This window comes from Salmo trutta, chromosome 10 (genome assembly GCF_901001165.1).
Source record: "Salmo trutta chromosome 10, fSalTru1.1, whole genome shotgun sequence".
Taxonomy (NCBI): Eukaryota; Metazoa; Chordata; class Actinopteri; order Salmoniformes; family Salmonidae; genus Salmo; species Salmo trutta.
This window is the reverse complement of record NC_042966.1, coordinates 44405536-44469410: the sequence shown is the minus strand read 5'-3', so window position 1 is coordinate 44469410 and position 63875 is coordinate 44405536. Positions and strand designations below refer to the sequence as shown.

The window sequence follows — 63875 nt, the reverse complement described above, 5'->3', positions numbered from 1 at the left end:
AGTTAGTTTGCTGACGAGGATGTGTTAGAACCTGTTCTGTCAGGAGAAGGAATGTGAGCCTGTATGTACAGTCCTGGGGGGAGAGAGAGAGGAGGTGTGGCCTGACAGCCTTCCCTGGTAAAAGATGCCTACCACCTTAGTAAGAGAGCGAGATGGGGCTAGAGAGAAGACAGAGACAGACAGACAGCCAGCCAGACCTAGAGAGAGAGAGAGACAGAGATGGGGCTAGAGAGAGGAGAGAGAGAGAGGTGAGAGAGAGAGGTGAGAGAGAGAGGTGAGAGAGAGAGGTGAGAGAGAGAGGTGAGAGAGAGAGGTGAGAGGAGAGAGGTGAGAGGAGAGATGGGGCTAGAGAGAGGTGAGAGAGAGATGGCACCGAGAGAGATGTGTGGCCTGACAGGCCTTACCTGGTTAGAGAAGGGGGAGGGGGGAGACTGCGAGAGAGGGGGAAGAGAAAGAAAGAGGGGTGGGGGATAGAGGAGGAGCTCCAACATGTTCCATAACATCAACTTCCAATTCGGCTGGGGGCAAGGAATATTCTCTTCCTAGTCCATAAGAGTCATTTTGTACCTCCAGCCAATCGCAATCATTCTATTGAGACATATTGCAGACTTGTTGAAAAAGACGTTGTTCATCTCCTTAAACAAACAGGAGAACAAATCTTTCCATCATTTACCTCGGGATGAAAAACAAGCTTTGCTTGATTTACAATCCGATACGTCAGTCCTTATTCGTCCTGCTGATAAGGGTGGGTCGGTTGGTCAATCTGATTCGTCAGTCCTTATCAGCAGGGAGGGTAAGGGTGGGTCGGTTGGTCAATCCGATACGTCAGTCCTAACCCTCCCTGCTGATAAGGGTGGGTCGGTTGGCCAGTCCTTACCCTCCCTGCTGATAAGGGTGGGTCGGTTGGTCAATCCGGTACGTCAGTCCTAACCCTCCCTGCTGATAAGGGTGGGTTGGTTGGTCAATCCGATACATTCTAAGATCCGTTGATAGTCTCGGTAATGTGTTTTCGGACCTTCCCCTGGTCGTATTCTCGCGGGGCAGAAATCTCAGAGACCAATTGGTACACTCTGATTTACCACCCCAAGATATTCCTGAACAACGTCTATTTGCGCCCCCTACTGGATGGAAATTACAAGTGTAATGGCTGTGCTCAATGCAATGGCACTTACAAATGTAGATCCTTCAAAACACCCACAAACAGGGAAATCGATCCCAATCAAAGGTGTTATTACGTGCTCCACTAAGGCAGTTATCTTATAACTTGTCCTTGTGGTAAAAATGATGTGGGTAAAACAAAGCGTGAATTAAAAGTACGTATCTCAGAGCATCGTAGCACCATTAGGTGCAAAAAGTTGACTTACCCAGTTGCGGCCCACTTTTTGGAAGCAAACCACTCGATTTCATCTCTACGTTATATTGGTATAGAACATGTCACCCTCCCTAGGAGAGAGGAACCTCGTCTCTACGTTATATTGGCATCGAACATGTCACCCTCCCTAGGAGAGGGGGGGACCTTGATAATTTATTGTTAAAACGAGAGGCTGCCTGGATCTTTAACTTAAAGACCCTTGCTCCCTTCGGTCAATGTAGACTTTGATCTGAAGCCATTCTTGTGATTGTGACTTTACCATTGTAATTGTTTGTAAGCTTGTGTAGTCTAAAATGAATCTATGATCGTATGCCATCCATTTGTATGCCATTTTTTATATTCGAGTTAACCAATGATGATATTAGGCCACACTTGGCCATGATTACAGACACCTGTATGTCTTCTGACACTATATAAACAAGTCATCTCACAGTGTTTGTGATCATACCCTGATGAAGACAGCTTGGCTGTCGAAACGTTGGATATGAACATTTTTGCATCTGAGCTCCTAGAGTGCGGCTCTCCCTTATTTTCTACTCCGCTAGCCAGCACCTCTCCTTAATAGGTGTGCATTTCTTTGTCTTCTAGCTAATCCAAGTTTATCATTTTAAAAAGGTTAATTGATCATTAGAAAACCCTTTTGCAATTATGTTAACACAGCTAAAAACTGTTGTACTGATTAAAGAAGCAATAAAACTGGCCTTTAGACTAGTTGATTATCTGGAGCATCAGCATTGCCAAGAAAATGTGCATATTTTCTTTGTGGAGATTTCACATAAAAATCTGTCGCCAATTGGATGGAAACCTAGCTTGTGAGGCACTTCTCGATAAGCAAGATATAGGCCTATCCACCGTTGGTGGATATGGAATTAAACACTGAACAAAAATATAACCGCAACAATTTCTAAAGATTATACTGATTTACAGTTCATAATTTATAAGGAAATCAGTCAATTGAAATAAATTCATTAGGCCCTAATCTATGTATTTCACATGACTGGAAATACCAATATGCATCTGATGGTTCCAGATACAACAACGGGCCTCAGGATCTCATCACGGTATCTCTGTGCATTCAAACTGCCATCAACAAAATGCAATTGTAGCTTTATGCCTACTCATGCTATTATGTCACCATGGGGCACGCTGTTCACAATGTTGTCATCGGCAAACCTGTCAAGTTGCGACCCGTCATTCAGGGCAAGCCCCACCTGCCTGTTTCGCATGTTATTTTGCCATTAATACGTGTCACATATCATTGAGTTAATAAAGCTGCATACAAACATGGTCTCTTTTGTTTGCTAAAGGCAGCTCCAAAATTCAGGAGTTTCAGCCTAGCTCAATGCTTTCTGTGGTGATGGGTAGGTGTTAGTAATGTTCTCCAGTTGCACTGTGATTGGCTCAGCGTTCTGTCACTCATGGGGACACTAGGTCACCACAAAATCTATGGGGAGAGCTCGAAAATTCAAGCCACTTGGGTGCTGCCATAGATTTACATTAGAAGTGCCCATCCAAGAAGGCTCAAGGTCATTGGCCACAGATAAAAATGACATCAAATCACGTTATATCTACAGTAGCTTTGATTGGACGGATTATGTCAACATCATACTTTCAAAATCTTAGCTAGCAAACTAGCAGTCATCATGAATTAATGTGACAGTCTACTGGCAAATCCTTTTTAATCATTGTCATATGAAGAGAAATTATAGATACAACGCGTCGGTGCTCATCGGCCATAAACATTACACAAGTTGAAAAATCGCAAATTCAACAATGAGCGGTTTGGAAGGAATCAGTGGCTAACTGCAAGCATTGCAAAGAAATCACTAGCCTGCTATTCAGTGGAGTGGCTGTGTGGTCCCAAGTCTGGGTTTAAGGGTCTCATTTCCAAGCTTAAAAAGGATAAAACATTCACATGCCATGGGCCAGAAAAGGTTGAACACATTGGCCATGCTGTCAATCCAGCATGACTTCTGCCGCGTTCAAAACAACTGGAAACTGGGAAATACCAGACTTCCTTGAGCTGGACCCAAGGAAAGAACTAATACAATTTTTTTTTAAACCCTAAGCCAGTCTTGCCTGCTTCAGGAACAGCTAGCTAACAAACCAATAAAATACAGTGGGTGGACCGCACAGTTCTAACTAGGGTATTTAGACACTGTTTTCCTACGGGTAATGTATGCCCAAGGGCGACTTTGCTTGGTATCCCCTTTTCCCACCAACAAACAAACAGCCATACACCACAACAATACATACTCACATGATAACGGAAAATGTGAGACGTAGGCGCAAAAACAAAAGAGAGATATCTCCAGAGACAACTGATTGGGTTTCTTTTAAACCAAGGGAAAGGGGATGTGATTGGGTAAGGGAAAGGGGATGTGATTGGGTAAGGGAAAGGGGATGTGATTGGGTAAGGGAAAGGGGATGTGATTGGGGAAGGGAAAGGGGATGTGATTGGGTAAGGGAAAGGAGATGTGATTGGGTAAGGGAAAGGAGATGTGATTGGGTAAGGGAAAGGGGATATGATTGGGTAAGGGAAAAGGAGCAGGTGTGTCTTCAGATTGGCGACTGATGACTGCCACCTGTGACTAGGACAGAAGGAGAGAAAACAAATACACACAGGATACCTGTATCCGTAACACTGCCGCATAAATGATGTAATATGCCAGGGAGATACATATAGTGTAGCTAAGAAAGAAATACTAAGTTTGTTGTGTAGTAAACTGTGAGTGGCTGACTAATAATTTGGTCCCTTTCCCCCTCATAACTTAGCCTACTGTTCTGACTTGATGGTGCACATGTAGCCTTTAACCTGTTTTAGAGAAATGTCATCATCGAATATTGTAAGCTTACATGCCACCTTTATCCTACGGTTCTGACTTGGGGTACAGGGAGAATACTGTACTAAACAGCCCATGTTCTGAACTCTGTCATTGTACATTTTAAAAGTGCGGAACAAAGTTATATTGATTACGTCCGTCTTAGCTCGCTCATTAATGTCTTAATCGAAATTACGGATTACCTCTTATCCGCTCGTCATTCCCTTATGCCACAGTATGTACATCTCAATTCTCAGTAGAAACCACATTTGTTTCAGCAAGTCAGCCATATATATATATATATTTTTTAAAGGCAGTAAACGAGGCTGAATGAACTGTTTTGCTGCCAAACAAGCCTCCGTTGATACCACTGCTACACCTGGCTAAGGATTCACTCCATGGTGCTGAAAAGAAAGCTCTGCGGTTGGGACAACTTTATGTACTGTAGACCCTGACCGTTTGTGGGCACCGTTTATCACCGTTATAGTGCAGTTCATGTATTATTTAGTGTTGTGGCTTTGCTGGCATGCATCTAAAACATTTTTGGGGAGTTTGCCCCACTATGATTTGCATGCAGAAATCACCGCTGATGCCGTCTGCCATCTGCCCAGTACAGTTGAAACCAGGATTAATCCGAGAAGAGCACACTTCTCCAGCGTTGCCGGTAGCCATCGAAGGTGAGTTGCCGAACTGCAGACAGATCAGGACCCTGGTGAAGACAACGAGCACGCAGATGAGCTTCCCTGAGACGGTTTCTGACAAAGTCTTTTTTTTTTTTTTTTTTACATTTCTCACCAGGCAGGCCAGAACTCCACCCAATCAAAACAGGCAGAAATTTCAGGCGATGTTTTCAAAACAGCTCTTACACAAAAAAAAGGTATTATCATAATTTAGACCATTTTAAAAGTATTATTCCAACCTCATATTTCCACACTATATCAAAACACATGGAAATCACCGGCATCTCATTTTGTTGTTTCATGATGGGAATATGGACTCCAATACGGAGTGGGTTTTATGCAGAATAATAACAGTAGCTGGCTAAAATAATGTACAATACATCGATAAATAGAGACGTTCGCTCACGGTTAAAAAAACAACAAAAAAACACCTCTTGTCCCACAAGGCACTGCTTCACGGCTGGATAGCTTGCTCTTCCACTCTCAAAATCCATTTATCAACAGGCTTACCGCTAAGACCCGCTTTTCCTTGGTTGTAAATATAGCTACCCCTAACACCTCAGCGCAGGCAAGCTGTTAGACAGGTAATTTTCCTAACCTGGCATAAGGGGTGGGAAACGCCAGAGCACCTGTTTTTACATGCCGAAATTGCCGACTAATGTGCGTTTTGACACTAATGACACAGCTGCCTTAGGGCCAGTCAAAAACAGATCCCAGAAGAAGGATAAAAAGGGAGAACAGGCTCAGGAGAGAGACCTACAGCATAGAGAACAGGCTCAGGAGAGAGACCTACAGCATAGAGAACAGGCTCAGGAGAGAGACCTACAGCATAGAGAACAGGCTCAGGAGAGAGACCTACAGCATAGAGAACAGGCTCAGGAGAGAGACCTACAGCATAGAGAACAGGCTCAGGAGAGAGACCTACAGTATAGAGAACAGGCTCAGGAGAGAGAGACCTACAGTATAGAGAACAGGCTCAGGAGAGAGAGACCTACAGTATAGAGAACAGGCTCAGGAGAGAGAGACCTACAATATAGAGAACAGGCTCAGGAGAGAGAGACCTACAGTATAGAGAACAGGCTCAGGAGAGAGAGACCTACAGTATAGAGAACAGGCTCAGGAGAGAGACCTACAGTATAGAGAACAGGCTCAGGAGAGAGAGACCTACAGTATAGAGAACAGGCTCAGGAGAGAGACCTACAGTATAGAGAACAGGCTCAGGAGAGAGAGACCTACAGTATAGAGAACAGGCTCAGGAGAGAGACGTACAGTACACAGTATAGAGAACAGGCTCAGGAGAGAGACCTACAGTACACAGTATAGAGAACAGGCTCAGGAGAGAGAGACCTACAGTATAGAGAACAGGCTCAGGAGAGAGACCTACAGTATAGAGAACAGGCTCAGGAGAGAGAGACCTACAGTATAGAGAACAGGCTCAGGAGAGAGACCTACAGTATAGAGAACAGGCTCAGGAGAGAGACCTACAGTATAGTGAACAGGCTCAGGAGAGAGAGACCTACAGTATAGAGAACAGGCTCAGGAGAGAGACCTACAGCATAGAGAACAGGCTCAGGAGAGAGACCTACAGCATAGAGAACAGGCTCAGGAGAGAGACCTACAGCATAGAGAACAGGCTCAGAAGAGAGACCTACAGTATAGAGAACAGGCTCAGGAGAGAGACCTACAGCATAGAGAACAGGTTCAGAAGAGAGACCTACAGTATAGAGAACAGGCTCAGGAGAGAGACCTACAGTATAGAGAACAGGCTCAGGAGAGAGACCTACAGCATAGAGAACAGGCTCAGGAGAGAGACCTACAGTATAGAGAACAGGCTCAGGAGAGAGACCTACAGTATAGAGAACAGGCTCAGGAGAGAGACCTACAGTATAGAGAACAGGCTCAGGAGAGAGACCTACAGCATAGAGAACAGGCTCAGGAGAGAGAGACCTACAGTATAGAGAACAGGCTCAGGAGAGACACCTACAGCATAGAGAACAGGCTCAGAAGAGAGACCTACAGTATAGAGAACAGGCTCAGAAGAGAGACCTACAGTATAGAGAACAGGCTCAGAAGAGAGACCTACAGTATAGAGAACAGGCTCAGAAGAGAGACCTACAGTATAGAGAACAGGCTCAGGAGAGAGACCTACAGTATAGAGAACAGGCTCAGGAGAGAGACCTACAGTATAGAGAACAGGCTCAGAAGAGAGACCTAAAGTATAGAGAACAGGCCCAGTTGGTAGAGCATCTTGCAACACCAGGTTTCCCCCCCTAAGGGGAGATCAGCTTTAATATTGTGGAAAGATTGTTGCTTCCATCAATGTAATTGTCTGCATCATTTCCAATCCCCCATATATTTCTTGAGTGTATATACACACACACACACACACACACACACACACACACACACACACACACACGTTCAAAAGTTTAGGGTCACTTAGAAATGTCCTTGTTTTTGAAAGAAAAGCACATTTTTGGTCCATTAAAATAACAGCAAATTGTTCAGAAATACAGTGTAGACATTGTTAATGTTGTAAATGACTATTGTAGCTGGAAACGGCTGATTTTTAATGGAATATCTACATAGACATACAGAGGCCCATTATCAGCAACCATCACTCCTGTGTTCCAATGGCACGTTGTGTTAGCTAATCCAAATGTATCATTTTAAAAGGCTAATTGATCATTAGAAAACCCTTTTGCAATTATGTTAGCACAGCTGAAAACTGTTGTCTGATTAAAGAAGCAATAAAACTGGCCTTCTTTAGACTAGTTGAGTATCTGGAGCATCAGCATTTGTGGGTTTGATTACAGGCTCAAAATGGCCAGAAACAAAGAACTTTCTTCTGAAATTCAGTCTATTCTTGTTCTGAGAAATGAAGGCTATTCCATGTGAGAAATTGCCAAGAAACTGAAGATCTCGTACAATGCTGTGTACTACTTCCTTCACAGAACAGCGCAAACTGGCTCTAACCAGAATAGAAAGAGGAGTGGGAGGCCCCGGTGCACAACTGAGCAAGAAGACAAGTACATTAGAGTCTCTAGTTTGAGAAAAAGACGCGTCATTAAATAGTACCCGCAAAACACCAGTCTCAACGTCAACAGTGAAGAGTGAATAAAAACTTAAGATTAAGATGGGCAAAAGAACACAGACACTGGACAGAGGAACTGCCTAGAAGGCCAGCATCCCGGAGTATGCCCCCTCTCTGATTGTCCGAGTGTGACCCCCTCCCCATTGTTTACTGCAGCTAGTGTTGCCAGCACTGCCACTGCCTGGGTGGGGGCACCCCACAGGAATCCCCACCGGCTAGATACAAGGTCGTCAAGGTTCTCATTAGCAGCTTTGAGAATTTCCAACGCCAGGGTTGTTGGTTCGATTCCCACGGGGGACCAGTACAAAACAAATAAAGTATGAAATGTATGCATTCACTACTGTAAGTCACTGTGGATAAGAGCGTCTGCTAAATGACTAACATGCAAAATGTAATCCGTCAACGGACCATTAAAGTCTTGTCCACAAACTAGACCTGTTTTCCATTAGCTTTAAAACTTTCCAAATGTCAGGGTTTTGCTGTTGTGGATCAGAATTAAACTGGAAATGAAAACATCACATAGGTTTTTATTATCAAAGTGAATGTGTGAATGTTCATTAGAATTTCCTCAACGCGTAGAATCCTTCTTCTAGAGCAGAGACACATTCAGCCACTGTGGACAAAAACAAGAGAACAAACCAGTCAGTGTTGGTCTCAGTCCCCGCCCCCCGTCTCAGTCCCCGCCCCCGTCTCAGTCCCCGCCCCAGTCCCCGCCCCTCGTCTCAGTCCCCGCCCCTCGTCGGTCAAAAGTAGTTCATAGGAAATAGGGTTCCCCCGCAGACAGACTAGATTCTTCCTTATGGTCAGACAGACAGACACTAGATTCTTCTTATTGGTCAGACAGACGAGATTCTTCCTTACCTCCAGCATGGTCAGCTCCACCTCTCCAGAGTCATCCATGTCCAGAGTTTTGAAGGTATCTGGAAAGCAGAGAGAGAGAGAGAGAGAGAGAGAGAGAGAGAGAGAGAGAGAGAGATCAGAGACCGCAGCACCTTTCTGATGTCATATACACTGTGTGTTTCTGTGTAGAAAGAGGAAACGTATTAAAACAGTCTCTATCCAGACCACTGTGTGTGTGTGTGTGTGTGTGTGTGTGTGTGTGTGTGTATATAGAGGTAACTCACTGAACAATGTCTCTAGGCGAATCAGGCAGCCCACAAAGTTGTCAAAGTCCACAGTCAGTCCAGGTTCACTGTAGCGGGCCACAATGATCTGGTGTAGAGAACTGTTCAGAGAGAAACCTACAGGAGGAAAAACAGAATGAGCAGAGAAAAATCTACAGGAGGGGAGGACCGAGAGACCAGTGTCTGAACAGTAGTAACTATACCTATTATAACCACTACAGTACTAGTTAACAGTAGTAACTATACCTATTATAACCACTACAGTACTAGTTAACAGTAGTAACTATACCTATTATAACCACTACAGTACTAGTTAACAGTAGTAACTATACCTATTATAACCGCTACAGTACTAGTTAACAGTAGTAACTATACCTATTATAACCGCTACAGTACTAGTTAACAGTAGTAACTATACCTATTATAACCGCTACAGTACTAGTTAACAGTAGTAACTATACCTATTATAACCGCTACAGTACTAGTTAACAGTAGTAACTATACCTATTATAACCACTACAGTACTAGTTAACAGTAGTAACTATACCTATTATAACCACTACAGTATAGAGGTCGACCGATTAATCGGATTGGCCGATTAATTAGGGCCGATTTCAGGTTTTCATAACAATCGGAAATCGGTATTTTTGGACGCCGATTTGGCCGATTTTTTTCCCCCTTTATTTAACTAGGCAAGTTAGTTAAGAACAAATTCTTATTTTCATTGACGGCCTAGGAACGGTGGGTTAACTGCCTTGTTCAGGGGCAGAACGACAGATTTTTACCTTGTCAGCTTGGGGATGCAACCTTACGGTTAACTAGTCCAACGCTCTAACCACCTGCTTTACATTGCACTCCACGAGGAGCCTGCCTGTTACACGAATGCAGTAAGAAGCCAAGGTAAGTTGCTAGCTAGCATTAAAACTTATCTTATAAAAAACAATCAATCATAAATCACTAGTTAACTACACATGGTTGATGATATTACTAGTTTATCTAGCCTGTCCTGCTTTGCATATAATCGCTTAGCTACACGTTGCTCCAACCATAAACATCAACGCCTTTCTTAAAATCAATACACAAGTATATATTTTTAAACCTGCATATTAAGCTAAAATAATTCCATTGCACTGAAATAATAAATGTTTTGTTTTCGAGATGATAGTTTCCGGATTCGACCATATTAATGACCTAAGGCTCGTATTTCTGTGTGTTATTATATTATAATTAAGTCTATGATTTGATATAGCAGTCTGACTGAGCGATGGTAGGCAGCAGCAGGCTTGTAAGCATTCATTCAAAACAGCGCTTCACTGTGTTTTGCTAGCAGCCCTTCGCAATGCATTGCGCTGTTTATGACTTCAAGCCTGTCAACTCCCGAGATTAGGCTGGTGTAAGCGATGTGAAATGGCTAGCTAGTTAGCAGGTGCACGCTAATAGCGTTTCAAACGTCACTCGCTCTGAGACTTGGAGTAGTTGTTTCCCCTTGCTCTACATGGGTAACGATGCTTCGAGGGTGGCTGTTGTCGATGTGTTCCTGGTTCGAGCCCAGGTAGGAGCGAGGAGAGGGACAGAAGCTATACTGTTACACTGGCAATACTAAAGTGCCTATAAGAACATCCAATAGTCAAAGGTATATGAAATACAAATCGTATAGAGAAATAGTCCTATAATTCCTATAATAACTACAACCTAAAACTTCTTACCTGGGAATATTGAAGACTCATGTTAAAAGGAACCACCAGCTTTCATATGTTCTCATGTTCTGAGCAAGGAACTTAAACGTTAGCTTTTTTTACATGACACATATTGCAATTTTACTTTCTTCTCCAACACTTTGTTTTTGCATTATTTAAACCAAATTGAACATGTTTCATTATTTATTTGAGGCTAAATTGATTTTATTGATGTATTAAGTTAAAATAAGTGTTCATTCAGTATTGTTGTAATTGTCATTATTACAAATAAAAAAATACAAAAAAACCTAAATCGGCCGATTAATCGGTATCGGCTTGTTAGGGCCTCCAATAATCGGTATCGGCCGACCTCTACTACAGTACTAGTTAACAGTAGTAACTATACCTCTGTTATAGCGTTATCGTTTACTCACCAGCATCTTTCACAGCGATACGCATCTCAGCTGAGCTCATTTGACCAGAGTCATCCACATCCTTCTCCCTGTACAAGTCCTGAGAGAGAGAGACAGGAAACGGAGGGAGGGAGAGAGAACATCACATAAGACAGTCCCATAAACCCCATGAGGTTGCTGGTGAGCACTTCAGATTTGTGAATCTGTTTTCTACAATATGAAGAAACTTAAAAAAGTGAGCTGTTAGAAGTTTAACACACCAGATATTTCTCAATCTTAATCCACAGGATCTTAAACTCCACCAGACCCAACATGCCACTTCCATCTTTCTGTGAGAGGTAGGAGTCAAGGTAGATAAAAAGCCAGGTATCACAACAGAATCTGAAAAGATCTCGGAGTGAAAGGATACGTCCAACAGGTTGACCATGTTACGACACGTCACCAAGCTGAAGCCATCGGTAATGATGTCATCACCTGGAGACACACCATAGTGCATGAAAGGTATTCCAGCAACAACAGACTAGAGGTCGACCGATTAATTAAGGCCGATTTCAAGTTTTCATAACAAATCGGTAATCGGCATTTTTGGACACCGATCATGGCCGATTACATTGCACTCCACGAGGAGACTGCGTGGCAGGCTGACTACCTGTTATGCGAGTGCAGCAAGGACCCAAGGTAAGGTGCTCGCTAGAATTAAACTTATCTTATAAAAACAATCAATCAATCTTAACATAATCACTAGTTAAACTAGTAATATCCTCAACCATGTGAGGTTATCTAGCTTGTCCTGCGTTGCATATAATCGATGCGGTGCATATAATCGATGCGGTGCCTGTTAATTTATCATTGAATCATAGCCTACTTCGCCAAACGGGTGATTTAACAAGCGCAAAAAAAGTGCCTTTCTTAAAATCAATACACAAGTATATAAACCTGCATATTTAGTTAATATTGCCTGCTAACATGAATTTCTTTTTACTAGGGAAATTGTGTCACTTCTCTTGCGTTCTGTGCAACAGAGTCAGGGTATATGCAGCAGTTTGGGCCGCCTGGCTCGTTGCGAACTGTGTGAAGACCATTTCTTCCTAACAAACACAGCCGACTTCGCCAAACGGGGGATGATTTAACAAAAGCGCATTTGCGAAAAAAAAGCATAATCGTTGCACGAATGTACCGAACCATAAACATCAATGCCTTTCTTAAAATCAATACACAGAAGTATATATTTTTAAACCTGCATATTTAGTTAAAAGAAATTCATGTTAGCAGGCAATATTAACCAGGGAAATTGTGTAACTTCTCTTGCGTTCATTGCACGCAGAGTCAGGGTATAAGCAACAGTTTGGGCCGCCTGGCTCGTTGCGAACTAATTTGCCAGAATTTTACGTAATTATGACATAACATTGAAGGTTGTGCAATGTAACAGGAATATTTAGACTTAGGGATGCCACCCGTTAGATAAAATACAGAACGGTTCCGTATTTCACTGAAAGAATAAACGTTTTATTTTCGAAATGATAGTTTCCGGATTTGACCATATTAATGACCTAAGGCTTGTATTTCTGTGTGTTATTATATTATAATTAAGTCTATGATTTGATGTTTGATAGAGAAGTCTGACTGAGCGGTGGTAGGCAGCAGCAGGCTCGTAAGCATTCATTCAAACAGCACTTTCCTGTATTTGCCAGCAGCTCTTCGCAATGCTTCAAGCACAGCTCTGTTTATGACTTTAAGCCTATCAACTCCCGAGATTAGGCTGGTGTAACCGATGTGAAATGGCTAGCTAGTTAGCGGGGTGCACGCTAATAGCGTTTCAAACGTCACTCGCTCTGAGACTTGGAGTAGTTGTTTCCCCTTGCTCTACATGGGTAACGCTGCTTCGAGGGCGGCTGTTGTCGATGTGTTCCTGGTTCGAGCCCAGGTAGGAGCGAGGAGAGGGACGGAAGCTATACTGTTACACTGGCAATACTAAAATGCCTATAAGAACATCCAATAGTCAAAGGTATATGAAATACAAAATGGTATAGAGAGAAATAGTCCTATAATTCCTATAATAACTACAACCTAAAACTTCTTACCTGGAAATATTGAAGACTCATGTTAAAAGGAACCACCATCTTTCATATGTTCTCATGTTCTGAGCAAGGAACTTAAACGTTAGCTTTTTTACATGGCACATATTGCACTTTTACTTTCTTCTCCAACACTTTGTTTTTGCATTATTTAAACCAAATTGAACACGTTTCATTATTTATTTGAGGCTAAATTGATTTGATTGATGTATTATATTAAGTTAAAATAAAAAAGTGTTCATTCAGTATTATTGTAATTGTCATATTATTTATATATATATATATATATATATATATATATATATATATATATATATATATATATAAATAATAAAAAACAAATGTAATAAAAAATAATAAAAAAATTAAAAATAAAAGAATCGGCCCATTAATCGGCATCTGCTTTTTTTGGTCCTCCAATAGTCGGTATCGGCGTTGAAAAATCATAATCGGTCGACCTCTACAACAGACATGAACACTGCAGTTTGAAAGATATTCCAGCTCCAACAGACATGAACACTGCAGTTTGAAAGATATTCCAGCTCCAACAGACATGAACACTGCAGTTTGAAAGATATTCCAGCTCCAACAGACATGAACACTGCAGTTTGAAAGATATTCCAGCTCCAACAGACATGAACACTGCAGTTTGAAAGATATTCCAGCTCCAACAGACATGAACACTGCAGTTTGAAAGATATTCCAGCTCCAACAGACATGAACACAGCAGTTTGAAAGATATTCCAGCTCCAACAGACATGAACACTGCAGTTTGAAAGATATTCCAGCTCCAACAGACATGAACACTGCAGTTTGAAAGATATTCCAGCTCCAACAGACATGAACACTGCAGTTTGAAAGATATTCCAGCTCCAACAGACATGAACACTGCAGTTTGAAAGATATTCCAGCTCCAACAGACATGAACACTGCAGTTTGAAAGATATTCCAGCTCCAACAGACATGAACACTGCAGTTTGAAAGATATTCCAGCTCCAACAGACATGAACACTGCAGTTTGAAAGATATTCCAGCTCCAACAGACATGAACACAGCAGTTTGAAAGATATTCCAGCTCCAACAGACATGAACACAGCAGTTTGAAAGATATTCCAGCTCCAACAGACATGAACACAGCAGTTTGAAAGATATTCCAGCTCCAACAGACATGAACACTGCAGTTTGAAAGATATTCCAGCTCCAACAGACATGAACACTGCAGTTTGAAAGATATTCCAGCTCCAACAGACATGAACACTGCAGTTTGAAAGATATTCCAGCTCCAACAGACATGAACACTGCAGTTTGAAAGATATTCCAAACTCCAACAGACATGAACACTGCAGTTTGAAAGATATTCCAGCTCCAACAGACATGAACACTGCAGTTTGAAAGATATTCCAGCTCCAACAGACATGAACACTGCAGTTTGAAAGATATTCCAGCTCCAACAGACATGAACACTGCAGTTTGAAAGATATTCCAGCTCCAACAGACATGAACACTGCAGTTTGAAAGATATTCCAGCTCCAACAGACATGAACACTGCAGTTTGAAAGATATTCCAGCTCCAACAGACATGAACACTGCAGCTTGAAAGATATTCCAGCTCCAACAGACATGAACACTGCAGTTTGAAAGATATTCCAGCTCCAACAGACATGAACACTGCAGTTTGAAAGATATTCCAGCTCCAACAGACATGAACACTGCAGTTTGAAAGATATTCCAGCTCCAACAGACATGAACACTGCAGTTTGAAAGATATTCCAGCTCCAACAGACATGAACACTGCAGTTTGAAAGATATTCCAGCTCCAACAGACATGAACACTGCAGTTTGAAAGATATTCCAGCTCCAACAGACATGAACACTGCAGTTTGAAAGATATTCCAGCTCCAACAGACATGAACACTGCAGTTTGAAAGATATTCCAGCTCCAACAGACATGAACACTGCAGTTTGCAATACAAAAGAAAAGGAATAATGTCTTACGCTTGGTCACAACTTTGTTCAGAATCCTCCGCAGTTCAAATGCAGAGATCTCACAGTCCTACATGGGCAGATAAACGAAGATACAGGTTGGTAACTATTGCCAAGACAAGCCTTCGTGATTGTTGTTGAATTGAATTGAAGTTTAGTCTGTATTAAAATCTGTAAGTTAATGTGTAATGAATACATTGGAAATATTACTTTCGAGCACTGGCAATAAAAACGGTAAGAAATATAGAAATATACATATTTCTATAACACAACACTCACGTGTCCAGCTAGCTGTCCAAATAGATTCCTAAATCTTTCATCGATATCACCCTTCTCCACCACGATCTGCAGAAGGGACATAAGATATATGTGGTACTTATGGAACATCGATCTGCATTACAGTTTGATTCCAGACTACCAAAGATTACCAATAACTAATATACCAATAACCACAACCCATCATATGATTTTTACCTCCTCAACGTGGGACTCCACAGAATCATCAAGATCTCTGGTAGAAAAGGAGAGAAGTTAAAACAGAATTTAACAGAGTAGAATTGAACAGAGTAGAATAGAACAGAGTAGAATAGAACAGAACAGAGTAGAATAGAACAGAACAGAGCAGAATAGAACAGAATAGAACAGAGCAGAATAGAACAGAGCAGAATAGAACAGAGTAGAATAGAACAGAGTAGAATAGAACAGAGTAGAATAGAACAGAGTAGAATAGAACAGAGTAGAATAGAACAGAGCAGAATAGAACAGAGTAGAATAGAACAGAGTAGAATAGAACAGAGTAGAATAGAACAGAGTAGAATAGAACAGAACAGAGCAGAACAGAACAGAGCAGAACAGAACAGAGCAGAATAGAACAGAACAGAGTAGAACAGAGTAGAATAGAACAGAACAGAGTAGAATAGAACAGAGTAGAATAGAACAGAGTAGAATAGAACAGAGCAGAGTAGAACAGAACAGAGTAGAATAGAACAGAGTAGAATAGAACAGAGTAGAATAGAACAGAGCAGAATAGAACAGAGCAGAATAGAACAGAGCAGAATAGAACAGAGTAGAATAGAACAGAGTAGAATAGAACAGAGTAGAATAGAACAGAGTAGAATAGAACAGAGCAGAATAGAACAGAGTAGAATAGAACAGAGCAGAATAGAACAGAGTAGAATAGAACAGAGTAGAATAGAACAGAGCAGAATAGAACAGAGTAGAATAGAACAGAGCAGAATAGAACAGAGTAGAATAGAACAGAGTAGAATAGAACAGAGTAGAATAGAACAGAGCAGAGTAGAACAGAACAGAGCAGAATAGAACAGAGTAGAATAGAACAGAGTAGAATAGAACAGAGCAGAGCAGAACAGAACAGAGCAGAATAGAACAGAGCAGAATAGAACAGAGCAGAATAGAACAGAGCAGAATAGAACAGAGCAGAATAGAACAGAGCAGAATAGAACGGAATAGAACCTACTGGAACTCAGCCTGTTTCTCAGAGAACACCCTGACACAGAAGTCTCCATTGTTGTTAGGTTGGAACGTGGACGGGATGATGAGGTATTCTCCTGGGGGAAGACAAAAGCGGTTGCACACCTCCCTCAGGTTGATAAAGGTCTCGGAGCGAGCTACTGACGCGTTACGCAGGAAGAAGTTCTTGTTCAGGTGGACCTGTCTCTGGCCTGAGTACTGGAACAAAACACACGTTTTATATATTTACACATTCTACCGTTTGGGGGTCACTTAGAAATGTCCTTGTTTTTGAAAGAAAAGCACATTTTTGGTCCATTAAAATATCATCAAATTGATCAGAAATACAGTGTAGATATTGTTAATGTTGTAAATGACTATTGTAGTTTTTATGGAATATCTACATAGGCGTACAGAGGCCCATTATCAGCAACCATCACTCCTGTGTTCCAATGGCACGTTGTGTTAGCTAATCCAAGTTTATCATTTTAAAAGGCTAATTGATCATTAGAAAACCCTTTTGCAATTATGTTAGCACAGCTGAAACACTGTTGTACTGATTAAAGAAGCAATAAAACTGGCCTTCTTTAGACTTGTTGAGTATCTGGAACATCAGCGTTTGTAGGTTCGATTACAGGCTCAAAATGGCCAGAAATAAAGAACTTTCTTCTAAAACTCATCAGAAACACAGGTGGTGGTGGTGGGGGGGTGAGACCAGTGACTCCGTCTCATCTCAGACCTCCAGTACAACACACGTCAGTGATTCTAACTGTATAATGTTCTGGGTTCTAACATTCATTCAGACTTAGTGATATATCCCTGGGCCAGTGGAAAAGTTAATGCAGGGTTAATGACTACCTATCCCATAATAAGCTTTAAATGCTGATGGAGCAGAACTGGTTGCCCCTGTAATACCCCATTTCCATGGTTACCGATCACAAAAAGACCCGCCCCCTTTCACACATACCTCCTCTGGCACCTGTGGAGAAAAGGAGAACAAAGAGTTTAGACTGGGCACGCTAGCTAGCCTGTTACAGACCGGGCACGCTAGCTAGCCTGTTACAGACCGGGCACGCTAGCTAGCCTGTGTGTGTTACAGACCGGGCACGCTAGCTAGCCTGTTACAGACCGGGCACGCTAGCTAGCCTGTTACAGACCGGGCACGCTAGCTAGCCTGTTACAGACCGGGCACGCTAGCTAGCCTGTGTGTGTTACAGACCGGGCACGCTAGCTAGCCTGTTACAGACCGGGCACGCTAGCTAGCCTGTGTGTGTTACAGACCGGGCACGCTAGCTAGCCTGTTACAGACCGGGCACGCTAGCTAGCCTGTTACAGACCGGGCACGCTAGCTAGCCTGTGTGTGTTACAGACCGGGCACGCTAGCTAGCCTGTTACAGACCGGGCACGCTAGCTAGCCTGTGTGTGTTACAGACCGGGCACGCTAGCTAGCCTGTTACAGACCGGGCACGCTAGCTAGCCTGTTACAGACCGGGCACGCTAGCTAGCCTGTTACAGACCGGGCACGCTAGCTAGCCTGTGTGTGTTACAGACCGGGCACGCTAGCTAGCCTGTGTGTGTTACAGACCGGGCACGCTAGCTAGCCTGTTACAGACCGGGCACGCTAGCTAGCCTGTTACAGACCGGGCACGCTAGCTAGCCTGTTACAGACCGGGCACGCTAGCTAGCCTGTTACAGACCGGGCACGCTAGCTAGCCTGTTACAGACCGGGCACGCTAGCTAGCCTGTTACAGACCGGGCACGCTAGCTAGCCTGTTACAGACCGGGCACGCTAGCTAGCCTGTTACAGACCGGGCACGCTAGCTAGCCTGTGTGTGTTACAGACCGGGCACGCTAGCTAGCCTGTTACAGACCGGGCACGCTAGCTAGCCTGTTACAGACCGGGCACGCTAGCTAGCCTGTTACAGACCGGGCACGCTAGCTAGCCTGTTACAGACCGGGCACGCTAGCTAGCCTGTTACAGACCGGGCACGCTAGCTAGCCTGTTACAGACCGGGCACGCTAGCTAGCCTGTTACAGACCGGGCACGCTAGCTAGCCTGTTACAGACCGGGCACGCTAGCTAGCCTGTGTGTGTTACAGACCGGGCACGCTAGCTAGCCTGTTACAGACCGGGCACGCTAGCTAGCCTGTTACAGACCGGGCACGCTAGCTAGCCTGTTACAAACCGGGCATGCTAGCTAGCCTGTTAGTGTGTTACAGACCAGGCATGCTAGCTAGCCTGTTAGTGTGTTATAGACCAGGCATGCTAGCTAGCCTGTTAGTGTACATTTACATTTTAGTCATTTAGCAGACACTCTTATCCAGAGCGACTTACAGTACATACATTTTCATACATTTATTATTATTATTTTTTCTATACTGGTCCCCCGTGGGAATCGAACCCACAACCCTGGCGTTGCAAACACCATGCTCTACCAACTGAGCCACACGTGTGTGTGTGTGTGTGTGTGTGTGTGTGTGTGTTACAGACCGGGCATGCTAGCTAGCCTGTTAGCGTGTTACAGACCGGGCATGCTAGCTAGCCTGTTAGCATGTTACAGACCGGGCATGCTAGCTAGCCTGTTAGCGTGTTACAGACCGGGCATGCTAGCTAGCCTATTAGTGTGTTACAGACCGGGCATGCTAGCTAGCCTGTTACAGACCGGGCATGCTAGCTAGCCTGTTACAGACCGGGCATGCTAGCTAGCCTGTTAGCATGTTACAGACCGGGCATGCTAGCTAGCCTGTTAGTGTGTTACAGACCGGGCATGCTGGCTAGCCTGTTACAGACCAGGCATGCTAGCTAGCCTGTTAGTGTGTTACAGACCAGGCATGCTAGCTAGCCTGTTAGTGTGTTACAGACCGGGCACGCTAGCTAGCCTGTTACAGACCGGGCATGCTAGCTAGCCTGTTAGTGTGTTACAGACCAGGCATGCTAGCTAGCCTGTTAGTGTGTTACAGACCGGGCACGCTAGCTAGCCTATTAGTCTGTGTGTGTTACAATAAGCAAATGGAACATAACTTCATGCAGGTGATGACTGTGGTTGATCTAAAATGGTTCTGTAACTCCAGACTTTTAATCCCAAACATACTTACCTCATAGATGGAGAATCCAATGGTCTGCATGTCCTCTCCGGTCTTCCTCATCCTGCGTCTGTTCTTCTGGATCAGTCCAACGAGGAAGGTACAGCCAGCCTCATCATCGTCAGGATCATCATCCTCTTCATCCAGCTTGAGCACAAACTGGGGGTTCTGCCAGAATGAATCTGGGGAGCGAAGCAGCAGGGGTCCAGCTATTAATTGTATGTATGTTGTTTGGGGAAATATACAGATCACAAAAATCAGTGAATGGTGTTACATTGGACAATGTGGAATTGACAACTGGTGTCCCCCAAGGCTCTATTCTGGGTCCTGTGCTTTTCACCATTTATAGGCCAGTTTAGAAGGGGGATGAAAGACAGGTAGCCTAGTGGTTAGAGACCGGTAGCCTAGTGGTTAGAGACAGGTAGCCTAGTGGTTAGAGACAGGTAGCCTAGTGGTTAGAGACAGGTAGCCTAGTGGTTAGAGGCAGGTAGCCTCGTGGTTAGAGGCAGGTAGCCTCGTGGTTAGAGGCAGGTAGCCTCGTGGTTAGAGGCAGGTAGCCTCGTGGTTAGAGGCAGGTAGCCTAGTGGTTAGAGACAGGTAGCCTAGTGGTTAGAGACAGGTAGCCTAGTGGTTAGAGAGAGAGGTAGCCTAGTGGTTAGAGAGAGAGGTAGCCTAGTGGTTAGAGAGGCAGGTAGCCTAGTGGTTAGAGCGTTGGACTAGTAACCGGAAGGTTGCTAGCTCAAATCCCCTGGCTGACAAGGTATAAATCTGTCGTTCTGCCCCTGAACAAGACAGTTAACCCACTGTTCCTAGGCCGTCATTGTAAATAATAATTTGTTCTTAACTGACATGCCTAGTTAAACAGAATTAATATGGTCTAACTCTCCCATCAACATGGAGAAAGATCTCTCTGGCTTCAAAACCAATGTGTTAAGATATAAGCAGGAATAGGATGATGGTATGGGTCAGTAAGATGTAGGCAGAAGGTTATTGTTCGGGTCCATACTGGGGAAGTTGCGGCAGCCCCCAGCTGTGGAACCTTTCCTCCAGGCGCCTTCAAACTTGCTAAGAGACCAATTCTGGTACTCATCCTCTGAGAGGGTATCCGGTGTAAGGTTACAGATCTCCAGACGCGAGTACTGACTGAGGAAGTCTGAGAACGACATCCTGGAACAAAGATGCACGCACACACACACACACCATTAAAAAAAAAACATGACTAAAATAGATAGAACCATTAAAACATGCAGGGGTGCTCCTTATGGTAGTTCATGAAAAAGGAGAGGGAGTACAAGTCGGTCCGTTTTTACCAGAACTCTCCATCTTCAGATTTGTTGAGCAGTCTGGCCCGGTCTTCATCACTGACATGGTACCACTCTGAGGAGCTTGGAGAAACACACAAACACATTTCATAAGGAAAAAGAGCCCTCAACATTAATACCTTTAAAAAGGTTAAAAAAAAAAAATTACAAAAAATTAAATATCAAAATAGAGTGGGAAAGCGTTTGGACAATTAATAGACACTGCAGCACATAAACCATCCGTCTAGTCTAGAACCGGTGTCTATGCAGACCGGTGTGCCATAGCCAATCAGAGCGACAGTAGGCCTTTATGCAAATAAGCCATTTGCTACACGGACCTGTCATCATTCACTATGAACTGGACTGTGTGTTTACAGGCAGTAGGACCTGTCATCATTCACTATGAACTGGACTGTGTGTTTACAGGCAGTAGGACCTGTCATCATTCACTATGAACTAGACTGTGTGTTTACAGGCAGTAGGACCTGTCATCATTCACTATGAACTAGACTGTGTGTTTACAGGCAGTAGGACCTGTCATCATTCACTATGAACTGGACTGTGTGTTTACAGGCAGTAGGACCTGTCATCATTCACTATGAACTAGACTGTGTGTTTACAGGAAGTAGGACCTGTCATCATTCACTATGAACTGGACTGTGTGTTTACAGTAGGACCTGTCATCATTCACTATGAACTGGACTGTGTGTTAAAAGGCAGTAGGACCTGCCATCATTCACTATGAACTGGACTGTGTTTACAGTAGGACCTGCCATCATTCACTATGAACTGGACTGTGTGTTTACAGTAGGACCTGTCATCATTCACTATGAACTGGACTGTGTGTTTACAGTAGGACCTGCCATCATTCACTATGAACTGGACTGTGTGTTTACAGGCATTAGGACCTGCCATCATTCACTATGAACTGGACTGTGTGTTTACAGGCAGTAGGACCTGTCATCATTCACTATGAACTGGACTGTGTGTTTACAGTAGGACCTGTCATCATTCACTATGAACTGGACTGTGTGTTTACAGTAGGACCTGCCATCATTCACTATGAACTGGACTGTGTGTTTACAGGCAGTAGGGCCTGCCATCATTCACTATGAACTGGACTGTGTGTTTACAGGCAGTAGGGCCTGCCATCATTCACTATGAACTGGACTGTGTTTACAGGCAGTAGGACCTGTCATCATTCACTATGAACTGGACTGTGTGTTTACAGGAAGTAGGACCTGTCATCATTCACTATGAACTGGACTGTGTGTTTACAGGCAGTAGGACCTGCCATCATTCACTATGAACTGGACTGTGTGTTTACAGGCAGTAGGGCCTGCCATCATTCACTATGAACTGGACTGTGTTTACAGGCAGTAGGACCTGTCATCATTCACTATGAACTGGACTGTGTGTTTACAGGAAGTAGGACCTGTCATCATTCACTATGAACTGGACTGTGTGTTTACAGGCAGTAGGACCTGCCATCATTCACTATGAACTGGACTGTGTGTTTACAGGCAGTAGGACCTGTCATTATTCACTATGAACTGGACTGTGTGTTTTACAGGAAGTAGCAACAGCGTGACTTTAGATCATTAGAAAGGATTCTCCAAAATACACCTGAATGGATTTCTGCAAATATGTAAATACCAGGGAGTCTTTACTTTACAGTCCTGTTGATTAAACGACCATGAGCAGGTAGGCTCTCTCCCTCTCCCGGAGATCAACAACTAATGTTAGCCAGAGGGAGATGAGCTAAAATCTCATAAGGCAAGAGTCGATTTTTCAGCTTGTACTTGGCTGTCAAAATTGCACTGATAAACAATGGGGAAATAGTAGCCTGCCCGCCCCTTATGCAATCTGACTGCCAATACATGCTTGTCCCAACCCACGTTTTCACAACTGAATGGGCACCGCCTACCCACCTTTAATTAAATGTATTTGGCATCGATCAACAACTAAAAGAGATATGCATGCTAAGTGTGGATTTTTTTAAAAACCTTTATTTAACTAAGCAAGTCAGTTAAGAACAAATTCTTATTTACAATGGACAGCCTACACCGGCCAAACCTGGACGACGCTGGGCCAAATTGTGCGCCGCCCTATGGGACTCCCAATCACGGCCGGTTGTGAAACAGCCTGGAATCGAACCAGGGTGTCTGTAGTGACGCCTCTAGCACTGAGATGCAGTGCCTTAGACCACTGCACCACTCAGGAACACCGAGTTGAATGATAACAGTCATTCGAGTTCATCACAGCTAGCTAGCGAAGCGATTCACATTTCTTTCTAGCTAAGCAAATGACACTTGCATCTCTAAAAAAGTCAGCCACCATTCCAATGTCATCCTCCCAGCAGCTGCCTAGCTAGCTATCGTTAGGCTGCGTGTTTTTAGCTTTCTAAATAAATAGATACGCTAGCCTATTAGCCACGTGATGATTGACTTGTAATCACTGCCCTTGCTAATTTGATTGTATTGACCTTCCCAGCTTTCGTTAGACTTGTCTGTTTTTGTCCAAAAACATAGAGTAATTGAAACTGAAGCAGTGCATCCCGATTGGCTGGAGGCAGCCAACAATGTACCAGGCCAGCTGGGATTTACAACCCGATAGCAATATTTTTGGGACTACCAAGAAAATGTATTGGTGAATAACATTAACCAGGCATTGAACTGCATCAATGTTTTACCCTACATCATGGAATGTATGGTCAAATAGAACCTATTTTTAAAACCTCTTATAAAGTTGGTTTTGTACCATAAACCAGTAAATTGATATTTTTGACTGATATGATTGTCTGTTTCATATCTGCGAAGTAGTTAAAAACGCTGTCAGTTCTACTTTTTAAATGTCAATGAGTTGTCTCAGTCTTCAAAAGGTCAGCAACACCCACTCTCTGCTGGCTCTGTACCATACCATGCACGCCAGAGAGACAAAGCCCTCATTATTATGGAGCAATACAACCGAAGGTAGACTCTAGCAGGACTAGACTAGTCAATGGCACAGACTTGAGTAATCTTTACAATAACACTACAGCATTACAACATGCTAGCAAGTGGATTAGAGGAGGCAGGTAGACTAGTGGTTAGAGCGTTGGACTAGTAACCGAAAGGTTGCAAGATCGAATCCCCGAGCTGACAAGGTACAAATCTGTCATTCTGCCCCCTGAACAAGGCAGTTAACCCACTGTTCCTAGGCTATCATTGTAAATAATAATTTGTTCTTTAACTGACTTGCCTAGTTAAATAAATGTTAAATAAAAAAATATAAAAAATAGCAGTAATACAAACAAGAAGCTACAGTCTGGACACAGAAATGATCACAGCAAGTATTTCTATGGCAAACCAAACATCACAGAGCAGAGCCATACTGCCCTACCAAGCAAAAAGGAAGTAATGCTCATTTGGTCAAAAATGAGTTGTCATTTTGGCTACATTAAATACATGCTTAATCATGTGGACAAGTATCCTGCCTCTATTGTACTGTGTTTTTGGGAAAATGAGGGTCATGTTAGCAATAACTACATAAAGTTACTGTAAAATCAAGGTAAATTAAAAGCAATTTTTCTCCGTTCCACGCTATGAGCAGTTAGCAGAGCGGTGGTCCTCCATAGCAGAGCGGTGGTCCTCAGTTAGCAGAGCGGTGGTCCTCAGTTAGCAGAGCGGTGGTCGTCCGTAGCTCAGTTAGCAGAGCGGTGGTCCTCCGTAGCAGAGCGGTGGTCCGCTGTAGCTCAGTTAGCAGAGCGGTGGTCGTCCGTAGCTCAGTTAGCAGAGAGTTGGTCCTCCGTAGCTCAGTTAGCAGAGCGGTGGTCCTCCGTAGCTCAGTTAGCAGAGCGGTGGTCCTCCGTAGCAGAGCGGTGGTCCGCTGTAGCTCAGTTAGCAGAGCGGTGGTCCTCCGTAGCTCAGTTAGCAGAGCGGTGGTCCTCCGTAGCTCAGTTAGCAGAGCGGTGGTCCTCAGTTAGCAGAGTGGTGGTCCTCCGTAGCTCAGTTAGCAGAGCGGTGGTCCTCCGTATCTCAGTTAGCAGAGCGGTGGTCCTCCGTAGCAGAGCGGTGGTCCACCGTACCTCAGTTAGCAGACCGGTGGTCCTCCGTAGCTCAGTTAGCAGAGCGGTGGTCCTCTGTAGCTCAGTTAGCAGAGCGGTGGTCCTCCATAGCAGAGCGGTGGTCCTCCGTAGCTCAGTTAGCAGAGCGGTGGTCCTCAGTTAGCAGAGCGGTGGTCCTCCGTATCTCAGTTAGCAGAGCGGTGGCCCTCCGTAGCTCAGTTAGCAGAGCGGTGGTCCTCCGTATCTCAGTTAGCAGAGCGGTGGCCCTCCGTAGCTCAGTTAGCAGAGCGGTGGTCCTCCGTAGCTCAGTTAGCAGAGCGGTGGTCCTCCGTAGCTCAGTTAGCAGACCTGTGGTCCTCCGTAGCTCAGTTAGCAGACCTGTGGTCCTCCGTAGCTCAGTTAGCAGAGCGGTGGTCCTCAGTTAGCAGAGCGGTGGTCCTCCGTAGCCCAGTTAGCAGAGCGGTGGTCCTCCGTAGCTCAGTTAGCAGAGCGGTGGTCCTCAGTTACCAGAGCGGTGGTCCTCCGTAGCTCAGTTAGCAGAGCGGTGGTCCTCAGTTAGCAGAGCGGTGGTCCTCCGTAGCTCAGTTAGCAGAGCGGTGGTCCTCAGTTAGCAGAGCGGTGGTCCTCCGTAGCTCAGTTAGCAGAGCGGTGGTCCTCCGTAGCTCAGTTAGCAAAGCGGTGGTCCTCCGTAGCTCAGTTAGCAGAGCGGTGGTCCTCCATAGCTCAGTTAGCAGAGCGGTGATCCTCAGTTAGCAGAGCGGTGGTCCTCAGTTAGCAGAGCGGTGGTCCTCAGTTAGCAGAGCGGTGGTCCTCAGTTAGCAGAGCGGTGGTCCTCAGTTAGCAGAGCGGTGGTCCTCAGTTAGCAGACCTGTGGTCCTCAGTTAGCAGACCTGTGGTCCTCAGTTAGCAGACCTGTGGTCCTCAGTTAGCAGACCTGTGGTCCTCAGTTAGCAGACCTGTGGTCCTCAGTTAGCAGACCTGTGGTCCTCCGTAGCTCAGTTAGCAGAGCGGCGGTCCTCAGTTAGCAGACCTGTGGTCCTCAGTTAGCAGAGCTGTGGTCCTCTGTAGCTCAGTTAGCAGAGCTGTGGTCCTCTGTAGCTCAGTTAGCAGAGCTGTGGTCCTCTGTAGCTCAGTTAGCAGAGCTGTGGTCCTCTGTAGCTCAGTTAGCAGAGCTGTGGTCCTCCGTAGCTCAGTTAGCAGAGCATTGTGTTTGCAATGCTAGCATTGTGGGTTAGATTTCCAAGACTACCCATACTTAAACATGTATGCACGCATGACGAAGCGGCTTTGGATAAAAGTTCTGCTCTATAGCAAATACACACACACAAGTTCAAAAGTTTAGGGTCACTTAGAAATGTCCTTGTTTTTGAAAGAAAAATTTGCTTTTGGTCCATTAAAATAACATAAAATTGATCAGAAATACAGAGTAGACATTGTTAATGTTGTAAATGACGTAAATGACTATTGTAGCTGGAAACGGCTGATTTTTAATGGAATATCTACATAGGCGTACAGAGGCCCATTATCAGCAACCATCACTCCTGTGTTCCAATGGCACGTTGTGTTAGCTAATCCAAGTTTATAATTTTAAAAGGCTAATTGATCATTAGAAAAACCTTTTGCAATTATGTTAGCACAGCTGAAAACAGAGTTCCTCTGTCCAGTGTCTGTGTTCTTTTGCCCATCTTAATCTTTTATTTTTATTGGCCAGTCTGAGATATGGCTTTTTCTTTGCAACTCTGCCTAGAAGGCCAGCATCCCGGAGTTGCCTATTCAATGTTAATGTTGAGACTGGTGTTTTGTGGGTACTATTTAATGAAGCTGCCAGTTGAGGACTTGTGAGGTGTCTTTTTCTCAAACTAGACACTCTAATGTACTTGTCCTCTTGATCAGTTGTGCACCGGGGCCTCCCACTCCTCTTTCTATTCTGGTTAGAGCCAGTTTGCGCTGTTCTGTGAAGGGAGTAGTACACAGCGTTGTACGAGATCTTCAGTTTCTTGGCAATTTCTCGCATGGAATAGCCTTCATTTCTCAGAACAAGAATAGACTGATGAGTTTCAGAAGAAAGGTCTTTGTTTCTGGCCATTTTGAGCCTGTAATCGAACCCACAAATGCTGATAATCCAGATACTCAACTAGTCTAAAGAAGGCCAGTTTTATTGCTTCTTTAAAATCAGCACAACAGTTTTCAGCTGTTCTAACATAATTGCAAAAGGGTTTTCTAATGATCAATTAGCCTTTTAAAATTATAAACTTGGATTAGCTAACACAACGTGCCATTGGAACACAGGAGTGATGGTTGCTGATAATGGGCCTCTGTACGCCTATGTAGATATTCCATTAAAAATCAGACGTTTCCAGGTACAAGAGTCATTTACAACATTAACAATATCTACACTGTATTTTCTGATCAATTTGATGTTATTTTAAGCCCTAACAGCATCCGAGCAGGCCTAGGATAGGGCTTTACCCTAACAGCATCCCAGTAGGCCTAGGATAGGGCTTTACCCTAACAGCATCCCAGCAGGCCTAAGATAGGGCTTTACCCTAACAGCATTGCAGCAGGCCTAGGATAGGGCTTTACCCTAACAGCATCGCAGCAGGCCTAGGATAGGGCTTTACCCTAACAGCATCCCAGCAGGCCTAGGATAGGGCTTTACCCTAACAGCATCCCAGCAGGCCTAAGATAGGGTTTACTCACTTGTCGCTCCAGGCTCCAGTCCACTCCACCTGTCCCCAGGGGTTACGCAGCCTGACCAGCTGCAGTGAGTCTCCTCTGTACGACACCTAGACACGGGATCGGTTTGAGCGAGGCGAGGCAAAGAAACGAGAACCCTGAACATATAATGAAGTAGTTATATCTCACCAGTTCTGCTCCAGTCAGAGAGTAGGCGTGACCCCTCACCAGCTTACTAGACGTGATGGCCTCCGAGTCAGCTAGGTTACTGATCTGTAAAGAAGAACACAGAGTAACTCCTTTACACGGGTGGAACCTGGCCTATATGGATAGGGCCGAATGGAAATGTTTCCAACAGAAGAAATATACAAAAAATAAAAAACATCTGCATGACCATGGCAGCCACTGAAAGAGAGAAGACAGAGGAACTCTGACCATGGCAGCCACTGAAAGAGAGAAGACAGAGGAACTCCTTTACACTGAAAGAGAGAACACAGAGTAACTCTGACAATGGCAGCCACTGAAAGAGAGAAGACAGAGTAACTCCTTTACACTGAAAGAGAGAACACAGTAACTCTGACCATGGCAGCCACTGAAAGAGAGAAGACTTGTGATTATGGGGAAAGTATCAGACCAGGAAGGAAGAGGACCCAACAGAGCACCTGACAAGATTGAATCCAAACATCACACGGTTGATTTTATGTGCATTTTACATGTACTTTTCACAGCATTTGTCAATAACGAAATCTGAAAATACTCTGGATACATTCAGTAACATAAAGAATGTTAATTGAAATGTTGGAGTAGGTGCAAGATCGTTTTCCGATTACAATGGTTTTGAGTGAGAGGAAATAACTGGAGTCTCCAAGGTCACACACCTCTCCAAAGTGTTCACAGTTCCTTAGTCATTTCAATGCACTTTTATGCCTCAAGAAAAGAGCCTTCAACTATAAGGTACTTTGTGTTGATCTCTCCTAGCTGTGCCGTTGAGGAACTAGAGCAAGCACACTTTTGTCGTTTTTGTTTGGAACACAGCCCACACAATTACTATTGCTGTTTACGCAATCCCCCCAAAAAGTTTCCATTATAATTCTCAATCTGGGTCCGGTGGGCATCATTTGAAAGCTTATTCTATTGCCAACATGGCTAGCTAAGTTATAAACTATGATCTTACAGTGCTAGGCTTTTCACAACGCACTTCAGACAAACGGAGTCATGAGTGCATTCGATTGTGTGGTCCACTGCACATTTTCTTCACAACAAGACAAACATAGGCTCATTGTGTTCAGGACATGCCAGAGTATAAACACACGCCATCCTCATATCTGTGGATCACGCATAGGGATGATAAACCATACTGTAAATGACATGAGTTTAAATATGGAAATGTGAAGTGAACATTTGCTTGTATTTATTATAATCATCAATGTCTGATTTTTTCAAATTACATCGACTCCTCTGGATTTACAGCATTTCCCCTTCACTCAGACAACAACAAATGTTCAACAGTTTCCCAGTTAGCTGGAGGGATGAAGCGGCATCTTGTCACAGCACAGTGCTCTAGTTCAGAACAGCTGTCAGTCAAAACACATACAGAGCTGTGAAGTGGAGAAACTGAGCTCTGACTTCATGTATAGCATGTTACTCTACAGCCACTGGCGTTCCAATTTAGGTGCGTATTAATTACAGAATCTGCCATTTTCAACCTGTGTGTGTGTGTGTGTGTGTGTGTGTGTGTGTGTGTGTGTGTGTGTGTGTGTGTGTGTGTGTGTGTGTGTGTGTGTGTGTGTGTGTGTGTGTGTGTGTGTCGTACATCGATAGAGCAGCCTAGCAGGGAGCCTCTGCTCAGAGCTTTCCTGATGATCTTGAAGAGTTTTGGTCCAGCGTTCCTCAATTCATGGACCTCAGCGATGCCCCCGGTGAAGTCCTCAAAACCCTCAGTGGTAGAGCCTCCGGAGAGAGCCTCATAGCATCCATTCAGCCTGGGGAAGAGGAGAGAGAGAGAGAGAGAGTCACAGGGTCAGCAACAGTCCCTTGGAGCTGGTTTCAGGGTTAAGTGTCTTGCTCAAGGGTACAACTGCAGGACATGTTATACCTGGGAAACCAGCTGCCCTCCAGTTACCAATTCACTTTCAGCTCCCGGCACTAAATACAAACCGGAAACCCTATAGGCTACTGAAGGGTTTTCCAAACTCGGTCCTGCGGGCCCCCCGCTACGTTTTGGTTTATGCCCTGGCGCTACACAGCTGATTCAAATAACCAACTCATCATCAAGCTTTGATTATTTGAATCAGCTGGGGGGGGGGGGGGGGTCAGGCAGGACTGAGTTTGGGAAATCCTGGGCAACGGCACTGCAAAAATATCTGCCACCAGCTATCAATTCCACTTTTCAGATGATGTCCCTTACTTGGCGTAGGCCTTCTCCAGCAGGGCGCTCCAGAACTCAGAGTCCTCGGCTGAGTGGACGAACAGCAGCTCTCCAACTCTGGTGGGCAGCCGGTCATCAACCACCACGTCCACCCACTCACCAAACTGCCAGAACTGAAGAGGAACCACAACAAGAGCAAACACTGAACCCCCAGGGATCACACTATGCACAGATGGTTTGTGATCCCCGAATGTCTCTTTTTCATACAGTGAACGTTACGATTGCAGAGACGTATCAGCATGTCAACCAGGGTTGGGCTCAATTCAGAATGCCTCAAATTCCAACTCAGAATGCCTCAAATTCCAACTCAGAATGTTTGATTTGAAGTAAAGCAAATAGTATTGAATTCAGTGAAATTCAAATGCCTTTTCTATTCTATATTAGGTGTAGTCTTAACAAAATATACATATTGTATTAAAACATCAAACATGTTAAATCAAATGTTATTTGTCACATGCTTAGTAAACAACAGGTGTAAATTAACAAATGAAACACAGTACCTCAACAACGCAGAGAGAAATTTTTTGGGAGGGAAAATGTGAAAAAAATACACGATGAGTAACGATAACTTGTCTATATACACACGGGGTACCAGGACCAAGTCAATGTGCAGGGGTACATGGTAATTGAGGTAGACATGTACATATAGGTCAGGATAAAGTTACTAGGCAACAGGATAGATAATAAACAGTAGCAGCAGTGTATGTGATGAGTCAAAAAAGTGTCAATGCTGATGGTTAAATAGTTATATCAATAGCTACTCAGACTAACTATGTAGCAGTCTTATGGGTTGGGGTTAGAAGCTGTTCAGGGTCCTGTTAGTTCCCGACTTGGTGAACTGGTACCGCTTGCCGTGAGGTAGCAGAGAGAACAGTCTATGACTTGGGTGGTTGGAGTCTTTTTTTAGGGCCTTCCTGTGACACCACCTGGTATAGAGGTCCTGGATGGCAGGGAGCTGGGCTCCAGTGACGTATATACTACCCCCTGTAGCGCCTTACGGTCGGACACCAAACAGTGATACAGCCAGTCAGGATGCTCTCGATGGTGCAGCTGTAGAACTTTGAGGAATCTGAGGGCCCATGCGAAATCTTTTCAGCCTCTTGAGGGGGAAGAGAAGTTGTCATGCCCTCTTCACGAATGTGTGTAGACATTAGTTCCTTAGAGTTGTAGACACCGAGGAAGCTCTCGACCGGTTCCACAACAGCCTCATCGATGATCGGCCCTCCGTTTCCTGTAGTCCACGATCAGCTCCTTTGTCTTGCTGACGTTGAGGGAGAGGTTGTTGTCCTGGCACCGCATTGTCAGTTCTCTGACCTCCTCCCTGTAGGCTGTCTCACCACCATCGTGTCGTCTGCTATCTTCAGGGATGGTTGTGGATACGTGCACGGCCACTCAGTTGTGGGAACAGGGAGTACAGGAGGGGAACTAAGCAGGTATCCTTGAGGGGCCCCTGTGTTTAGGGTTAGCGTGGTGGATCGGTTGTTGCCTACCCTCACCACTTGGGGGGGCCGTCAGGAAGTCCAGGATCCAGTTGCAGGGGAGGTGTTCAGTCTCAGGGTCCTTAGCTTAGTGATGAGTTTGGAGGGCACTATGGTGTTGAAGGCTGAGCTGCAGTTAATGAACAGCGGAAAGTATTCAGACCCCTTGACTTTTTCCAGATTTTGTTACCTTACAACCTTATTAAAAAAAATGTACGAGAAAAATCCTCCATCAATCTACACACAATACCCCATAAGGACAACGCAAAAACAGCTTGACATGTGTGCGAATTTATAAAAATATATATATATTTTTTTAAATACGGAAATATCACATTTACATAAGTATTCAGACCCTTTACTCAGTACTTTGTTGAAACAACTTTGGCAGTGATTACAGCCTCGAGTCTTCTTGGGTATGACGCTACAAGCTTGGCACACCTGTATTTGGGGAGTTTCTCCCATTCTTCTCTGCAGATCCTCTCAAGCTCTGTCAGGTTGGATGGGGAGCATCACTGCACAGCTATTTTCAGGTCTCTCCAGAGATGTTTGATCGGGTTCAAGTCCAAGCTCTGGCTGGGCCACTCAAGGACATTCAGAGATTTGTCCCGAAGCCACTCCTGCGTTGTCTTGGCTGTGTTCTTAGGGTCGTTGCCCTGTTGGAAGGTGAACCTTCGTCCCAGTCTGAGGTCCTGAGCAGGTTTTCATCATGAATGAAAAACATCCCCACAGCATGATGCTGCCACCACCATGCGTCACTGTAGGGATGGTGCCAGGTTTCCTCCAGACGTGACACTTTGCATTCAGGCTAAAGAATTTAATCTTGGTTTAATCAGACCAGATAATATTGTTTCTCATGGTCTGAGAGTCCTTTAGGTGCCTTTTGGTAAACTCCAAGAGGGCTGTCATGTGTCTTTTACTGAGGAGTGACTTCCGTCTGGCCATTCCACCATAAACGCCTGATTGGTGGAATGCTGCAGAGATGGTTGTCCTTCTGGAAGGTTCTCCCATCTCCACAGAGGAACTCTGGAGATATATCAGAGTGACCATCAGGTTCTTGGACACCAATCTGAGCAAGGCCCTTCTCCCTCGATTGCTCAGTTTGGCCGGTTGGCCAGCTCTAGGAAGAGTCTTGGTGGTTCCAAACATCTTCCATTTAAGAATTCAAATCAAATTTATTTGTCACATACACATGGTTAGCAGATGTTAATGCGAGTGTAGCAAAATGCTTGTGCTTCTAGTTTCGACCATGCAGTAATATCTAACAAGTAATATAACCAAAAATTCACAAGAACTACCTTATACACACACAAGTGTAAAGGAATGAATACGAATATGTACGTAAAAATATATGGATGAGTGATGGCCGAACGGCATAGGCAAGATGCAGTAGATGGTATAGAGTACAGTATATACATATGAGATGAGCAATGCAGGGTATGAAAACATTATATAAAGTGACTAGTGATACATTTATTACATACAATTATTAATTATTAAGTGGCTTGAGATTTGAGTCTGTATGTTGGCAGCAGCCACTATGTTAGTGATGGCTGTTTAACAGTCTGATGGCCTTGAGATAGAAGCTGTTTTTCAGTCTCTCGGTCCCAGCTTTGATGCACCTGTACTGACCTCGCCTTCTGGATGTAAGCAGGGTGAACAGGCAGTGGCTCGGGTGGTTGTTGTCCTTGATGATCTTTTTGGCCTTCCTGTGACATCGGGTGGTGTAGGTGTCCTGGAGGGCAGGTAGTTTGCCCCCGGTGATGCCCTGGTGGTACCAGGCGGTGATACAGCCCGACAGGATGCTCTCGATTGTGTATCTGTAAAAGTTTGTGAGTGTTTTTGGTGACAAGCCAAATTTCTTCAGCCTCCTGAGGTTGAAGAGGCGCTGCTGCGCCTTCTTCACCACGCTGTCCGTGTGGGTGGACCATTTCAGTTTGTCTATGATGTGTACGCCGAGGAACTTAAAACTCTCCACCTTCTCCACTACTGTCCCGTCGATGTGGATGGGGGCTGCTCCCTCTGCTGTTTCCTGAAGTCCACGATCATCTCCTTTGTTTCGCTGATATTGAGTGAGAGGTTATTTTCCTGACACCACACTCCGAGGGCCCTCACCTCCTCCCTGTAGGCTCTCTCATGGGGGCGGCCCGTCAGGAAGTCCAGGACCCAGTTGCACAGGGGGGGGGGGGGGGGGGGTCGAGACCCAGGGTCTCGAGCTTAATGATGAGTTTGGAGGGTACTATGGTGTTAAATGTTGAGCTGTAGTCGATGAACAGCATTCTTACATTGGTATTCCTCTTGTCCAGATGGGTTAGGGCAGTGGGCAGTGTGATGGCGATTGCGTCGTCTGTGGACCTATTGGGTCGGTAAGCAAATTGGAGTGGGTCTAGGGTGTCAGGTAGGGTGGAGGTGATATGGTCCTTGACTCGTCTCTCAAAGCACTTCATGATGACGGAACTGAGTGCTACGGGGCAATAATAATTTTTAACAGTTACCTTTGCCTTGGGTACAGGAACAATGGTGGCCATCTTGAAGCATGTGGGAACAGCAGACGGGCGGTAGTCATTTAGCTCAGTTACCTTAGCTTTCTTGGAAGCCACTGTGTTCTTGGGGATCTTCAATACTACAGACATTGTTTGGTACCCTTCCCCCAGATCTGTGCCTCGACACAATCCTGTCTCGGAGCTCTACGGACAATTCCTTCAATGGCTTGGTTTTTGCTCTGACATGCACTGTCAACTGTGGGACCTTTATATAGACAGGTGTGTGCCTTTCCAAATCATGTCCAATCAATTGAATTTACCACAGGTGGACTCCGATCAAGTTGTAGAAACATCTCAAGGATGATCAATGGAAACAGGATGCACCTGAACTCAATTTAGAGTCTCATAGCAAAGGGTCTGAATACTTATGTAATACATTTGCAAAAATTTCGAAAACCTGTTTTCGATTTGTCATTATGGGTTATTGTGTGTGTAGATTGATGGGGGAAATGTTATTTAATCAATTTTAGAATAAGGCTGTAACGTAACAAAATGTGTTACGTTACAACTGTGTAAATGGTCAAGGAGTCTGAATAATTTCCAAATGCACAGTAGGTGTTCCTTTTGTCCAGATGGGAAAGGGCAGTGTGGAGCACAATAGAGATTGCGTCATCTGTGGATCTGTTGAGGCGATATGCGAATTGGAGTGGGTCCAGGGTGTCTGGGATGATGTGAGCCATGAGTGAGCTATGGGGCGATAGTCATTTAGACAGGTTACCATCGCTTCTTTAGGCACAGGGACTATGGTGGTCTACTTGAAACATGTAGGTTTTACAGACTGAGTCAGGGAGAGGTTGAAAATGTCAGTGAAGACACTTGCCAGCTGGTCAGTGCATGCTCTGAGTACATGTCCTGGCAATCCGTCTGGCCCTCCGGCTTTGTGAATGTTAACCTGTTTAAAAAGGTCTTACTCACATCAGCTATGGAGAGCGTGATCACACAGTTGTTTGGAACAGCTGGTGCTCCAATGCATAGTTCAGTGTTGTTAGCCTAGACGCGCGCATAGAAGGTATTTAGCTCGTCTGGTCACGTCACTGGACAGTTGGGTTACCCTTTGTAATCCGTGATAGTTTGCCACATCCGACGTTATATGCATGCATATAAAAATATTGCCAAAACAGATTCAGAACAAACTCTTAAAATGAATGATCAAGGAAAACAAAACCTGTACGCAAATATTTTATTATATTTCATTAATCACTTACATTTTGTTCAATATGGGGAAAAGACTGCATTTCCCAGAATGCATTAATTTAACCCTCAAGTTGACCCTGAGGCCTTAAAAAAAAAAAAAAAAAGAAGCCAAACAAATGAAATGATTGGTGGAAACATAATGGTCTATTCTAAGCAGGAAGGTAGAAAGATTAACGTTGTTTCCAAAGAAATTTGCTAGAATCTTTGGTATCTGGAAGTGTGACCAGTTAGATTAAAAGAAACTCATGTTCTGTGACTGAGTGGAATTTTCTTTGAATTACACCGAATACAATTCTACTTCCTGTCATTCAAACTCAAAATTCTAAACCCAATTTGAATTTCAACTTGAGTTTAATGGGATTTAACTCTGAATAGAGCACTACCCTGATGTCAACATGCCAATTTGTGTGTGTGCGTACATGTGTATGCAGGGGCGCAACGTTCACCCCCCCCCCCATATTCTGAAATTGCATTTTTGTCCCCCCCAGTTTTATCATTGTATTGTGATACAAAAAGCGGCGTTGGTGTGCTTTAGGACCACGCGGATGCCTCAGAGAGGTCGGGTAGGCTGTTTGGTGGTTTCAGCCGGCTAGATTTAGAACCGCTCGGACACCCCAGAGTGCGAACAGAGGCAGCTGTTTCTCTCTGAGTTGTAAAAGCAAGCAGAACATTAACTGGCTACTCTTTATTTAACTGATGTAGCTGGCAAGGTAACAGCGGTTTGATGTAACAGAAGAAAAAAAAAGTGATGAGCTAGTCGTGTAAGTGACATGTAACGTTAGCTAATGTTTCATCCCCTTCTCGACTGAAGTTCTGTCTAAAGTGAATGAACTAGCTAGCTACCTGCTAGCTGTTGTGCGTATGAAAATGCTTTGTAGCTTTTGTTTTGTCCCGTTACAACAGAAGTAAATTAACTTGGCTCGTTTTTGTAAAATAATGTATAATTAGAGCTAGCCAAAAGTTGGCTAAAGCTAGAAATTTTTGCCCCAATCACAGTCAGTATAGATATTTGGTGGATCTATAAAACTCACTCATCATTATTCACAATTCATTCAGGAATATCCGTAGGCATGGTAGCATCCACATTCATGTAGAAGTGTTTAGAAACGTGTTCTATTCTTATTTACAATATAAGTGTCCCCAAAATGACCCAAAAAGGGGAATATTAGATTGTGTAGAAATGCAGGAAGCTTTAGATGCCCCAAAAAATACCCCCAGACCCCCACCAGTTTATGTACCCCTCCCCTACTTCTAAAATCAAAGTTACGCCCGCTTGTGTGCGTGTGTGTGTGTGTGTGTGTACCTCAAAGTGAAAGATGCCAGCATAATCCTTGTCGAAGCTCTGTCCATTGGGAACCACCCGGGACAAAACCTGTTTGTTGAGGGTCAAAGAAGCTATAGCTGCTAACAGCCAGCAGTCACCTGGGAAAGAACAGGGAGTAGTTAGACAGCTAAAACAAACCTGGTTCTGGCCTAGGTTAAAACAGGGATTAGTTAGACAGCTAAAACAAACCTGGTTCTGGCCTAGGTTAAAACAGGGATTAGTTAGACAGCTAAAACAAACCTGGTTCTGGTCTAGGTTAAAACAGGGATTAGTTAGAAAGCTAAAACAAACCTGGTTCTGGTCTAGGTTAAAACAGGGATTAGTTAGACAGCTAAAACAAACCTGGTTCTGGCCTAGGTTAAAACAGGGATTAGTTAGACAGCTAAATCAAACCTGGTTCTGGCCTAGGTTAAAACAGGGATTAGTTAGACAGCTAAATCAAACCTGGTTCTGGCCTAGGTTAAAACAGGGATTAGTTAGACAGCTAAAACAAACCTGGTTCTGGCCTAGGTTAAAACAGAGATTAGTTAGACAGCTAAATCAAACCTGGTTCTGGCCTAGGTTAAAACAGGGATTAGTTAGACAGCTAAAACAAACCTGGTTCTGGCCTAGGTTAAAACAGGGATTAGTTAGACAGCTAAAACAAACCTGGTTCTGGCCTAGGTTAAAACAGGGATTAGTTAGACAGCTAAAACAAACCTGGTTCTGGCCTAGGTTAAAACAGGGATTAGTTAGACAGCTAAAACAAACCTGGTTCTGGCCTAGGTTAAAACAGGGATTAGTTAGACAGCTAAAATTAGTTTTTTTACACTAATTATTCCGATGATCCCTGCTCTCCACCCCGAGTGGAATTGAACCTGGTTGGTTATCTACCTTCAGATTCATGCAGGGTAGTAACATCCTGAGTTGGGATTATGATTCATTGTTTAGCTAGTTAGCTACATGTCTTAACAAAAGACTCCACTATGCAAGTAACCATTTTGGGTGCGTTTGTAAATTCAGTCTGGCCATCTACTCCGATTTCAGAGCTTGCTCGTCTGATTGTGCCAGAGCTCTGAAGAACTGATGAATTTACAAAACGATCAACCTTCATTGAATATGGACTGTGTCAGTAAACGTCGGCAAAAAAAAAAAAACGTAATTACAAATTGTTGCCAGCAGCACAGTTACAGTCACCAACTCGCTACCAATCACTGTAGAATAGTTCTATGGTGGCGGCGACCCGTCATTCAGGGCAGGTTGGGGACAACACACTGGAGATAACATGAAAACAGCCTAACCAGCTCTGCTAGTGTGAGTAATGAACAGTGAGCTGTTCTCTCATTATGTGTCTGGAAGTAACTAGCAGGTCAGATTGGGTGTTTGACTGCTGTTAGTACAGAATGTTCGGATCAACCCTTAAAAGAGATGGGTGGGGCTCAAGCTTAAGACGAGGTGAACGATGACAAAGAGCTTTCCAGTAGGTACCAAAACGTTCTAAAGGTCATTTTCTCAAAAATGAGTTTACAAGTTTATCAACATTCAAAGCAGAATTACTTCCCAAATTGTTTCCTCAACTGCAGTGTATGATATACCATTTTGTAGCTCTGAGTCTCTACTTTTATCCAATGTAAAAAAAAAAAACACACAATTTCAAATTTAGCTTCATAAGACCGGATCGAGCCGGTCGGTTACATATGTGACAAGTATTAATGCCAAAATAACAGGTCCAACCTGCCCTGAATGACGGGTCGCCACCACATAAAACTATTCTACAGTGATTGGTAGCGAGTCTCAGAACAGCACGTAGAGTTATAAACTCAGAGAGCAGTGTTGTGTTTCTATCTTTGATGCACATAATAATAGTTTGATGATCACATGGGGAAAAAAATAAAAAAATAAATTAAAAAAAAAAATAATTTTTAAATCGCAGGACTGGTTTTAGGTTTGATTTATTCACACCAAAAAAAAAAAAAAAAGTGAAAGAAAACAGTCCAGATTTTAAAAGAAAACTGGTAAAAACAGTGTGCAGCTGAGGTGAGGATATGAAAACCACAACACTAATGAAAGTTTTTAAAATATAAATATATATAATTGTTCAATCAGTTAAACAAAACATTAATTATAATAGTACATGATACATTCAGTAAACAAGAAAAAAAACATGATTGATTATGTGTGAGCGTTAATCTTCAGGGAGGGGATTATTGGGTAGTTTGGTTCATCAGGGGCGGCAGGTAGCCTAGTTAAATAAATAAAAATCAGACTGACCACCAGTCTTCATGGAGGGGATTATTGGGTAGTATGGTTCAGACTGACCCCCAGTCTTCATGGAGGGGATTATTGGGTAGTATGGTTCAGACTGACCCCCAGTCTTCATGGAGGGGATTATTGGGTAGTATGGTTCAGACTGACCCCCAGTCTTCATGGAGGGGATTATTGGGTAGTATGGTTCAGACTGACCCCCAGTCTTCATGGAGGGGATTATTGGGTAGTATGGTTCAGACTGACCCCCAGTCTTCATGGAGGGGATTATTGGGTAGTATGGTTCAGACTGACCCCCAGTCTTCATGGAGGGGATTATTGGGTAGTATGGTTCATCAGACTGACCCCCAGTCTTCATGGAGGGGATTATTGGGTAGTATGGTTCATCAGACTGACCCCCAGTCTTCATGGAGGGGATTATTGGGTAGTATGGTTCATCAGACTGACCCCCAGTCTTCATGGAGGGGATTATTGGGTAGTATGGTTCAGACTGACCCCCAGTCTTCATGGAGGGGATTATTGGGTAGTATGGTTCAGACTGACCACCAGTCTTCATGGAGGGGATTATTGGGTAGTATGGTTCAGACTGACCCCCAGTCTTCATGGAGGGGATTATTGGGTAGTATGGTTCAGACTGACCCCCAGTCTTCATGGAGGGGATTATTGGGTAGTATGGTTCAGACTGACCCCCAGTCTTCATGGAGGGGATTATTGGGTAGTATGGTTCAGACTGACCCCCAGTCTTCATGGAGGGGATTATTGGGTAGTATGGTTCAGACTGACCCCCAGTCTTCATGGAGGGGATTATTGGGTAGTTTGGTTCATCAGACTGACCCCCAGTCTTCATGGAGGGGATTATTGGGTAGTATGGTTCAGACTGACCCCCAGTCTTCATGGAGGGGACTTTTGGGTAGTTTGGTTCATCAGACTGACCCCCAGTCTTCATGGAGGGGATTATTGGGTAGTATGGTTCAGACTGACCCCCAGTCTTCATGGAGGGGATTATTGGGTAGTTTGGTTCATCAGACTGACCCCCAGTCTTCATGGAGGGGATTATTGGGTAGTATGGTTCAGACTGACCCCCAGTCTTCATGGAGGGGATTATTGGGTAGTATGGTTCAGACTGACCCCCAGTCTTCATGGAGGGGATTATTGGGTAGTTTGGTTCAGACTGACCCCCAGTCTTCATGGAGGGGATTATTGGGTAGTATGGTTCAGACTGACCCCCAGTCTTCATGGAGGGGATTATTGGGTAGTATGGTTCAGACTGACCCCCAGTCTTCATGGAGGGGATTATTGGGTAGTTTGGTTCAGACTGACCCCCAGTCTTCATGGAGGGGATTATTGGGTAGTACGGTTCAGACTGACCCCCAGTCTTCATGGAGGGGATTATTGGGTAGTTTGGTTCATCAGACTGACCCCCAGTCTTCATGGAGGGGATTATTGGGTAGTTTGGTTCATCAGACTGACCCCCAGTCTTCATGGAGGGGATTATTGGGTAGTATGGTTCAGACTGACCCCCAGTCTGATGTGAGGTCTGGTATGATATCTGATAGATAATTGACTATGTGGGGAAGGTGAATGTTAGAACAGAAGGGAGGGATGAGTATTTCTACATGATAGTGCATAATGGGCGAACATGTATGTCATAAATAGACAAGACGTTGAGTTTCCTAAACAAAGAACCAGGTAATTACATTTATTTTCTATGATGAGTAATGTTTGTAGGTAGGAGGCATATGCAGGTAAGACTGGACATATTGAGACAGTTAAAGATTCTATTTCATTCCACAGAACTGTACTGGCCCGGACACAATATTACAGTAAATGAGATATGGGTATAGTAAGCTACAGTAAATGAGATATGGGTATAGTAAGCTACAGTAAATGAGATATGGGTATAGTAAGCTACAGTAAATGAGATATGGATATAGTAAGCTACAGTAAATGAGATATGGGTATAGTAAGCTACAGTAAATGAGATATGGGTATAGTAAGCTACAGTAAATGAGATATGGGTATAGTAAGCTACAGTAAATGAGATATGGGTATAGTAAGCTACAGTAAATGAGATATGGGTATAGTAAGCTACAGTAAATGAGATATGGGTATAGTAAGCTACAGTAAATGAGATATGGATATAGTAAGCTACAGTAAATGAGATATGGGTATAGTAAGCTACAGTAAATGAGATATGGGTATAGTAAGCTACAGTAAATGAGATATGGGTATAGTAAGCTACAGTAAATGAGATATGGGTATAGTAAGCTACAGTAAATGAGATATGGATATAGTAAGCTACAGTAAATGAGATATGGATATAGTAAGCTACAGTAAATGAGATATGGGTATAGTAAGCTACAGTGAACAGTTAGGAAAACGAGCCTGATGAACCAACCAAATCTTTCTGATGATACCAACATAATTCAGAACTTTGCACCAATTTAGATTCTGGCTCTTTAAAAAAAAATATATATATATATTTCTTAGTCTTTAATAACAAATAGAATAAAGTTGTATTTATTTTTACATTTAAAGATAACACGTTGACGTCTTAAATAGACGAGGTATTGAGTTTCTTACACAAAAGGTGCAGATAGAGCCAGTTAATTAGAGGCGGCTAGTCTTGCAAATGTATTTTGTATGATGAGTAATTTGTGTAGGTAGGAGGTATATGTACTGGCCCAGACAATATTACAGTAAATGAGATATGGGTAAAGTAAGCTACAGTGAACAGTTAGGAAAACGAGCCTGATGAACCAACCAAATCTTTCTGATGTGACCAACATATTTCATTACTTTGCTGCAGACAAATTGAATAGGATCTTTCCCTGATAACTTTTTATCAATTAAAACTCTGAGGAATCTAGTGGATGTGACTTGTTCCATTTCATTCCCAACAATTTAAAGATTCTGGCTCTTTTTTGTAAGTCCCGGAGTGTGTGTGTGTGTGTGTGTGTGTGTGTGTGTGTGTGTGTGTGTGTGTGTGTGTGTGTGTCTTACCCAGTGCCCCCTGGCAGATATCTGTCCTGGTGGCCCCTCCAGCTATAAACTGAGGATTGAAGGTCAACTCCTGGGAAAAGAACAAACAAAATAGAAATTTGAAATATATCATTTACTCGCTAAGATATAAGCAATTATTTGACAAGAGACAATCGAGACATTAAAAAAATATCTGTTTATGATGTTCTCATTCCCAGAAAAGGAAGGAGAGGCAGGTTAAACAGGTGTAAGAACCAGGGCATCCAAACAACCATTTCATGTTTTAAATGTCATTTCGACAGGAATATACATGGACCAGGACCGAGCTACCTACCATCGGTCGCATCCACTTGATACCACGAACTTTACTGGAATTTGGTCCAAGATCTTTGAATCCAAGAGACGCGGGGATCGCATCGAAAAGGTCATCTTGAAAAAGCTGCCCGCGTTCAAGACAACTGGCTTTCAGCGCCTCGAAGTCCTGACCGAGATGTTGGACCGCCCGCGCGTTGGAACCGATGCCCTGCGCCTTCTCCCGGTCGTGCTGCAGTTTGGTCGCTATCCCCGCCATCACTGAGGTAACAATGATAGTTTTCTGTTTGGTCTATCAGATATAAAACGTGTCGTTTCGCCGCTTCAGGGTGTGACCTCGTGTGAACTAGCAGTAAGGTGAGGTAGTCGAGTCAGACAACTGAATGGATTTGGAGAAGTGATGTGCAGTTCGTAATCGATTCTTTTTGAATGAGTCTTTTTAATAACTCGAGAGTCATTTATTTAGTTTTTCTGCCTTTTTAGTGGTTCGTTTGATCTGCTAGTGGCACCCGAGTGGCGCGGTGGTCTAAGGCATTGCATCTCATTAGCCTAGAGGCGTCACTACAGACCCTGGTTCGATCCCGGGCTGTATCATAACTGGCCGTGATCTGGGGTCACATAGGGCGGCGCATAACGTCATCCGGGTTAGGCCGTTATTGGAAAATAAAAAATGTGTTCTTAACTGACTTGCCTAGTTAAATAAAGGTAAAAATAAAAAATACTGCTGGCTGCAATGGGACATACAGCATGATTAATACAGCATGATTAATACAGCATGATTAATACACGCTCCTCCTGATTAATACAGCATGATTAATACAGCATGATTAATACAGCATGATTAATACACGCTCCTCCTGATTAATACAGCATGATTAATACAGCATGATTAATACAGCATGATTAATACACGCTCCTCCAGGCAGGTTTGCTCAAAAAAACAAACTCAAGAGAGCTCACAAAGTGAGGAATTTTTGTATGTAGGTCAATGAGAGTGTCGAATTCGGTCAACAGATTTTTTTTTAAATTGGTAATTTGCTACGTGGAGGTCATATTTGATCTAATATAATTTTCGTAATGGTTAGGTTGTTACGAATGCACTGATATAAGTGGACTTATGTGGCATCTCGACAACTTTATATCGGAGTTGTACCTGTTGTCATAGAGATAGATAGACGACTCATCATGGCTATAACCCGTTTTAGCATGGACATTGGAATTGAGGGCTTCCATCATTTTAATGTAGTCAACTGGATGGAGATTCTTATGAGCTGGGAGCCAATGATGAAGAAAACTGACTACTTTAAAATGGAGATAGCCTCAATGGCGCTGCCCATGCTGTCACAGACGCTATAATGGCACAGATACAAAGATAAGGCCTCTATGTATCTTTATGGCCTGTTGTTCACACATATACAGTACATGCCCTCTCATTGGCTAGAAGCCTCGCAATGGTGATCATGAAGCAGATGATTCTAGTCCAGTAGAAGTTACATTTTTGGACAAAGTGGACCCCTGCCTTCTGGCTGATTCATATGTGGTGTCAGGTTGTATGGAGAAGAGGTTAGGGAAATTGAAAATTCCTGGTGTCTGTGACGCCCGCCGTTGGATGCGACCCAGACCCGATGGAGAGCATGGGGAAACAGAGAACGCACTGTCTGTCCTGCTGAGTTATGATGCAAAGTTTTATCCCATGAGAGCTTTTGTCCCAAACCCATTTAGGTGTTTTAGGTGCCAAGCTTATGGTCATGTTGCAGCAGTGTGTAGGAGGGAGATTTCTAGATGTGAGAAGTGTGCAGGAGGGCATGAGACGAACAAACTATCATGGTCCAAACACACCAAAACAGTCGTGAAGAGGGCACGACAACACCTATTCCTCCTCAGGAGACTGAAAAGATTTGGCATGGGTCCTCAAATCCTCAAAAAAGTTCTACAGCTGCACCATCGAGAGCATCCTGACTGGTTGCATCACCGCCTGGTATGGCAACTGCTCGGCATCCAACCGTAAGGCGCTACAGAGGGTAGTGCGTATGGCGCAGCACATCACTGGTGCCAAGCTTCCTGCCATCCAGGACCTCTACACCAGGCGGTGTCAGAGGAAGTCCCAAAAAATTGCCAAGGACTCCAGCCACCCTAGTCATAGACTGTTCTCTCTGCCACCGCACGGCTAGCGGTACCGGAGCGCCAAGTCTTGGTCCAAAAGGCTTCTTAACAGCTTCTATCCCAAAGCCATAAGACTGCTGAACAGTTAATCAAATGGCTACCCGGACTATTTGCATAGTCCCCACCCCACCCCCCATTTTTACGCTCCTGCTACTCTCTGATATTATCTATACATAGTCACTTTACCTCTAACTACATGTACATATTACATCGACTAACTGGTGCCCCGGCACATTGACTCTGTACCGGTACCCCCTGTATAGAGCCTCCACATTGACTCTGTACCGGTACCCCCTATATATAGCCTCCACATTGACTCTGTACCGGTACCCCCTATATATAGCCTCCACATTGACTCTGTACCGTAATACCCTGTATATAGCCTCCACATTGACTCTGTACCGGTACCCCCTATATATAGCCTCCACATTGACTCTGTACCGGTACCCCCTATATATAGCCTCCACATTGACTCTGTACCGTAATACCCTGTATATAGCCTCCACATTGACTCTGTACCGGTACCCCCTGTATATAGCCTCCACATTGACTCTGTACCGGTACCCCCTGTATATAGCCTCCACATTGACTCTGTACCGGTACCCCCTGTATATAGCCTCCACATTGACTCTGTACCGGTACCCCCTGTATATAGCCTCCACATTGACTCTGTACCGGTACCCCCTGTATATAGCCTCCACATTGACTCTGTACTGGTACCCCTGTATATAGCCTCCACATTGACTCTGTACCGGTACCCCCTGTATATAACCTCCACATTGACTCTGTACCGGTACCCCCTGTATATAGCCTCCACATTGACTCTGTACCTGTACCCCCTGTATATAGCCTCCACATTGACTCTGTACCGGTACCCCCTGTATATAGCCTCCACATTGACTCTGTACCGGTACCCCCTGTATATAGTCTCCACATTGACTCTGTACCGGTACCCCTGTATATAGCCTCCACATTGACTCTGTACCGGTACCCCCTGTATATAACCTCCACATTGACTCTGTACCGGTACCCCCTGTATATAGCCTCCACATTGACTCTGTACCGGTACCCCCTGTATATAGCCTCCACATTGACTCTGTACCGGTACCCCCTGTATATAGCCTCCACATTGACTCTGTACCGGTACCCCCTGTATATAGTCTCCACATTGACTCTGTACCGGTACCCCCTGTATATAGCCTCCACATTGACTCTGTACCGGTACCCCCTGTATATAGCCTCCACATTGACTCTGTACCGGTACCCCCTGTATATAGCCTCCACATTGACTCTGTACCGGTACCCCCTGTATATAGCCTCCACATTGACTCTGTACCGGTACCCCCTATATATAGCCTCCACATTGACTCTGTACCGGTACCCCCTATATATAGCCTCCACATTGACTCTGTACCGTAATACCCTGTATATAGCCTCCACATTGACTCTGTACCGGTACCCCCTGTATATAGCCTCCACATTGACTCTGTACCGGTACCCCTTGTATATAGCCTCCACATTGACTCTGTACCGGTACCCCCTGTATATAGCCTCCACATTGACTCTGTACCGGTACCCCCTGTATATAGCCTCCACATTGACTCTGTACCGGTACCCCCTGTATATAGCCTCCACATTGACTCTGTACCGGTACCCCCTGTATATAGCCTCCACATTGACTCTGTACCGGTACCCCCTGTATATAGCCTCCACATTGACTCTGTACCGGTACCCCCTGTATATAACCTCCACATTGACTCTGTACCGGTACCCCCTGTATATAGCCTCCACATTGACTCTGTACCGGTACCCCCTGTATATAGCCTCCACATTGACTCTGTACCGGTACCCCCTGTATATAGCCTCCACATTGACTCTGTACCGGTACCCCCTGTATATAGTCTCCACATTGACTCTGTACCGGTACCCCCTGTATATAGCCTCCACATCGACTCTGTACCGTAATACCCTGTATATAGCCTCCACATTGACTCTGTACCGGTACCCCCTGTATATAGCCTCCACATTGACTCTGTACCGGTACCCCCTGTATATAGCCTCCACATTGACTCTGTACCGGTACCCCCTGTATATAGCCTCCACATTGACTCTGTACCGGTACCCCCTGTATATAACCTCCACAATGACTCTGTACCGGTACCCCCTGTATATAGCCTCCACATTGACTCTGTACCGGTACCCCCTGTATATAGCCTCCACATTGACTCTGTACCGGTACCCCCTGTATATAGCCTCCACATTGACTCTGTACCGGTACCCCCTGTATATAGCCTCCACATTGACTCTGTACCGTAATACCCTGTATATAGCCTCCACATTGACTCTGTACCGGTACCCCCTGTATATAGCCTCCACATTGACTCTGTACCGGTACCCCCTGTATATAGCCTCCACATTGACTCTGTACCGGTACCCCCTGTATATAGCCTCCAAATTGACTCTGTACCGTAACACCCTGTATATAGCCTCCAAATTGACTCTGTACCGTAACACCCTGTATATAGCCTCCACATTGACTCTGTACCGGTACCCCCTGTATATAGCCTCCACATTGACTCTGTACCGAGTACCCCCTGTATATAGCCTCCACATTGACTCTGTACCGGTACCCCCTGTATATAGTCTCCACATTGACTCTGTACCGGTACCCCCTGTATATAGCCTCCACATTGACTCTGTACCGGTACCCCCTGTATATAGCCTCCACATTGACTCTGTACCAGTACCCCCTGTATATAGCCTCCACATTGACTCTGTACCTGTACCCCCTGTATATAGCCTCCACATTGACTCTGTACCGGTACTCCCTGTATATAGCCTCCACATTGACTCTGTACCGGTACCCCCTGTATATAGCCTCCACATTGACTCTGTACCGGTACCCCCTGTATATAGCCTCCACATTGACTCTGTACCGGTACCCCCTGTATATAGCCTCCACATTGACTCTGTACCGTAACACCCTGTATATAGCCTCCACATTGACTCTGTACCGGTTTCCCCTGTATATAGCCTCCACATTGACTCTGTACCGGTACCCCCTGTATATAGCCTCCACATTGACTCTGTACCGGTACCCCCTGTATATAGCCTCCACATTGACTCTGTACCGGTACCCCCTGTATATAGCCTCCACATTGACTCTGTACCTGTACCCCTGTATATAGCCTCCACATTGACTCTGTACCGGTACCCCCTATATATAACCTCCACATTGACTCTGTACCTGTACCCCCTGTATATAGCCTCCACATTGACTCTGTACCGGTACCCCCTGTATATAGTCTTGCTACTGTTATTTTATTGTTGCTCCATAATATTTGTTATTTTTCTATATTTTCCACCCCCCCAAAATCTTATTTATTCATAATATCTATAATTTACTTCAGTTTATTTTAGTAAATACTTTCCTAACACTTTTTTTCTTAAAACTGCTTGTTGGTTAATGGCTTGTTGGTTAATGGCTTGTTGGTTAATGGCTTGTTGGTTAATGGCTTGTTGGTTAATGGCTTGTTGGTTAATGGCTTGTTGGTTAATGGCTTGTTGGTTAATGGCTTGTTGGTTAATGGCTTGTTGGTTAATGGCTTGTTGGTTAATGGCTTGTAAGTAAGCATTTCACTGTAAGGTGCGTGTGACAAATAACATTTGATTTAATTTGAATGTGTAGAATCAGTGGAGAAAGTTGTGTGTGTTAACTGTAGGGTCTGGGAGAGGGATAGTCTACTGGTTTAAACAGGTGGTCTGGGAGAGGGAGAGTCTACTGGTTTAAACAGGTGGTCTGGGAGAGGGAGAGCCTACTTGTTTAAACAGGAGGTCTGGGAGAGGGAGAGCCTACTGGTTTAAACAGGGGGTCTGGGAGAGGGAGAGCCTACTGGTTTAAACAGGGGTCTGGGAGAGGGAGAGCCTACTGGTTTAAACAGGGGGTCTGGGAGAGGGAGAGCCTACTGGTTTAAACAGGTGGTCTGGGAGAGGGAGAGCCTACTGGTTTAAACAGGTGGTCTGGGAGAGGGAGAGTCTACTGGTTTAAACAGGTGGTCTGGGAGAGGGAGAGCCTACTGGTTTAAACAGGTGGTCTGGGAGAGGGATAGTCTACTGGTTTAAACAGGTGGTCTGGGAGAGGGAGAGTCTACTGGTTTAAACAGGTGGTCTGGGAGAGGGAGAGTCTACTGGTTTAAACAGGTGGTCTGGGAGAGGGAGAGCCTACTGGTTTAAACAGGTGGTCTGGGAGAGGGAGAGCCTACTGGTTTAAACAGGGGGTCTGGGAGAGGGATAGCCTACTGGTTTAAACAGGTGGTCTGGGAGAGGTAGAGTCTACTGGTTTAAACAGGTGGTCTGGGAGAGGGAGAGCCTACTGGTTTAAACAGGTGGTCTGGGAGAGGGATAGCCTACTGGTTTAAACAGGTGGTCTGGGAGAGGTAGAGTCTACTGGTTTAAACAGGTGGTCTGGGAGAGGGAGAGCCTACTGGTTTAAACAGGTGGTCTGGGAGAGGGATAGTCTACTGGTTTAAACAGGTGGTCTGGGAGAGGGAGAGTCTACTGGTTTAAACAGGTGGTCTGGGAGAGGGAGAGTCTACTGGTTTAAACAGGTGGTCTGGGAGAGGGAGAGCCTACTGGTTTAAACAGGTGGTCTGGGAGAGGGATAGTCTACTGGTTTAAACAGGTGGTCTGGGAGAGGGAGAGTCTACTGGTTTAAACAGGTGGTCTGGGAGAGGGAGAGTCTACTGGTTTAAACAGGTGGTCTGGGAGAGGGATAGCCTACTGGTTTAAACAGGTGGTCTGGGAGAGGGAGAGCCTACTGGTTTAAACAGGGGGTCTGGGAGAGGGATAGTCTACTGGTTTAAACAGGTGGTCTGGGAGAGGTAGAGTCTACTGGTTTAAACAGGTGGTCTGGGAGAGGGATAGCCTACTGGTTTAAACAGGTGGTCTGGGAGAGGGATAGCCTACTGGTTTAAACAGGTGGTCTGGGAGAGGTAGAGTCTACTGGTTTAAACAGGTGGTCTGGGAGAGGGAGAGCCTACTGGTTTAAACAGGTGGTCTGGGAGAGGGATAGTCTACTGGTTTAAACAGGTGGTCTGGGAGAGGGAGAGCCTACTGGTTTAAACAGGTGGTCTGGGAGAGGGATAGCCCACTGGTTTAAACAGGTGGTCTGGGAGAGGGATAGTCTACTGGTTTAAACAGGTGGTCTGGGAGAGGGATAGCCTACTGGTTTAAACAGGTGGTCTGGGAGTGGGAGAGCCTACTGGTTTAAACAGGTGGTCTGGGAGAGGGAGAGTCTACTGGTTTAAACAGGTTTGTCTGGGAGAGGGATAGCCTACTGGTTTAAACAGGTGGTCTGGGAGAGGGATAGTCTACTGGTTTAAACAGGTGGTCTGGGAGAGGGAGAGTCTACTGGTTTAAACAGGTGGTCTGGGAGAGGGATAGCCTACACTATTTATTCGAAAATAAGTTGAAATAACTTTGGTGTTTCCATGTGTATTTGTTTGATTTACAACTGCAAAGGACCAAGAAAAATCTTGAGATTCAAATGAATTTGGTTGGAGGCAAGTGATTCTCGGCAAATTTAATTTATTTCACTTGTGTTAAGTCGCGGGGGCCTACAGGGTTAAAAAGCCATACAACCAGTTGAAAACAGAACATTCTGCTGCATTGCACTCCATTGTAAAGTGCAAAGGTGCCAATGTATTTGACTGCATTTGTATATGAAGACCTGGTGGCAGCATCATGTTGTGGGGGTTCTTTGCTGCAGGAGGGACTGGTGCACTTCACAAAATAGATGGCATCATGAGGCAGGAAAATGATGTGGATATATTGAAGCAACATCTCAAGACATCAGTCAGGAAGTTAAAGCTTGGTCGCAAATGGGTCTTCCAAATGGACAATGACCCCAAGCATACTTCCAAAGTTGTGGCAAAATGGCTTAAGGACAACAAAGTCAAGGTATTGGAGTGGCCATCACAAAGCCCTGACCTCAATCCTATAGAACATTTGTGGGCAGAACTGAAAAAGTGTGTGCGAGCAAAGAGGCCTACAAACCTGACTCAGTTACACCAGCTCTGTCAGGAGGAATGGGCCAAAATTCACCCAACTTATTGTGGGAAGCTTGTGGAAGGCTACCCGAAACGTTTGACCGAAGTTAAACAGTTTATAGGCAATGCTACCAAATACTAATTGAGTGTATGTAAACTTCTGACCCACTGGGAATGTGATGAAAGAAATAAAAGCTGAAATAAATCATTCTCTCTACTATTATTCTGATTAAATGTCAGGAATTGTGAAAAACTGAGTTTAAATGTATTTGGCTAAGGTGTATGTAAACCTCTGACTTCAACTATATATGAAGACCTCATCAGGACCACGTTCATTAAAGACAAACGTAGTGGAACGTTGCAGATATTTCTACATCAGAGAGGCATGTTTGTTCTACTTGATGTATTTCTATCGACCCTGAGGTTACGTGGGCAGCTGTGGGAAGCTGTGGGCAGGTGTGGCAGCTGTGGGCAGCTGTTTCTGTATTTAGGATCAAGTCATGTGGGGTGTAGACTTACTATAAGGTCATAGAGAATTGTGCAACTTATTTTGTGTGGATTTTTTGTTTCCCAGTATGTGAACCAAGATCTAGATCAGGTATTTCCGATCTGGGGTACGGCAAATAAATATAATCACCTTTTGTATTTGGCGCGTGTATATAAAATAATAATAATAATAATAATTTCTTCACATTTTCAGGCAGTCCATTTATATTTACCAATATTCCTATATTTTTCTCACCTGAGTCGCCTCGTTTCACTGCCAAAAATCAAATGAAACCATCTAGTGTTCAGTGAAATAACAACACAATGTGAAATACAGGAAGTCTAGTCACATAATTAACATCCAATCACATTAACCGTTACTCTCTGGTGGGAATTCCTCTAACGGCTGTATGTAGCCAAATGTAGCTCAGTTGTGAATCTGATGCAGCCGAAGAGCTCCTGCCCCCTTACCCGGGAAAGCACTGAACAACAGACAGGGACGTTGGACCATCGAAGAGGCGTGAATATGATGAGAACTACATTGATTTGGGGTTCACTTATATTGCCTTTCCTCAGCCACAGTGTGTTAAATGTGCAAAAGTACTTTTTATAGTCCCGTATCCCTTCAACATTCAACCTCCAGCTGCGTACCCCCTCTAGCACCAGGGTCAGCGCACTCTCAAATGTTGTTTTTTGCCATCATTGTGTCATGACTGTCCTGATCAGGTCAGGGTACAGGAGACCACCACCCTACAGATTATCTCCCAAACCCCCAACAGAGGAGGAGAGATCTAGGGGTCTGAAGATGTGGGGGTTTTATGACACCTCATGCCCATAATACAGAGAAATTCCTTTGTCCTAACAATGGAGAACTGGCCTCAGAACCTTAAACATGCAATAAAGGAACTTTGGAACAATGGTTTCCGTCAGCCACAATGGTGGTTATGACGAAAAGTGGAATATTAAAATGTATGTAACTTTTGTAGTTGTTTTTAAAGGTTAAGAGATGACGTTATTATGAAAACATTGTACCTTTAAGAGTTTTCCCAGTATATGCCTGATGTTTATACATTGTACGCTGTTTGGAAAATATCCAAATCAAACAGAATGTTTTGATAAAGATGAAATGTGAAGTTAGTGTCTAAAATCGGATTTTTAGCCAAATCTAAGCCTTGCCCCCTGTACTTGGTCCGCCCAGAGAATCGCCCTAAAGGCTGTTACACCCACTTCTGACCCGAGGGTATAAGACAGGAGAGTGAAGAATTAACATAGTAGACTATTGACCCCAAGCTGCAGCCAAGGTCTAACAAAGTCGACGAACCCCAAAACGAAACACAAGGTTGAAGACAAAGAAATATTTTTCTACACGAGCTACGGACGAGTAGCTGTGTCTAAGCGGGTGAATTCAAGCCGAACCACCCAGCCTCCACTCTCCATTGAATCGTGGTATCGACACCATTCGAGCCGAAGCTGTGAGCTCTGAGCTACAGAGCTGTCTGTCCTCAGAAGACCCCTTTCCGATCAAGGGTGAGGATCAGACCACTTAGCCAAGAAGGACACTGACATCGTGAGGACAACCAGAGAGTTGCGCCGGAGAATTGCGTCATTTAGAAGCCTAAACGACCCACGCGGAGCTTCCCACCTGAGAACTCCAACACGTAATTACATCATTATATTCTGACCCATAAGAGCGGCAGTTCGGGGCAAGGCTAATTTTAAATAAGCATGGCTGACAAATGAACCCAAATGTATATTTCTCTCGTGTACTTCCTTTGTTTCTCTCTCTTTTAAATCCCCATTTTGGGCAACAAGCGCCATAGTGTGTTGGCCCGTTATACTAAGTCCTAATCGATAGCTAGACTGTGTTTTGTGTATGTGCATTTTTATCATCATTTTAGCTTGCTAGTAAATAAATAATCAACTAAGATTGGTGTGGTAAATTCAGTGGTAAAGCCCGGGTCCGTGCAGATTCCCGGATTATACGACTTTCAGATTATGAGACTGTAGAGGAAATTGATTAATTTAGCGACTGTTGTAATTGATATTCTGATATCCTTTGAGTTAATTTGGGAAATAGAAACTCAATCAAAACAATGTTCCCATGGTGCCCCAGGTTAATGAGTTAATAATTGCTTGATTCATTGCTTAATTCATTTAATCACGTAATTATAAACCGTTAATCATTCGATGAGCAACAGTCGTCACATTAACTAATACAACGTCACGACATATGGCGCCCCCTGTGAGGAATCTAAGATAGGACTAGGCCACACTGTTGTGTTATTCCATATCATTTGTGTAGCAATATATATACATTCCATTAATAGCTATAGGCAGGACTAGAGCGGGAGAGAAGTGTGTGTGTGTCGTTCCATTTGACCCAGATACTGGTCGGGAGAGAACGACCCCTGTTGTATATCTGACCAAAGCCAGTGTGAAGGGGGTCTACTGAATGCTACGAGCTAGGGCATATGTACCAGCCGATGCAGGCATTCTGAGAAATAATACTAGTTGGGCCTAACGTAGTGTTATTTCTGTCGATCGCTTTCAGGAGTGATCTGACTCGGTCATAAGTAATTCCTAGAGCAGAGGACATATGAGCCAGCCATTACGGAAATTAGAGTAGATATATTCGTTTGACCGAAGCGAAGTTATTATCTCTCTACCTCTCGCGTTGTGTAACGGGGAGAGGTTAAGGGTTGAACGTGAGACGTCACCAAGTAAACCCGTTCCCTTGTTGGAGGGAACATCCCTTGTGCGGCGAGGGGGAAACCCCGCGCAAGGAAAGCTGAGCCTTGCGCCAGATGCTAAGCTAACAAAGGGGAGCCGCTATTTTTGTTTTCCTCTTTGTTCATAGTGAATTCCCGCGTTAGACGGGAATCCTGTGTGACCTCAGCTTGGGCTATCCGTAACCTCTGGCGAAGAATCGCCAGTCATTTTTCGTGAAATAAGTCAGGTTACGCTGTAGGATATCAAACCAGTCTTAACTGATTAGATATCATTGTCTTGTTCAATTTTATACATACATTTAAATTGATACACTACCTCTCCAGGTTGGTTATGGGAATAATACACACACGAATGTGCCATAACCAATGAGACATGGTTAAACTGTTCCACGTTAACTTAGATATAGCAACTATTTCAGGTTAATTAAAGCTAATCCCTTTAGCCTATACGGGGTTGACTAATCATTCAAATTGATTAATAGATTAAAGCTGTTTTACCAGCTTAATGGTGTTTAGGTAGACTTTTTAACAGTTTTGTAAAATTCTATTTTCACTGATACCCTGTCGATTTTAGCTTGTGTTAACAGTGACCTCCGGTGGTGAAGAATCACCAGTAATTATTTTTAAATAATTCAGGTTATGCTGTACGATATCTAACCGGTCTCAACTGATTGGATATCATTGTCTCGTTCAATTTAATATACATTAAATTGCTACACTACCGTCCAGGTTGGTTATTGGAATAATACGCAAACTAATGTGTTCTAACCAATGAGACATAGTTAAACTTTTCAATGTTAACTTAGATATAGCAATTACTTCAGGTTAATTAAAGCTAATTCCGTTAGCTATACGGGGTTGACTAATCATTCAAATTGATTAATAGATTAAAGCTGTTTTACCAGCTTAATGGTGTTTAGGTAGACTTTTTAACAGTATTGTAAAATTCTATTTTCACTGGTACCCTGTCGATTTTAGCTTGTGTTAACAGTGACCTCCGGTGGTGAAGAATCACCAGTAATTATTTTTAAATAATTCAGGTTATGCTGTACGATATCTAACCAGTCTCAACTGATTGGATATCATTGTCTCGTTCAATTTAATACACATTAAATTGCTACACTACCGTCCAGGTTGGTTATTGGAATAATACGCAAACTAATGTGTACTAACCAATGAGACATAGTTAAACTTTTCAACGTTAACTTAGAGATAGCAACTCTTTCAGGTGAATTAAAATTAAAATTCCCAAATAGCCGATACAGGTTAGATTTATCATTAAAATCGATTTAATCGTATTCCTACGCCACCCGGAGCAACTCCTACGTTCGTTAGACAATACAAAATCCCGCTCGCAGCATACGCAGCAGTACAAGAGATTATCGATTCCTTATTAGCTAAACGGATAATCAGGGAATGTAACAGTACGTACAGCGCTCCCGTGTGGCCCGTTCTGAAACCAACGGGTAAATGGCGTCTTACCATTGACTACAGACAACTCAACAAACTGGTTCCGTTGTCTCGTTGGCCAATGACACAGCTCGACCAAGAGTTGCCAAAGGTGGCAAACGCCAAGTACTTCTCCACAGTCGACGTGGCAAATGGTTTCTGGACCATGACAGTCGACCCGCGTGACCAACACAAGTTGGCTTTCTCTTTCTCGAACAAGCTCTTCACGTTCAATCGTTGCCCATTCGGGTATGCGAACTCCCCCTCAGAGTTCAACATCTTCCTGCACAAGGCGATGCCAGACGCAGCCTCTAGGGGGACGATAATTTACGTGGACGACGTTCTCATGAGAAGTGAGACTTGGTCACATCACCTCAATGAAATGGACCACGTTCTCACCCAACTCGGGACTGCAGGGGCTAAGTTGGCCATCATGAAAGGGCAATGGTGCAGGACCAAGGTAAACTACGTTGGGCTTCTGGTGGGTGCCGAGGGCATCCTGCCACAGTCTAACCGAATCCAAGCAGTCCGCAACATCAAAACACCTACAAACCTTCACGAGGTGCGCAGCTTCTTGGGAGTATGTAATTACTCCCGTCAATTCATCGAAAACTACGCCGACTTGTCAAAACCGTTGACTCACCTTCTTCAGAAAGACACCCCATTCGTTTGGGATGTCACTCACAACGAAGCGGTGGCTTCCTTGAAAAACCTGCTTTGCGAGGCACCCTGCCTGGTATACCCCAACAAAGACAAGACATTCTTTTTGGAAGTCGGTTTCTCAGAGCACTGCCTTAGCGCTGGGTTGTACCAAAAATACGACCAAGACAAACGTGTGGTTGCTTACGCGAGCAAAACACTCAACCCCGCCGAACACAAATACTCAGACTGCGAAAAGCGCTGCTGTCGACAGTCTGGGCGATCAAACACTTCACCAGTTATGTCGGCGGACAAAAGGTGATCATAGAAACATGTCACCAGCCTGTGACTTTTCTGAAAAGCCAACGAATCCGTGAGGGTGCTGTACACAACAGCAGGATAGCGGCTTGGCTCATGACGCTGCAGAGCCATGATGTAGTAATCAACTACGCAAAAGCAAAGAACCTGCCTTTGGGCAGTGCTTTGGCGGTGTGTCAACACTGTGGTGACGATGAAACCGACTCCGGACCACCCCCGCGTGACATCGCTCCGCCATTGCCTTCGAACCATCACTATTTCGAAGAGAACGTGTGTCTCGACATGCCGATGGCATTTGTAGATGGCTGTTCTTACCGCCATCTAGACCACTTGCAAGCTGGGGTGGGATTGGTATGGCACAACGACATTCCGTGCAAACCACTTCAATTTCAGCTTGGCAACAAGACCAGCCAGTTTGCAGAAGTGGCTGGCGTGCTGATCACCCTGCAAACAGCGGTGAAACACGAATTGGCAGAACTGGCGATCTGCACCGACTCAAACTACGCGAGACTCACCTTCTTATGCCACTTGCCATTTTGGAAACAAAAGCACATGACTACTTCAAGTGGTAAAGAGGTGAAAAACAAAGAGCTCATTCTAGCTTGTGATGATCTCATCACCAAACACGACATACAGGTGTATTGGAAGAAAGTCAAGGGACACTCCAAATCACCTGGTCGTGACAAACTTGGCAACGACCATGCTGACAGCATGGCGAAATCTGGTGCAAATCACGGCACCCCTTGGGTGTTTGCTGCTCGAGACGAAAAACCCACTGAGGAAGCTATGGTGTCTGCGGTAACGCGTAGCCATGTAGCACCACGGAAAACGTCGTCGCACAAACATAATGTGTTGCTAACGCATTCATTCATGAATGGCGACCTGGTAGCAATGCAACACCAAGATGAGTCCCTCGCCACTTTGATGGCATTCCTGTCGGATCCTGTCAACCACCCAGTGTCCGAACTGGCTTTGGCAGGTTCACACGACTTGCGTTCGCTGTACGCAACTAAACAGCACCTCACACTTGTAGATGACCTATTGGTGTATGTTTCAGAAACCGACACCGCTCGAAGGTGGGTGGTTCCTAAAACACAGAGGGGGATAATGATAGCTCATGCCCACGACGAGCCATGTGGAGGCCATAGGGGGGTCAAGGCTACATGTGAAACATTGCGACAGGTGGCCCACTGGTCTCACATGGAACAAGACGTGGCACGATACGTGAGGGGGTGTCTAGTTTGCTGCCAGTTTCAACCCACCAAGCCACTTCACAGAGCACCCCTGCAACGCAAGGGTGTGTCTTACCCCTGGAGCTCGATCCAGATCGACTGGGTCGGCCCAGTTGCCAGGTCTGCCAGAGGCAACAAGTACCTCCTCACAGTGACTTGCGCATTCACAAAGTGGGTGGAGTGCCTGCCGGCGACCAATGACACAGCGGAAACCACTGCCGTTCTTTTGCTAAACCACGTTTTCAGTCGTTTCGGCCTGCCAGGAGAAACCGTGGACAGCGACAGAGGAACCCACTTTTCGGCAGCTGTAATGACCGAACTGTGGAAGCTCCTGGGAGTCAAAGCTAAACTCCACATCGCGTACCACCCTAGGAGCTCGGGGGGGGGTAGAAAGGAGCAACCAATCAATTGTCAGAATCTTGAGGAAATATGTGGCAGCCAACCACAAAGATTGGGACCTCAAACTCCCATTGGTACTGATGGCAATCAGAGCCACACGCAACAAGTCTACGGGAATGACACCCTTTGAGATGATGACGGGCCGGCAAATTACCCTTCCTCTGCATCTCCTGTACCAACCGGGAGATGTCGCCGCAGCCACCGCCTACACGGCTCATCAATACGTGACCGACTTGCGGAACCATCTCCAGACTACCTTTGCGTACGCTCAAGGACAATTGGAAAGAAGTGCAGAAGGTGACAAGACCTATTACGACAAAAAAGCCTCACACCAGGTGTTCGAGGTCGGAGATAAGGTGTGGTACTACATATACACCAAACCCGCGGGCGTCGCAACAAAGTTCCTGCCCCACTGGACGGGGCCACACGAGATTGTGGTGAAGCTATCACCTGTAGCTTACCAGATCAAAATCAGCAAAGGTCAACAAAACGCCACATTAAAGTGGGTCCACCGGAACCAAATCAAGTTGTACACTCCCCCCATGGGAATAGAAGGGGTGCTAGCCAGCACCGAATAGATAAAAACCCTAGCAAAAACCCAGAGGTACTAAGAAAATTCTTAAGTACCCTCAGCTGATCCCTTCCAGGAGACCAGTACGTTGCACCTAATATCTTTTATTCTCTTCCCAGCTACCAGATATACATCTGTTGTCACTAGTGATATCGTCCTGCGCTGTACTGATTAAAAATAAGAAAAACAGATAAATAGTTGTCAAAACAATTTTTGTTTACGAATACAAATAACTGAAATAATCCAACAATCTCTGATTATGCGTTTCTGTAGGATGGAGTTCCTTTGGATGATCCTGACACTCTGCGCCCTGGTCAAAACCAACCCAGCAGACGAAATCACGAACGGACCCCCTACGGGAATCGTTCTCCGCGACGATCCAGGACTCCTCATAACTAACTGCAGAGTACACACGCAGAGGGTATATGTCCGCCTAGATGCAGAGAATGTGTACCGCCAACACATTCCACCTGCGGCGCATTTGAGTTGGGCCGGGGCTGACTGGACCAGCCAGGCAATTAAGCACGCCCAGCTAGACACTGCCCATATGTTGGCCCAACTCCAAAAGTTCACAGTAACCCAGTCAGAACTAGCTGAGCCCAGGCGAGAAAAACGATTCGTCGGGGCGCTACTATCGATAGGGGCAGCCGTAGGGTCACTATTTGCCCTAGGTACCACTGCCGTCAACGCAGTCAGTCTAGCCACAGTCAAGAGGAATGTTAGGGAGATTACTGAAGAGATGCCACTTATCCAGCAGCAGATGAAGGCACAGGCCCTTAGGTTGCAACATGTGGGAAAGTCTCTCCAGGACACTATTCTGGTGGTCAACACACACGCTACTCTCCTGAACAAAACTATCCTGTCTGTAGGAAAGCTAGCAGAGGTCATGAACCATGACTATGCCCATGTCCAATTGGTTCGATTGTTACTGGAGGATTTTCTCCGTGAAGTTAGCTCTTCTATGGACCACTTGGCCATGAATAGAATCCCCTCATATCTAGTGCCCCTCTCAATGGTGCACGACATATTGACCTCAGCTACTTCAACCACACTAAGGCCGTTACAATCACATTTGGCCTATAGTCTGGGGTCGGCCATCCCAATACACGTTGATGTTGATCGTAATGAAGTGGGTTTTCTACTGACGCTGCCGGTTGTTGAACTGGAGAATATCTATAGATTGAAAACGGTTCTCAATGTAGGATTTTGGCGCGACAGTACCCATGTAAAGATTGCCACGCCCCCAGTTGTAGCTTACCAGGAAAACAACCCAGATTTCTATCTCACCCCTAACCTGCTAATGTGTACTCTAACCAAAGATGTCCACTACCTTTGTCCTAGCAAACCATTTGTCAGGGATAACACTGAGCGTCTTTGTGGTATTAAAGCTATCACCAGCGAAGAACGCTGTAGAGCCCAACTAACAGCCAGGGATGGGGCCACCACTACACAAGTGGAGGTGGTAGGGAACCGATGGTTGGTCAACACACCGTTCGCGTCCGCCACTATGACTTACGAACGCCATGACTCCATCACCCAATTAAACCTCCCCAACCAGACTGTTTTTGTTACGGTACCAGAGGGGGCGATTATTCACGTAGACGACCTCGCTCTATACCACCTTCCCGACGACCGGATAGACACAGAGATTGAAATGCCGGACGCTTTTGCTAAACGTTCCCTTGAGTTACCACAAGCCATTCAATACCAAATCCAGTACGAGGGACCCATGACTGTCGATCTTAGCGGACTGGATGAGGCACTGTTAGTCGACCCGACTGACTACAGACCAAAAGATTGGTCTGTCGCCCGCTCTTGGACGGTGCCGGACAGTATCCTGACTGTTACCATGATCCTTGGTCTCATTTCCCTTGGCGTGTGCACCTACTACGTACACAGGCGCACACGTGCAATGGAAGACCTAATGAGGTCTTATACTAGGATCACCCGTGGGACGGAAGCGATCCCGATTTTTGGAAAGGTGGCAATGGATCCGGAAACCCTCTTACAGGGCCCAGTCCCAGCCTCCTCTCCCGAACTCGCTAGGTCAGCCCAGTAATGTCCCTAATGTAAGCTTGGCCTTCAGGGGCCAAGTTTTTCCAAGTGCCTTAACTACCCACCTGCAAGTAGGATCAACCTAGACATGACATTAGAGACAATGCCATGATAAAGCTATTTAGCCAAGGCCTTGGACATATATAGAACATAGTCCATATTAGATGATTAAGGTGTGGTAGACATATTTTGTATACTTTTATGTTTTTATTCCAATTTTTCGTTTCATTACCTTTGACACTTAGGAAGCCTTAGAGCCAAGACACCGCTCCTTTGGGGAGGAAATGTAATGATGTATTGCCTGAGTGTTGTGCGTTATTAACGTCTGCCAAGTTACTGCCTAGGTCCACTAACCGGGATAACCGGACGACGGGCCGGAACACAGAGCCACTGCCAGACCTCCCTGATCCATTCTGGTGGTGATCCACAGCTTGCGGAAAGCCTACCAGGGGGGAACCACTAAAGGGGGGGGGGCTGCTCTGATGATCCACAGACCAGGACATCCGATGGTCATTCTTATGGTGGGTTGCAACATGCAGAATCATTCCAAGTTGAACCTACCAGAGGGGGACTGTCATGACTGTCCTGATCAGGTCAGGGTACAGGAGACCACCACCCTACAGATTATCTCCCAAACCCCCAACAGAGGAGGAGAGATCTAGGGGTCTGAAGATGTGGGGGTTTTATGACACCTCATGCCCATAATACAGAGAAATTCCTTTGTCCTAACAATGGAGAACTGGCCTCAGAACCTTAAACATGCAATAAAGGAACTTTGGAACAATGGTTTCCGTCAGCCACAATGGTGGTTATGACGAAAAGTGGAATATTAAAATGTATGTAACTTTTGTAGTTGTTTTTAAAGGTTAAGAGATGACGTTATTATGAAAACATTGTACCTTTAAGAGTTTTCCCAGTATATGCCTGATGTTTATACATTGTACGCTGTTTGGAAAATATCCAAATCAAACAGAATGTTTTGATAAAGATGAAATGTGAAGTTAGTGTCTAAAATCGGATTTTTAGCCAAATCTAAGCCTTGCCCCCTTTGACTTGGTCCGCCCAGAGAATCGCCCTAAAGGCTGTTACACCCACTTCTGACCCGAGGGTATAAGACAGGAGAGTGAAGAATTAACATAGTAGACTATTGACCCCAAGCTGCAGCTAAGGTCTAACAAAGTCGACGAACCCCAAAACGAAACACAAGGTTGAAGACAAAGAAATATTTTTCTACACGAGCTACGGACGAGTAGCTGTGTCTAAGCGGGTGAATTCAAGCCGAACTACCCAGCCTCCACTCTCCATTGAATCGTGGTATCGACACCATTCGAGCCGAAGCTGTGAGCTCTGAGCTACAGAGCTGTCTGTCCTCAGAAGACCCCTTTCCGATCAAGGGTGAGGATCAGACCACTTAGCCAAGAAGGACACTGACATCGTGAGGACAACCCGAGAGTTGCGCCGGAGAACTGCGTCATTTAGAAGCCTAAATGACCACGCGGAGCTTCCCACCTGAGAACTACAACACGTAATTACATCATTATATTCTGACCCATAAGAGCGGCAGTTCGGGGCAAGGCTAATTTTAAATAAGCATGGCTGACAAATGAACCCAAATGTATATTTCTCTCGTGTACTTCCTTTGTTTCTCTCTCTTTTAAATCCCCATTTTGGGCAACAAGCGCCATAGTGTGTTGGCCCGTTATACTAAGTCCTAATCGATAGCTAGACTGTGTTTTGTGTATGTGCATTTTTATCATCATTTTAGCTTGCTAGTAAATAAATAATCAACTAAGATTGGTGTGGTAAATTCAGTGGTAAAGCCCGGGTCCGTGCAGATTCCCGGATTGTACGACGTTCAGATTATGAGACTGTAGAGGAAATTGATTAATTTAGCGACTGTTGTAATCGATATTCTGATATCCTTTGAGTTAATTTGGGAAATAGAAACTCAATCAAAACAATGTTCCCATGGTGCCCCAGGTTAATGAGTTAATAATTGCTTGATTCATTGCTTAATTCATTTAATCACGTAATTATAAACCGTTAATCATTCGATGAGCAACAGTCGTCACATTAACTAATACAACGTCACGACATATGGCGCCCCCTGTGAGGAATCTAAGATAGGACTAGGCCACACTGTTGTGTTATTCCATATCATTTGTGTAGCAATATATATACATTCCATTAATAGCTATAGGCAGGACTAGAGCGGGAGAGAAGTGTGTGTGTGTCGTTCCATTTGACCCAGATACTGGTCGGGAGAGAACGACCCCTGTTGTATATCTGACCAAAGCCAGTGTGAAGGGGGTCTACTGAATGCTACGAGCTAGGGCATATGTACCAGCCGATGCAGGCATTCTGAGAAATAATACTAGTTGGGCCTAACGTAGTGTTATTTCTGTCGATCGCTTTCAGGAGTGATCTGACTCGGTCATAAGTAATTCCTAGAGCAGAGGACATATGAGCCAGCCATTACGGAAATTAGAGTAGATATATTCGTTTGACCGAAGCGAAGTTATTATCTCTCTACCTCTCGCGTTGTGTAACGGGGAGAGGTTAAGGGTTGAACGTGAGACGTCACCAAGTAAACCCGTTCCCTTGTTGGAGGGAACATCCCTTGTGCGGCGAGGGGGAAACCCCGCGCAAGGAAAGCTGAGCCTTGCGCCAGATGCTAAGCTAACAAAGGGGAGCCGCCATTTTTGTTTTCCTCTTTGTTCATAGTGAATTCCCGCGTTAGACGGGAATCCTGTGTGACCTCAGCTTGGGCTATCCGTAACCTCTGGCGAAGAATCGCCAGTCATTTTTCGTGAAATAAGTCAGGTTACGCTGTAGGATATCAAACCAGTCTTAACTGATTAGATATCATTGTCTTGTTCAATTTTATACATACATTTAAATTGATACACTACCTCTCCAGGTTGGTTATGGGAATAATACACACACGAATGTGCCATAACCAATGAGACATGGTTAAACTGTTCCACGTTAACTTAGATATAGCAACTATTTCAGGTTAATTAAAGCTAATCCCTTTAGCCTATACGGGGTTGACTAATCATTCAAATTGATTAATAGATTAAAGCTGTTTTACCAGCTTAATGGTGTTTAGGTAGACTTTTTAACAGTTTTGTAAAATTCTATTTTCACTGATACCCTGTCGATTTTAGTTTGTGTTAACAGTGACCTCCGGTGGTGAAGAATCACCAGTAATTATTTTTAAATAATTCAGGTTATGCTGTACGATATCTAACCGGTCTCAACTGATTGGATATCATTGTCTCGTTCAATTTAATATACATTAAATTGCTACACTACCGTCCAGGTTGGTTATTGGAATAATACGCAAACTAATGTGTTCTAACCAATGAGACATAGTTAAACTTTTCAATGTTAACTTAGATATAGCAATTACTTCAGGTTAATTAAAGCTAATTCCGTTAGCTATACGGGGTTGACTAATCATTC

The 63875-nt window shown here is 44.5% G+C and overlaps 1 protein-coding gene across 2 annotated transcripts; it reads right to left on the bottom strand.

The window, feature by feature from the left end:
- Positions 1-8478: 8478 nt before the first annotated feature.
- Positions 8479-42662, bottom strand: LOC115201756 (calpain-2 catalytic subunit). 2 transcript variants are annotated; one of them, XM_029765644.1, is made up of 21 exons: positions 42342-42662; positions 42029-42098; positions 36761-36879; positions 30222-30355; positions 29628-29796; positions 28004-28087; positions 27839-27924; positions 21103-21177; positions 20799-20959; positions 19805-19974; positions 17677-17688; positions 16717-16928; positions 15714-15750; positions 15519-15584; positions 15252-15309; positions 11591-11655; positions 11442-11510; positions 11203-11281; positions 9093-9209; positions 8830-8888; positions 8479-8581 (listed from the first exon to the last, which is right to left on the bottom strand). In XM_029765644.1, the coding sequence occupies exons 1-21, from the start codon at positions 42576-42578 to the stop codon at positions 8558-8560; spliced, it is 2103 nt and encodes a 700-aa protein (XP_029621504.1). In that variant the 5' UTR covers positions 42579-42662; the 3' UTR covers positions 8479-8557. The 2 variants fall into 2 exon arrangements, 1 of the variants encoding a protein (XP_029621504.1); XR_003879807.1 differs by lacking the exons at positions 8479-8581; positions 8830-8888; positions 11442-11510; positions 11591-11655 and having other exon boundaries at positions 9094-9209.
- Positions 42663-63875: the final 21213 nt, after the last annotated feature.

Bases quoted from the DNA above. Each gene is read 5' to 3' on its own strand.
- LOC115201756 (XM_029765644.1), bottom strand. From the start codon at position 42,578: ATGGCGGGGATAGCGACCAAACTGCAGCACGACCGGGAGAAGGCGCAG. The intron at 20,960-21,102 runs GTAAAAACGGAC...TCTTTGTTCCAG, and splicing joins TCTGAAGATGGAGAGTTCTG to GATGTCGTTCTCAGACTTCC. The intron at 15,585-15,713 runs GTAAAAATCATA...TCCCTTCTGCAG, and splicing joins TGGAGTCCCACGTTGAGGAG to ATCGTGGTGGAGAAGGGTGA.